Source organism: Aedes aegypti, chromosome 1 (genome assembly GCF_002204515.2).
Source record: "Aedes aegypti strain LVP_AGWG chromosome 1, AaegL5.0 Primary Assembly, whole genome shotgun sequence".
NCBI lineage: Eukaryota > Metazoa > Arthropoda > Insecta > Diptera > Culicidae > Aedes > Aedes aegypti.
Window position 1 is genome coordinate 80509920 of NC_035107.1, and position 72089 is coordinate 80582008.

Consider the following 72089-nt stretch of genomic DNA (forward strand, 5'->3'; position numbering starts at 1 on the left):
GGGCTGATGTTCTACACTCAGAAATAAAAATAGTTTCCGAATCACTAAGGTTTTGCGTTGATGACTATTTTCTATCCGTCTTTCTTTAATTCTGTTTACGATTTTTATACTAACTGGCATTTGGGCTTGGTTCAAGCCTGGGAGGGAGGCACCGATACTACACACGAAATATAAGACAACGTTATTTTGAACTGCAAGATAACTCCAGCTTGCCAACAACAATCAAGGCAGGCTTCGAGAAAATCAGTAGTTTCCTTTTGTTGTGCACCTTCGATCTTTCCTGACAAACATGAAAAAAGGGCCACAGTTTTCTATGCACTAAATATTCATTTTCATTGGAAAAAGTAGAACGATGCGTTTTTCAATGCTTTATGTTCAATCATGTTAAATGGTTCTCATGTGACATTACTTGCGTTATGTGCATGAATTGATTTTCATTCGATTTTTATCACTTTTGAAGAAATACGAAAATGTGTTTTAATCAGTTACGCGCTTTTTTCATGTTAGTCCAATGTTTGAGATCTGGGCTCACAGTGACAGTTCGTGACAGCGGAATCTCGGCTCACTATGACGTACAGAAATTTTGTATTGGTTTCTCCCTCCCAGGTTCAAGCATAGCGATGCTCATTGACGCAGTTTGGATTCCCGCCAGGGATGGTGGATGGTTTAACGAGCGACCTTAAAAGTACTTTCACGATTTTTACACAAAAACGATTATTATACGCAACCTCTGCAGAGCAGTGCACCCTATTCGCATGAAACATTAAACTATGAAGGACATCTATCCTATTTTTATCCACAGTTAGCAAAGTGGAGTCCAAAACCGTCTTGATTCAAAGCGTTTTCTGAGTAATATGTCCATTAATAGTTTGAAAAATTCCATACTGGAATAGCTTCGGAAATGCGATTGGTAAAGATCTTAATGACTAGAACTTTTACCCTATCCAATTATCGACACGGGGTACAACAAGCTCATGCAGCTCCTTCAAGAATTCGTAAGATGTATTCCTCCAAAATATCTCCAAAACTAACTCCAGAATTTATGCAGGCATCCTTAATAGTAGTTTACGCAACAAGTTGCAGAATGATGATTTTTTTTTTTTCAGCACGAGTTCTGCAACGAATTGTGTACAACATTTTTTGCAATTTCGTAGAAGACCACTGACTGTGATTTGTTGCGCTTGCCTACTGTAGTGTGAATTTCAGAACCTTTCCCAACCCTGCCACTGATACCCTTAGAAATCATATCGGGATGCATTCACCATTATTTCTCCAAATTGATGTGTAATGATTCACTACGCAACCTGAAAACAGTAGCGTAATGAAAAAAACGTTGCGTAATAGTATTCACACAACTGGATTTAGTTGCGTTATGACATTACAACACCGCATAATTCAGTGCAGGAAAGCAGGCCTTTTCATAACCAAGTGGTGCTTGAAGCTTTGACTGCTCGTCCGGAAATACCGTTTTAGGTACGAAACACCCTAGTTTTCGTATGCGACATTCATATTTTACTTATCATTCTGGTCTTAGGTGCGTATTACTTTGTCCTGTTTTTTGTACAATTTGAAGATAGTATAGTCACATTTTATTAGGCACAATTATAAATGATAATCATTTTTTTCTCTTACGACATTTGTCGCTACCGCGCGGGGTTCGATGAGGGCAAAGCCTATTTTTTTGCTCGCGACTAGCGCCACGCAGATGGTAGCTGGCTCCAAGAACTAGCGCTTTCTTCAGGGGTTTCAAAAAATATGCAACTATAGGGTTGTCATGTCCAGTGCTGGGAATGGTAATGGTAGGCTTGAATTAGAATCTATAGTGCCATTGAAGACTCCAAATGCGGGAAATGCCCCAAGAAACATTTGCCTATTTTATAATCATTTATTAAGCAATTTTTCACAACTACATACTGAATAGTTGCTTTATTATATTACTTTGCAACTGCTACGCACACATTGTTCAAGCAAATCTGGCGAAATTATTAAGCTTCTTATCATTTAGTGACTGTAATCATATATTGTAATGATGTTAATTTCGGTTTCACTTAGCTTAATAAGGATTGATGATTTAACAACGCTAGTTTAACAAACTACATTATTGCAGTTCAATTCAGCATCATGTTTAACAACATTTTAATTATTTGCAAGTGAAGCCTTTGTTCAGGCGTTGTTCACACAAATTTGGAGAAGTTATAAAGCGTGTCGTTGTATATTGACTTTATTCTACAACTTCAAAATCGCTTTATAAGCATTCATCTCAGCTTTTATTCAACTGCCACAAAATTGATTGAAAACAAATAAATGATTAAAAATAGCTAACACTGTATACATCAAATGCAGTGTATACTTTTCCCATGAATTAATAACCACTTTTAATAATTACCTGGATATTGGATTCAAACTCGAGACCTTCCCATCGTCAGCGGTATACCTTGCCATCTGCGCCATCCTTGAATTCATATATCAGCCTTCCAGTGCCCAATATAAACCTCTTGTAGCTGATTATTGATCATGCTTGAGCTTCTATTCAACAATAACTAATCAACACGTGCTATGCTGATCAACAACTGAATAAGCGCATTACTTCTGCTGCTGTTCAGTACTGATGCGAGCTGAACTCAGTCGGCTATTTATAGCGCACAGTGAGAAAATTTATTTCAATGCTGGTCAAAAATAAAGTTTATTCACAAAGTAAAAACAGTCTGAAATGATTAATCGAATTTCATAATAAGTTTTAACTTATTAAAACTTTAATTGAATTGTACATCTACCTATACTAAAATTCATTTATTAAATGTATAATATTTCTACTAGGTTAATATTTTGATTATTTGTCTTACTTTTTTCATCTATTAAACAGTATACAAATATAAAATATATTTCAATCAATAATCCTATGTCTGAAGACTGATTCAAAATATTTTCTAAACATAATTGAATATTGTATTGAGAAAGCATCAGTTATTATTGTATCCAACATGTTTTTATATATTAGTAAGTTAGTGGCGAATTAGCCAAGGGCGAAAAGCCACTCAAATAAAGATAAATAATAATAATATTAGTAAGTTGAACATTGCAATGCATTAGGAATACAACGCAATTTTTAGATATTTTGTCCATTTTTCAAAAATTTGGCTATGGTGTGACCTCTTTTGTAAGGCTTCTTTGTTGCTGAACAATGTGTTTAGTAATCGTTATTTTGGACTTCTTTGGATGACCTGCTCGGATGATATATCTATGTTGTATTAGGATTTTATAAAATACCTATTCAGCTTATAATCATGTTCATGTTAAACATGGAAACAGCTGAAGTGCGAAGCAACCAAAACGTTAGTTCGTCTCCTGTACATCTGTTTACACAATTATATTTGTTTGGTGGAATATTGGCACTTTAATAGAAGGAAAAATGACTTGTTCAACTCATTAGTAAAACAATCTTGGCAAGTCGGCAGAGATTCTTTGGTGAAGTTTAATAAGTGTTGATTCTACTATTATTCATTCCAATGAAAAATGTTGAACATTGACTTAAATTTGGATCTAAATACCATCTTCTCAGCTCTTTGTAGGGCATTTTTTCAGCTGTCACCATTATCCAACAATAATTAACTATGTATGTTTATTTGTGACATTTGACTGTAAGTTGGGTAACCACTTTCATGTAACTATTGTTAAATTATTATTTATACTTCGATTATCATTAAAAATGTTATGATTAGTAACTGTTTTCGGTATCAATTACGTCGCAGATGATGAATGATCACTACATTAAAAAAAATAAATTTTGATATTTTTAATCCAATGTGATTCGAACTTCACCCTCGTTGATCCATTACGTCGCCATTACGTCCATTACGTTAATCCATCCATCGCATACACGTCTTGGATTTGATTTGAAAAAACATTTGAAACATTTGAAAATAACATAAAAAGACATGATATGTTTTGCTTGAATAAGAGCATACTCATATACTGTTATTCACATTGTTTATAAGTTTTACTAATCATGCTGGTCAACATTTTAAGTATTAGACACTGAAACTTTTGTACGATTTGTTGTTAATCAAATGTTCAATATTCTACTAAAATGATGGCTACAACCTATAGAAGCTTTTAATCAGTCAATTGTTAAACTTCTTATGTGTTGTAGAACAAAAGCTACTATATTTGCATTTTCGGAGGTTTATTCAGCTCTTATTCAAAACACAAACTGCAAGTGGAATAACAGCTTTTTTAGAAGCGGAAATTAATTTTATTCAATTAATGATTCAACTAAAAATTTGTTCAGCAATGGTTGCTGCTATGCAGCTTGTATTAAACACGTAAGTATCTTAAAAGCTACCAATTGTTCCTTGGGGCAGCGGGAAATAGAACATTTTTCTACAGTAATTTTGGGTTGCCCTTAGCAACGGGTGTTTTGCAATTTTCAAGGCTCTTTGCTTTGGCTTCGTTTGGCTACTGTAGAATGAATTTCAGATTTTTTCCCAACTCTGGTCATGTCTACTTCTTCTTCTTCTTGGCACTACGTCCTCACTGGGACAGGGCCTGCTTCTCAGCTTAGTTTTCTTCTGAACACTGAGCGCACAGTTATTAACTGAGAGCTTTATTTGCCAAAGTGGCACGATGATACTCTATGATCAGAGAAGTCAAGGAAATTCACATTACGAAAAGATCCTGGACCGACCAGGAATCGAACCCCCTTCAGCATGGCTTTGTTTTGTAGCCACGGACTCTAACCACTCGACTAAAGAAGGCCCCAGATTAGGAAGGTTTGTCAAATGCCTCAGGGCTGAATTCTCGACATTAGGTAGCTGTTGAGCACATATATCGTAACTATCGAGTCCTATGCCAACCAATGCGAGCTGCCTCCTTTTCGACCGCTCTCCTATCAGAGTTTTCAAGCTTAACTTGGACTTGGACAGTCATTTCCTTAAACTTAAACTTAACTTGGACTTGGACAGATAATTTCCCTGGCCACGTTCTAACGACAACTGGAGATTGTGACTAGTTAGATTAAGAACTTATTTGAGACTTGAACAGGCCGAACATAAAATGGCTGGCAGATACTGGTTAGAAGGATTTCTTAGAAAGAATACCAATGTATCATTCCGGAAACCGCCGCCGCGCGAGCCAGAGGATTCAACAAATCATCCGTAAACACGTTTTTCGACCTTCTTCAAGCAACCTTGAACGCTAGCCAGTTTCCACCGTCTCGCATATACCGTAAGGACGCCATTCACCGCTCATTTAACAGCATTTCAACACATTAAATTCTGTCAAAAATCGGTTTTTCGATATTTTTCACAACTTTTTGCGCTAGACGCAAGATAAAACATTTGTTTTTGTAGGAAAGAAGTTTAAATCTGAACAACGTATAATGGTACCGAAAAACATGTATGCTAATGACACATGTGTAGGGCGCCATTCACCGCCCATCCTAAGTACCGTAAATTCGGGTTAAATTGATCAGTAGGGTGAAATTGATCACTGCCTCACACGATTTTATTTCTTCCTAATGGAGCACAAATATCAATGTTACCTGCAGTTAATGAGCGTTGTTGGTCGTAACTATTGTCGAATTGTGTGTTGTGAAGTTTTTTGCGTTAAAGATTGTTTTTTACTATGAAAATAATGTTAAATTTCAAAATCATGTATGGTGCAGTATTGGCAAACATCCATAAACTTCTAGTTCGAAACAAGGATTTGAACATGGTATGGACCTGAAAGTTTGTGAAGATGCTTAAAATATATCTCCCAACCAGATTTCATCTCCCAAATTTATACCAATTTGCTCATCTGGTTGATATAATTGAATTTCTGTTAGACATCAGAGAATTCCTTGGGAAATTGCATACATTTAGGCGTTTTCCGCGTTATTCTCGAAATTTAACTATTCAATATTTACATAAATATTTTATTGTTAAGAATTTAACTAGCATATTCGGATTCAGGAAGCTCAAATTTATTACGTAGAGTTGTTTTGAAAACTAACAATAATCACATTGACAAGTGATCAATTTCACCCCGAAATGAGATCCCATGATTATTTATTTTAGAGATATTTTTTAGCACTGATTTGACATTTTTAGAAAATTTCGGTGCAAGATCCAATAAGGCTCATCTTTGTACTTGTTTTTCTGCATTTAGTTGTTTGGCATTGTCAACATTATAGAAAACAGATAAGAAAAACCGTGAAAAATGATCAATTTCACCCGAAATTACGGTATGAAGCTCTATATACACAACTAGTTGGAATTAATTTACTTTCATTAGCTGGTTGTTATCTTTGTGCTATAGTACAACAACATATTAAAGCGTGGCAGCTAAGAAGCATTTTTCGATCTGCCATAATAAAATCATTGTTCAACTCATGTTTACAGCTTTCTCCTCCTCCTCCTTTCTGGCATTACGTCCCTACTGGGACAGAGCCTGCTTCTCAGATTAGTGTTCTTATGAGCACTTCCACAGTTATTAACTGAGAGCTTACTGTGCCAATGACCATTTTTGCATGCGTATATCGTGTGGCAGGTACGAAGATACTCTATGCCCTGGGAAGTCGAGAAAATTTCCAACCCGAAAAGATCCTCGACCGGTGGGATTCGAACCCACGACCCTCAGCTTGGTCTTGCTGAATAGCTGCGCGTTTACCGCTACGGCTATCTGGGCCCCCTATGTTTACAGCCTTAAACAGCCTAAAATTATTTTTTATAAATAGTGTATAAAATTAAATCATATGAATTTCATTCTAATACAATCCATTCTGGTATACTCATACATGTTGATGGCTTTTATTGCGAAAATTTGTTCAGATTTTTCAAAATAATTCAATGAGCCGTGAATGGAGCATGAGCGGTGAATGGCGTCCCTACGGTATAATGCTGATGAGACCGGGATCAGTACGGTAAAAGATATAATAACTTTATGAAAAGTCAATATTCCAATAACTTCCACTTCTTTGGTTCCCCCGAAAAAGCTAAAAATCACTACCAAGTAGGGCAAAAAGCAAGTTGGATCGATTACTTTGGGAGAGAGAGGAGTATTGACCACGGTCGTAATGTGCATGTCGGCAATAGGACAACATGTTCCACCATACGTGATTTTTCGCCGCGTTTGCATGAACGATTCATCGGAAAAAGGTGCTCCAAACGGAACGAAATTCAATTGTAAAACTTCCCGATACATGAATAGCGAAGTTTTCTTGGACTAGTTTTGCATATTCGTATCGCGGTAAAAATATATTGAAAGTAATTAAGAAAAAAACGAAAAGTTGATTTAGTTATTTATATTTAGTAATGACGAAAACAGAATGGTTTGTGTATTTAAAAAATATATGAAACAGAATTAAGGGTATTTTCGACACATGTTATAACGAACCATTCAAAGTGTGTTTGAATATAAAAAACGTTACGTTGCAACGAAAAAATGTCTTACGTCGACATTCATTATGTCGAATCATTCAAAGGAATGGAATTTTTAGCAATGACGAAAACAGAAAGGTCTATTAAAATTAAATGAAACAGGAATACGTCGACACTTGGAGTGACGAACCATTCAAACTTTGTTTGGAAATAACATAAAAGTAGGGACGTTCCGATATTGCAAAGTATCGATATTTCATTCGATATGATTATCGAATCAAAGAATCGATACCACCGATATATTGATTCAAAATATCGATATATCGGAATATCATATGATATATTTCAATAAAGCAAAATTCCTATATTGCTTAGTGAATTGCCATTTAGTTTCTTAAATTCGACAAAAAAAAACTTTGAATACTCAAGATTATTGCTGTTTTAACCGACATTCTCATAAACATCTTCTGTTAAGGTGCATTATAGTGCAATTCGAACGGAAGCTGCTTGTTTTAAAATATAATAAATAAATTATATTTTGAGAAAATCCTACAGTTGTTTTTCACTTAGAGCATGTAGAGGTCTCTGCAACTCTCGTGCACCCAATCAGGTCATTAAACAATTATTATTTTTTTAGTAGAAATCTAACGAATGTTATGCTGGGTGTAAATAGTTATCCAGTTTCCTATCCCTCAGCCCCTCAACTTTTGCAAGAACATGGCCAAGGCAATTCCTGACTGCTGAAGGATGCGTCAATTTCGTCCAATCTCAATCGCAAACATCTCAAATCTATATCTATGATCAATGACGAGGCAACCTTGATACAGCGGTCTAGGGCTGTACCACTTACGGATGCTTATTGCCAATGCTAGTGTTTGTACTAAAACTCTACAATTGTTTTCCATATATTAGTTTACGATGTATCGGAAGGAAATATCGATATCACCGATATATTGAATAGGAAATATCGATACCAAAATATCGAATATCGAAAGCAAAATATCGATATTCCGATATATCGGAAGTATCGGAACGTCCCTACATAAAAGTAACTTTGCAACGATAAAAATGAATTATCATAAGCATGAAACGATCACCAGTTGGCAATTCATCCTCGGTAGAAAACGAAGCTTTTCGCACTAGAACAACACGAACCGAACACTCATCCCACCGGAACATGCAATCAAATAAAAAGACCACGCACTACTCTGTTCAACTAAATGAGATCTATTTGACGAAAAACTCATTAGTTCGGAAAACACTTATATGATGGCGCTAGTGGGCAAAGATTTCATTTGCTTGTATCTCAGTCCAGTTACAGTATTGGACGAAACATTTGCATCTTTTTCGATTTTCCATACAAAATGACCAACTTTGGTAAGCTAGATCTCAGTTATTTATGGACTGATTTGAATGAAATTTTCACTGAACATCATATTTAACTTGAATTTTAACATATATTTTTGAATAATTATTCCAATCACGAGTTTACGAGTAATAACAGTTTAACTAAAGTGTAATTTTTGACGAAAAATTCAAAACTATTTATCTCAAAATCTGATGGCCTTACACAAAAACTGTCTTCAGCAAACTTTTTCTTCTCGTTAAAATCTATAACTTTGCTGGAGATACCATGAAGCTATTCCTGCAATATGTTTAGTTATGTCATTTATAAAAAATCGTCAAAAAATCACTTTAGTTAAACTGTTACTGCTTTTAAACTTGTGATTGGAAAAATCATTTAAAAATATATGTTAAAATTCAAGTTATGTCTGATGTTCTGCCAAAATATCATTCAAATCGGTCCATAAATAACTGAGATATAGTTTACCAGCTTGGTCATTTTGTATGGAAAATCGAGAAAGTTGCAAATGTTTTGTCAAATACTCTACTGCCCATAACTGCATAACAGTCACATTCGACATTTTTGACAAAATGGAGTTAATACCATGGAGAGTCATCAAATGATAAATACTTTCGATCAGCTTACTAAAATCTGTTAGTTTGTTCTAAAAAATTCGAAAAAAAATACCAAGTTGTTTTGTCACATTGGCAATTGTAACCGCATAACAGTCACATTGAGATTATACATGAGCCTCATAATGTAGTAGCAACGAAATTTCTATCAGAATTATTTTCTGACTATTCACTCAATATGCGATATGAGTTGTACAAAATTTTAGCCTCAAATAAGCTCTTTTGAATTCTTAATTATTTTTTGAAAGTTAAGTTTCCTCCCATACTGCAGTAAAATGCAAACTTGGTAAATGGGATACTCAATGCCTACTTTTGTCGAATGTTACAAATATGCAGTTATGGGCAGTGTATGTGATACAAAATTAATGTCTGCGAGAGAGTCTGTGAGACTAATTCACATAAAACCATATTATTTGTGGAAAGACTCATAAGATGACGTTAGTGGACAGCAATTTTGTTCGCTTATATCTCAGTAAAGTGATTAGACATAAAGTTGGTCAACAACTACCGAAAAGCTAAACATTACATATAATTTTGCAATTGGATTAGATGGACAAATTGATGTGAAGATTTGCGAAAAAGTTACACGTCTTCTCAGTGAGAATCGAACTCACGACTCCCCGATCTTTAGTTGGAGCGCGTTACCACTACGCCATGAGAGGACTCATGAACTCAGAAGTTAACCTGAATTCGATTTCAGCTCAATAATCACGTGGTCCTTTTTCGCAAAGTGCACCTTTTTCGGAAGAATTAGATGCCCATCCAAACACAACGCTTTCTTTATATATCCAATGCCTAGCCCGAGAGCGCATTAATTTTTAGGTATAGGAATCTAATCCAATTGCAAAATTATAAGTAATGTTTAGCTTCTCGGTAGTTCTTAAACTTCCACTCGGCTGGTTGGCCGTAAACCACGATTCATAATTAAAAACAAGTATTTATCGAGCAACGGACTCATGTTCCGTAACCGGTCTTTTGAGAACGTCGCGACCCATTGGAAGCCCACACAATAGAAACCTCAGCCAGCGCAGTTGCTGGCTAGTGTAGTGTGCTATTCCTATACCTAAAAAACAATGCGCTCTCGGGCTAGGTTTGGATGGGCATCTAATTCTTCCGAAAGAGGTGCACTTTGCGAAAAAGGACCACGTGATTATTGAGCTGAAATCGAATTCAGGTTAACTTCTGCGTTCATGAGTCCTCTCATGGCGTAGTGGTAACGCGCCCCAACTAGAGATCGGGGAGTCGTGAGTTCGATTCTCACTGAGAAGACGTGTAACTTTTTCGCAAATCTTCACATCAATTTGTCCATCTAATCCAATTGCAAAATTATATGTAATGTTTAGCTTTTCGGTAGTTGTTAAACTTCCACTCGGCTGGTTGGCCGTAAACCACGATTCATGATTAACAAGTATAAAGTTGGTGTTTTCGACAAAGTTGATCAACTAGATGAGACCTTTTCGCCTAAAAATTTATTGATTTGCAAAACATTCAAAAGATGGCGCTAGTGGTTAAACATTTTATGTTTTTATATCTCAATCCAGTGATGAGATACATAAAGGGTGTCTTCGAAAAAACTGTTCAACTAAATGAGATCTGTTTGTCTAAAAACATAGTAGTTAGGAAAACACTCCAAGGTGGCGCTAGTAGGCAAACATATTATTTGCTTATATCTCAAATTGTATGATTGATGCAAAGTTGGTGTCCTCAACAAAGTTGATCAACTAAATGAAACCTATTCGCCTAGAAACTTCTTATGCCAGGAATTACTCCCAACATAGCGATATTGAGCAAACATTTCATTCGTTCAAATATCAATCCAACGATTAGATACAAAGTTGATGATTTTGACAAAGTCAACTAAATAAAACATTTTCAACAAGAAAAACATATTAGCTGGGAATTGAATTTATGTGCAAAACATCGAGGAAACAATCAATCGGAAATTTATCTGCCTTGACGAAAACAAAACCTACTTATAAGCGAGTGAGCAACAATAGGCTTTTTTGGATGTAAAGCTTACATTTTTATCTTGAAAGCTAAAAAAATAAAACACATGTTTCCTGGCCGCCGAATGAATTTTTGATCATATGAAGGGAGCGAAGAAGGGGAAAAACGACAAATATGTGTCAGTGAGGAATCTATGACAAAAGGTCGAAAGAACAAAAGGTCGAAGAACAAAAAAGAAGGGACAAAAGGTCGAAAATGTATTTTCAAAGAAGGAAAAACTTTCTACCAGGCAAATCAATTTCGACCTTTTGTCCCTTCGACCTTTTGTTTTTCGACCTTTTTCCATAAACCGTCAGTGATACAGTAACGGGATAGACGAATAATTTTGACTTTGAATATCCACGCAGAATGAAAAATCCATGTAAATTTCAGTGTAAAATCATTCACATGAAGGGAATGCCAGATTTGTCGTAAATTTACACGTTAAATCAGGTGTTAAGCAGTACTTATCAACATTTTTCATACTACTTTCGATGTTCAAAAGTTATTTTTTAGAGATTTAGAAAAGTACTGTGTTTTGTCATAAGAGAGAAACGAATAATTTTGTATGGAGACTGCAAGTATGTTCAAAAGGTCGATTTAATCTAAATTTAATCGTACAATTGGGTTATTTAGTGAACATAAAATTGCAATTTTATGTGGCTTGATCGAAAGAACACATTTTTTCTAAGTATAACATGATTTTATTGCACTTTAATATCTTAATGTTTATTTCTAAATGATAAAAGAAGATTTCAATCCGTCGACTGAATGACATTTCAATTTACATGATGACAGCTCGCCCCGAAGTAAAATTTGCCGAGGGGTGATTCAAAAGTGATTTCCATACTAATTTCAAACGTGTTGTAAAAATAGTTCCTTGAGACACGCAAAAATGTTGTTTTTGTTACGCTGTTCGAAATTAGCAAGCAAGGCGAATTAAAGCCTATTTGATTCCTTGGGTTATCTGAAATATAAGAAAGATTTCCCACAAAATATTAAGCAGGGTTGGCCAGGACACTCACAAAATCTTTAGCGGTATGCTCAACAAAATAAACACTGAATCAGTAATTCAATTTGTTGCAAAAGAATGGGCAGAATTCACATAATCCTAGCTGGGATTCTTATAGAATTCTGAGCAAGAATCCTATAAAATATTAGAAAGCAATTTCACAGAATCCTACAGATGATTACGAAATAATCTTTAGCATGATTCTGAAATAATCCTAGTTCTCGCAGAATCCTCAATATGGGTTGCTCAGCAACAAGTATCGGAAAATGCTTTTTTATTGACTGCTTATTGTTTGATTTAATTAAAAAGTAATTGTTGAACTATAAAAAAATTGGTCCGCCGCAAGCCTTTTAGCTGAGTTTTGGCCCGTAGTTCAAAAAGGTTGGCCAGATCTTCCCTAGTCCTATAAAAATAGAAGAGCTAGTCTGTATGGCGAACATTCTTTCATAACGTTCTTTCACAAAGAAATCTCGAAAAATTATTCATACAGACTCAAGTCAAAAGAGTATACAAACTTACTTTATCGATCCTACGTGTTAAGCAGGCGGAATTCTACACGTTCCACCCTGTACCAACTCAACTTTTCACTTTTAGAACGTTTAATTTCCGGATTTACAAAACGACGAAAGTAAGATTTTCAACTTTCGCAACCTAACCACTACTTTCGCCGCCCCGCTGTATGGAGAAACAAAGTGACTTAACCACGAATCAAAACAAAACACAACTTGAGCCGATTTTACACTGGTAGAAAAACGTCGAAAGTAACTTGATGAAACGGCTTATCATTTTTTGTAATTATTTTTTTTGGGAAATAATAGAAACTACGTAGTTTTTGAACGCGAGCTGATTGCATGCAAAATTTAAGTGGTGTACACTGCGAAAAAATGTTAAAAAGGTGATTCATTTTAAAACAGTTTCAGAAGACAGGTTGTGATTCTTCTGAATTAATTTTCTCAAAACCGTATGAAAGTTACTTACGTCGATTTGAAAAAGTAATCGAGAAATGTTTCAGGATGTGCCAATTAGTTGTGTTAGATCGTTGTGGCTATCGATGAGGGTCTTTATGCAATCATCGAAATATTTAGACTGAATGGCAAGAATGCTCGAATTTCGGACGTTGAATATTATCATCATTTATTACGACCAATTCACATCAGCTTTAGTCTCTGCATATTCAATGCAATTCTTCTTTCTTCTGTTAATTGAGTCGGCTTCGACCTCTACCCGAACAAGCCCCCATCGCACACCATCCTACATTGAGCATGCTTCCATCATTTAGTCCTACGCGTAGCGCGCATACACTCTCAGCCCTCGCTCTCGGCCAGCATGTCGCGCATTGGTATAATATATGGACGGGCCTGTTTTGCTCGTTTGCCAAAGTACTTCGCTCAGCTCACGCCTCCATCCCACCAGTCCGGTTCAAAATAGAATGCGCGATAATGAATACCGGGCGATTATGTGTGCGCGTCACCACACGGAGAAGACGGCACACCAGGAGGCACTCTCAGTTTCGTTTGAACTCTCGTCCCGTTTCGAAGCAAGTTAAGTCGCAGCAGAGGCAGGTAGCCTGACTTGACTTGGTTCCTCGGTGGTACTGAATCGCAAAAACAACAACCACCACCGCCTAGTATTTTATCTCCTGCGACTGTACGTAGTACACCCTTGACGACTGGAGGCTCTCCCGTGCTTCTTCGGTAAGTGGACGATGAAGATTTTGCTACGTGGACGAGTAGTTTAAGTTAATTGATGGAGAAGTATCCTTGTTTCAGATCTTATAGAGTTCTACTAAGCAGCGTAGAATGTATCGAGTTATCAGCAGGCAGTATCACAGCACCAAGGGTGTGTTCGGATTTATTCCGAAACCATCGAAGGAATTCCAGCGTAAGTAGATTTGCTATTGTGAAGCATTTGGACGATCTGCAGAGCTCTGGAATCAGGTGTTTGCCAAAATCTTATTTGTTCTGTATCTACGTTAATGTGTTATCTCACGCCACGATGTTTAAAATATGCTCCTACTCAAGTACCTTGCTATAATGGAATCGCGATTTTTGCAGATTACTCCTTATCGCTACTACAGCTCACTTATTGTTATTGGAATCAAATTGCCTCAGCGCAGATAGCGGTTATCTGAGAGATTTTTCTCTTTTTAGTGGACAAACGCATCATCGATGCTCGAGCGCAAAACAGCAAAGCCTATCGCTGGGTGGAATCTTACAGAAATCATGCCCATCGGGTAGCCTCGATCAACCCCGTTCCCTTCCAGGAGCCGGCGAAGACCGAAAGCCATCTACTCGAATACTCACGCTATGGACTATCCCGATACGATAGCGTTGACCTGCTCGGTGTCGTTAACTCCGATACAACCTCCGCCTTGACCGTTGAACAGCTGGAACAACTCCTTCAACAAATCTACTGCGGAACTAGCAGTATTGAGCTGGCATACATCGAGAACGAACACGAGAGGGAATGGCTGACGGAGAACTACGAACAACTGTTTCACTCTACCTTAGCTACTTCAGACAAGAAGGAAATCGCCGAACTACTTCTAAAATCTCAAGCCTTCGACAACTTCCTCGCAACCAAGTTCCCCACCGTCAAGCGATACGGAGGCGAAGGAGCGGAAAGTATTATGGCCTTCTACCGGCAATTGTTCCTGTGCGCCGCGGAAGCTGACCTGAGTAACATCGTCGTTGGAATGCCACACCGTGGAAAGCTCAACGTGCTGACGACGCTGTTTCAGACCAGGCCAGTGAAGATATTCCGGAAGTTCAAAGGACTGCCAGAATTTCCAGCGGACGCGAAGGCCATGTGCGATATCGCCAATCATTTCAGTAAGTAGCTTTGTCATGTATCCTTTTAATAGATCTGGTACAGTACGCCACTGAAATCTCATTTTGCGTCACGTGAACGCCGTATGATAGTACCAAGCCGCAGATGTTGTATGTTTGGGCATTCTTTTAGGAATTTCTACAGCGAGTTTTACAGAAATTCATCAAGGGATTTCTTAAAGACTTTCTTCATGCACTCCTCGAGGATTTGTACGGATTCCGTCCAGAATTACTTAAGAGATTCTTCCATGAATACCTCTTAGACTTCCTTTAAGCATTTAACTGTTAGTTTCATCCTGGAATATCTACAAAGATTCCACTATCAATGTTTCAGCAAATGTTTCAGCAAATTACAGTTTTGGCCTACAGGTCTTCAAAATAGTACAAAATACTGTTTCAATTGATGGTAATTTGAATATTAAACTATGATTTATTATTTTTTTTGTAATTTGCATGCAAATGGGATTTTGAATGAGACATTGTTCGATGAAAATAATACACTTTCATAATTTTTTTTCTAACATGTTATCGGCTTCCATACAAAATACGTCATTTATTTCATATGTCAGATGCGTCATTTATTTCATATGGCCCAGATAGCCGTAGCGGTAAACGCGCAGCTATTCAGCAAGACCAAGCTGAGGGTCGTGGGTTCGAATCCCACCGGTCGAGGATCTTTTCGGGTTGGAAATTTTCTCGACTTCCCAGGGCATAGAGTATCTTCGTACCTGCCACACGATATACGCATGCAAAAATGGTCATTGGCACAGTAAGCTCTCAGTTAATAACTGTGGAAGTGCTCATAAGAACACTAAGCTGAGAAGCAGGCTCTGTCCCAGTGGGGACGTTATGCCAGAAAGAAGAAGAATGCAATACTTTTCTACATCAAACAGCAAACACTAGATAACATTTTTGAGAACGGCAATGGATCAAGAGACCCAAAGAGTAAATGGCGGCATTTTGGGAGTTGGGACAAAAACTTGCTCTGTAGTGTTATTTGTCCAGAAATTTCTCAGGAGTTCCACTTGAGATTGCACCATGAATTCACCCAGTTTACCGTAAGAACGCCATACACCGCTCATGCTTCATTTACCGATCATGACACTATGCTTAAAAAACTAACAAATGTTCGCAACAAAGATTACCAAATTGTAATACCATATCAAAAAGGATTATGTTGTAGTGGAATTTATTATATTTTATATTCTATGCTTTTGGAAAAAAAAATGTTATGCTGTGTAAAGTAGTAAACACAAGTGAATCAATGATTTTGTTATGGCAGCTCAAATAAATGATCTTATGAAAGTAAATTAATTTCTACGAAAAAAATATATAAGGCCTCGCACTTGTTCTATTGTCATACATATTATTCGGTTCCAATATACATGTTTAACAAATCAATGTATGGGTAAAAACAAACATATCTCGTATAACCTGTGATCTCGCCCTAAAAGCCATTGGTAATCGAGTGTGTAGCTTGATGTTACCGAGCAAACGAATAGATTTACGCATTATTCAACAATGGTACTATGAAGAGAAGATCCTCCTCTATCTTCAAGTGGTGATAGTTTACATCCTGGGCCATTCATTTGCTTAGAAACAAGGAGCTACACATTCGGTTACCAATGGCTTTTAGGGCGAGATCACATGTTATGCGAGATATGTGTTATCTGGGACTTCCTCGTCTGGCATAATGCCGGGATATTATAGCGCATTTTTAACAAAAATGTATCCAACGCCTGAGTTATTCCATGTCATTTGGAAAAAAGGAACATGCTATTTTATGACGCATCTTATGGTTCCGCATATTACTGTACCATTGCAGTATCTTCCTTTTTAAAATTATGTCAAACGACTATTATGCCAAACAACTGTTATGCCAAACGACTATTAAGCCAAACGATTTTATGCCAAACGACTGTATACCAAACGGGGTAGACCCGTGTTACCTTGCGTTCTTAATGATTTCTTGGATCCCTTGAATTTCTTCAGAGAATATATATGAAAAGAAAATCCTGCGAGTATTCCTTGAGAAGTTTCGTCAGAAGAGTTTCAATAGATTTTCCAGGAAGAACTCCAAGAATTTCTCCATGAAAATATCAAACACTTCCACAGTTATTAACTCAGAGCATTCGAGGAGGTTTTTGAAAATCTTAGTTTTCGTTGATATTTTCACTTCAATTGACCTCCGCATCGACCCGAACACACCGATTTATGCTCTAGATCAGTGATTCCCAAAGTGGGCAAATTCGCCCCCCTGGGGGCGATTTTCAGGCTCAAGGGGCGAAAATTTGTAAAACAGAATTTGGGGGGCGAAATCCACAAAGGGGGTGAAAAAGCATTTGCAAATAATTACTCATAACCTTTGGAGGAGATACATCTCCTTAATCAATTCCAAACTTAACTAATTCCAGGAATATTTTACTTTAGATCGTTATATCTCTAATCATGGTTGATGATTGTCAAACACAAAATGTGTGTGTTATGCATACAGGGTTTTTAACACCATGTGAGTTTTAAGAATGGTAGGTATTTAAAAATTTTTGTATGGGAATTTTGGAGCCTTTTGTACGGGAATTTTGAGGTTAGTAAACTAATATTTTTTCATTGGCATCCAGCTTTTTACGAAAAAAAAATCTACCGTACCCATTTTGAAAATTCGGTTGCACTCATTTAGAAAAAATAGCAAACAAAAATCGGTTACAACGATAAATCGCTTGATGCCACAGACTAAGAAGACTTTAAAAATAGATTTGAAGAAATATCATAGATGCGTCGGATTTGAACCTTCAGAACTCCCGAAATAAATTAAGTTTTTGTTGGTGTCAACAAATATTCTTTTAATATATGGCAGTGAAAAATAAGTTGAAAAGCATTCTGGATTTTCATGTATTTTTTTAGTGTTTTTGGATTGAATAAAAAAAACGGTCCCAGAAACTTTCGCAATTTCTGAAAATTATTGCAGTAATTTCAGAAATAGCACATAAGTAAGTATGAAATTACAATTAAGGAATCATATTATATATACGCGCCAACTGGTGACGTGTTTGGGGAGACGAGACCATCTAAAAACGCAACAAAATCAATGCAGTTCACCCAAATATGACATATTTAAGTGAAAAGAAGTGCGTTTGTACGGAAACCATTGCATTTGGTTCAATTTTGGAGAGTTTAGCCTCCAACTACGTCACAAGTTGGCGCCTGATACTGATACGAAAAGTTATTCAGTAGCTTGTAATGCACCCAAAATATTGTTAAAATTGCTATTATTAATTACTGTGTAGTAAATCATTCCATGTAATTGTTAGTTATCGATATTTAAAAAAATATTTTTGAATGTACATAATAGTTATTGTATTATGACTCTATGAATATGCGATTCGAAGTCAATTTTTGTCGGCGCTAATTAAAATAATTAAAACATTTGAATCACCATCAGGGGGGAGATTCCAGATGAATATTGGCCTCAAGGGGGCGAAAGTTGAAAAAGTTTGGGAAGCACTGCTCTAGATCATCCGTGCGTGATAAAAATTAATTGATTTTTTTTTTTTAAATGCACGGTGTTCATTTTACCACCCCTGTTCATTTTACCACCACTTTCCCTACGATGATAGTCTATGCCCAGAGAAGTCAAGGAAATTTCCAGGCATTGCAGAATTCGCTCTCATTTGATTTTGAAGCACGATCAAAGCAAGCGAAGAAAAACATCCCATCTGTTGCGGTCCACGATCGGCAATGTATCGCAAGTTGTAACAAGACAAACAGAAGCAGCGAACGAAAGACCCAAAAAGAGAGCGAAGATAAAATTAAATTTTCTCGCTTGTTTACCGTTGGGGGTAGGTATTCTACTTCACTGGCAAGATAAACATTCCCCGAAATTCCGATAGCAATAGTGTCCCCCAGGTTTGAAGCTTGTTTAGAGGGGTTTTATCATGCACTGCTATCCTCCTGATCTGATCAAAGTTGTAGCAGTCTACGATAAACAGTCTCTCATAATATGCTGCATATTATGATAGTTACAGAGAGCGATACATGAGCCATTCTCTCAATTTTCTCAGGATTCAATCCCTGGAAATTTCCATTACCAAGAGATCCTGGATTTATCGAACACAGACACCAGGGCTTTACTTTTCAGTCGCGGACTCTAGTACTAGCCTACAGAGGGCATCAAATTATTTAAAAAAAAACGTTTGAAAATTTCTTCTGTAATGTCATCAAAGGTTCTTCTTCGACTAACACCAATTATTATGCATACAAAGCAGCAATTTATGCAAGGAAACTCCTTCAACATTTTTTTAATAAATAAATAAATATTCTAGTGATTACTCCGTGAGTTTCTCCGATAATGCTCAAGGATATTTTGAAGAATTTTATTATGACCTCTTGCACTAATTCTTCATAGGACCCCTCTAACATTTCTTTTTTGACCTTTCAAATGCATTTGAAAAATATCACTGCTTGTAAAATTGACCAAAACTGATAGCAGTGCACTTGAAAGGTTTATGGAACACTTCACATTTTTTCTGCTCAAGATGCCTGAAAGAACACCTCTAGGTCTGAAAGTTTCTCCATATACTACATCGAAGATTCCTTTAAGAAAATATCTCCAGAAATTCTGCCAGTATTCCATTCTGGAAGTTCCCACAGAATAGTTCAGGAAATTTTCTTTAGATTGCTGTAAAAGTTCCTTTAGAGATAATTAAAAACTGCTGGAATTCCGCCATGAACTTCTAGGTTCTAAGGTTATTTCCTCCTGTTATTTTAAATATCGTCAAAAGTTACTTCCATAAAACTTTCCTACACGGTTTTCACCACCAACCTTTTTTTTAAGTTTGCTAAAGATATTTCAATAGAGATTTTTCAAGGATTCCAAAAACAATGTTTTAAGTTATTCTTACATTCGGAATCTTTTAGGGATTGTTCTGTTAAATTCATTTAGTTTTTGTTTAAAGAGACTTTATCCAGAAGGGACATTTGTCTCTTAACGAAAAAGATTTTTTTTTATTGAAAATTAAGTTATTTTACAATTTAATTGATACACTATTGAACAATCCTTTTTCACAAATCTTATTACTTTGTCGTCTGCATTAGGACTGCATTAAATTGTTATTTATTCCTAATTCTTACCTTTCAGCTTCGTATCGTTGACACGCAGCAAGTACATGATGAATAGTTACTTTTTTATTGCATAAGGTACACCGCTTTGAACTATTATCTCGTATCTGGTCCTACAACTCCGTACCCCACTTTTCCTTCGGCGAGGAATCCGTCCGTATACAAATGATCATATCCTTGTTATTTTTCTTCTATCACCTCTCTGAAAGTAATAAGTCCTAGTACACTTTTTCTGACCAATCAATCCAATGAATCTAAGCCGAATGGATAATTCTTCTCCACTGGACTCGGTCCTGAGCCAATCGCTTCCAGTCGCCCTGAACTTTAAGTGCCCTTAAGTCCTCTTCAACTGCAAAAAGCCAACGTGTGCGTGGCCTACCACGAAGCCGACGGCCTCGTCCGGGTTCTCTACTGAATGTTATTTTTGCTTGTCGTTTTTCCGGCATTCGTAACACGTGACCAGCCCAACGCAGCCTGCCGTGTTTTATGAGCCACTTAATATCCACTTCTTTATATACTCGGTACAACTCATGATTCATGCGACGCCGCCAGATGCCATTTTCTTGTTTACCGCCGAGTATTGTTCGCAGCACTTTACGCTCAAAAACTACAAACGCTTTCCGGTCGACCTCTTTTAACGTCCAGGATTCATGGCCGTATAGAGCAACCGGAAGGATTAGTGTCCTATATAGCGCGAATTTTGTTTTTTGTCTGCAGGCTACGGGACTTAAGCTGGTTACGGAGCCCTTAAAAAGCCCTATTCACAGCTGCAAGACGCCTTTTCACCTCGGGGGTAACATCATTATCGCACGTCACTAGTGTACCAAGGTAAATAAATTCTTCCACTACTTCAAATCGTTCACAACCCAGCAACACTTCACTACCAACATCACGATTGGAACCACGCTGTCTACCGGCGATCATGTACTATGTTTTGCTGGTGTTGACGGTAAGTCCAATCCTTGCTGTCTCCCTCTTGAAAGGCACGGATGCCTCTTCTACGGCTCGACGATCAATTCCGATTATATCGATATCGTTCGCAAAACCCAGGAGCATATGCGACCGGGTGACGATGGTACCGCTTCTTTTCACGCCCGCTCTTCTAATAGCTCTTTCGAGAGCAATGTTGCATGAAAGGTTCGAAAGCGCATCTCCTTGCTTCAATCCATCAAAGGCAGGCCTGCCCAACCTTTTTGAACCGCGGGCCAAATCGCAGAAAAAAATTTGTATGAAGGGCCAAATTTTTGGATGCTCAAATATATGCATGACGTCTGACAAAACCAAACCTCTAATTTTCAAAAGCACAAATCTAGAGAACTAGATAATCGTTCGCGCTGAAAATTTGATCGACTGGTCATCACCAGCGGATGACCATTCGACCAAATTTTCAGCTCAAATGGTTGTTTAGTTCCCTTTATTTGTGCTGTTGAAAATTCGAAGTTTGGCTTCGATGTATTTTTATCTTTAGTTCAGAAATTATTTATCACTCGTCATGTTCCCATAAAGTAGACGCAGTTTTAGCAAAAAAAAGTCTAGAGTGAGGATCTCAAAAATAAATCTTAAAAGTGTGGCAAAAGCCAATTCACGAAGTTCAAGAAATATGACAAAAATCAGGGAATGAAGCAATTTGCATTTGGAGAAATCGCAAAAACAGATGAAGCGTCCTACTAGATAGCTAAATATTTTGAAAGTCTCTTTCAAAATTATGAAAATATATATTCCAGCACATTTTGAAGAATCTTCTCCAGAAATTTAAAACTCTGTGAGAATAATGCCCAAGATTTTATAAAATCATACTCCGAATTCTGCCAGAACTCGACTACGTATTGACAGAATGGCCCAGAATGTTTTAAAACCCTAAACAAGCTTTTACGAAAATATTGGTTGGAATTTTCAGGATTTTACAAGAATCGTGTCTAGGATTTCTTTGCGAACTTTGTAAATGCTTTCCAGGATTAAAAAAAAACAGCTAAAAAGTCTATTTTTTTGTTCGCTTAGGATTCTCTCAAAATCTTACATAATGTTATATGGTAACCTTTCCCAGGATTTTAGAAAATTGCGTATTGAATCATGCCCAGGTGTTGGTAAAATTTACTTCCAAAGTTCTGTGAAAATTTGAGCCTTTGATTAAGTGAAATTTTGTTTGAAAAATTGGACTTTTGACAATGAGTTATGTTCAGGTTTCATTCATTGAATGTTGAAAGAAGGCACGGTAGAAACATTTTTGTTGTAATCCCAATAATAATAATCTGATGTTTGCGTTTTTTCTCATAATGAACCTCAAATCATTATCTCAAGTCATATTCATACGTAGAACAATTTTGACATCTATAAAAACTGCAATCGACAGTGCTTGAATCTTGTAGTTGCTAAATGACCAGACTCTAAAATTTAAAAGTCAAATCATTCATAGAACCTGGTATTTAAAACTTTTTAAAAAATAAACAATATAAACAATTACCTAGCTAAAATATTAGCTTGAAAATAAATTGTAAATTGAAACGGTTAGTCTTGGTATGTTCTAACTACGAGTTAGTAGAATAACTAAAGTGCCAAATATGAGAAGAGTCTTCGAACTCTCCGCGGGCCGCACAAAACGAGGTAGCGGGCCGGATGTGGCCCGCGGGCCGTACGTTGGGCAGGCCTGATCTAAGGTTACGAAGGAGGTTGAAGTCTCATCCGCAACCCGCGCACTTGATTTCGATCCATCCAACGTTGCACGAATCAGTCTAATCAGTTTCGCCGGAAAACTGTGTTCTACCATTATCTGCCATAACTCATTTCTCTTTACTGAATCGTACGCCGCCTTGAAATCAATTAACAGATGGTGAGCCTGCAAGTTGTATTCCCGGAACTTATCAAGGATTTGTCGCAAGGTAAACATTAGATCCGTCGTTGATCGGCCCTCACAAAGTTGATCGCCGACGAAGGACTCCTCCAGCGGTCTCAATCTGTTGAACAGAGTACGCGACATTATTTTGTACGCCGAATTGAGGAGCGTTATTCCTCGGTAATTGGCGCACTCCAATCTGTGTCCCTTCTTATACAGAGGGCAGATGAGACTCTCCAGCCAGCTAGCAGGCAATTCTTCTTCCTCCCATATCCTTAACAGAGTATGGTGCATTATTTCATACAGCTGCTCACTACCGTGCTTGAAAAGTTCGGCCGGGAGCTCGTCTTTTCCAGCAGTCTTACCAAGCTCATCTAGAGTCGGGGGCTCCACAGCTTGTCCATCGTTGCTGATGATTAATCTGTTCTCAGACGTGTTCCCTCCATTTAACAATTGCTCGGAGTGTTCTTTCCACCTGGTAGCCACCAAGATTTTGTCTGTCAGCAAGTTACCTTCACGATCATTGCACATGACGGGAGACGGCGCAGTTTTTCTCCGTACGCCATTGACAGTTTCGTAAAATCTCCGCATATCATTCTATTCCATGCTGTTTTGAGCCTTAGTAAAGATGTCTCCTGCATACTGCCTTTTCTTTCTGCGGTGAATTCGTTTCTTGGCTGCTCTAGCTTCCTTGTACCGCTCTCTATTCTGCCGGGTACCAGACACTAACATCCGGCTTCTGGTAACATTCTGGCACTCCTCATCAAACTAACCGTTTCTGGGTCGTCTCTGAGCAGTACCTATCACCTCTCGTGCTGCTGTGCTCATCGCACCATGGATAGACTCCCACGCTCTTATATATTGTTTGGGTATTTCTTCATTTTTTAGGTTTTGGAACGCAACTTGGGTTCTCCTTCAAATGTGATTAGAATCATCATCAGATTTTTCTATTAATACGCATGCTATTTTGCTACTGATCATTATACTTAGCCATGAGCTCAAACGGTAGACATCCAGACTCTACCACTAGTGAAAAAATTGGGGTAGTTCGATGTGCACCAGAAGCTATTCTAATCAATTGAACTATCTTTACAAGCCCAAAATATCATCCACTCTGCTCTGTCTGAACACCGACCGAATAAGCATGAAAATATTCACAGTTTTTGGAAATATAACCACCGTGTTTGAGGAATACAGTTCTGAAAAAAAAACCCTGGTACTAAGCCTATATGCAAATTATAGGAATTTTAAATGTTACATAAACTTAAGCATTAACTATTTAACGCCTTTGTGAAACCATACATCTTTAGAATCTTTGTTCCTTGATAATAATTAATATATTAATTCTCGAAAAACAAGCTTATCTCAAATAAAACTGCCTACACATGATGCGGATTTTCACTTTTGCAATTAAATTATCTCAAATGAAAGGTTTTAATAGTTGGAATAATCTCAATACGCTTTCCAAAGATTCCTGGGATAATTTATTCTAATACAGTCGCCTCTCCACATCTCGATATCGAAGGGACCATCGAGATAGGGAGAGATCGAGACGAAGAACAAATTTTGGATGAATACTAGATTGAAAAACACTCCGTTGCCAAGAAAGTAATACACAAACAGACGTCATTTTGCGCTCCTAATTTGTTTTGAATCCCAAAACTTTGGTCTAGTAACCTTCGATATTGGTCATATCGACATACGGAGAGAAGATTGAGAACGGAAAATCAACAGAAACACATCGAGATATGGAGATATCGAGATAAGGAGGATATCGAGATATGGAGAGTGAAAATGTATGCAGACTGAAGGGACTTATGAAATCATCGACATAGGGAGAGATATCGAGATGTAGAACATCGAGATGTGGAGAGTCGACTGTATTCCTGCGAAGAATTCAGTTGGTTCTTCAAATATTTTTTAACAAATCCTTCACGAATCATATCTAGGCGTTGTCTGGAGATTATGGAAACATTTTTTTCCAAAAAGGACTCCATGAATTCATCCAAGTATTTTTACAACTATCCTAAAAAATCTGCATGTAGGGGGAGTCCTCTATGGCCGGATAGTTTGAATTATCCAAAATCGAATAATGAAGTTAAGATGTTGGTATTCTAGGATTATACTAAAACATATTTTTGCAGTGTATACAAACTATGACGTTACCATGTCCAAACGTAAACAAACATCTTACGTCCCTACTGGGACAGAGCCTGCTTCTCAGCTTAGTGTTCTTATGAGCACTTCCGCAGTTATTAACTGATAGCTTTCTTTGCCAATGTTGCCATTTTCGCATTCGTATATCGTGTGGCAGATACGATCATACTCTATGCCCAGGGAAGTCAAGGAAATTTCCATTACGGAAAGATCCTGGACCGACCGGGAATCGAACCCAAACACCTTTAGCAAGACTTCGCTTTGTAGCCACGGACTCTACCCACTCGGCTAAGGAAGGCCCCATAAACAAACAGTAGCTGTCAATAGTTTCACCCTGATTCGATTTGTTGAAAAAATGTGAAACGAGAAAATTTCATACAGGTATTATTTTGGGTTTTGTGCAACGTAAGAACTATATCACAATCACACGACGCGACGCGAGACAGGACACAACACTTATGGTTCTTACAAACGTTAAAAGGACATATAAATTACCTTTCTTTAACGACCGGTTTCGGGCTTGATGCTGCCCATCATCAGGACGATGTCCAACTGATGGTAGAAGGAAAACGCACATATACAATGAAACTAAAACTTCACCTCGTCGCATTTCCAAACTATTCAGCTTTTCGGCGAATTCGACGGAGTTTTTAACGCTTTTTCCATGGGTAACGGGGTACTTCTTTATTTCATTTACCAACCATGCTGCCAAAAAGCTGAATAGTTTGGAAATGCGACGAGGTGAAGTTTTAGTTTCATTCGATGTTGTTTCGTTATTTCCAAACGTACCTGTTGATGAGGCGCTGGAAAGCTTACGTAGGCATTTGGAACGTCACCGAGTACCGCTGAATCACATCGAAGCTTACCTCACGATAGCACAAGTATGCATGAAGCAAAACTACTTCACTTTTAGGGGTAAGTTCTACAAACAGACCTACGGGCTCAGCATGGGCAGTAAACTTTCCCCCCTGTTAGCTGAAGTTTTTATGAGCGATCTTGAATTAGAACTAGAAAAAGAAAAGCTCTTTCCTCGGGTTTGGCGTCGTTATGTTGATGACATTTTTGCTGTAGTAAAAGAACGGTACTTATCCCAAACACTCGATCTACTCAATTCTCGTCACGATTCGATAAAATTCACTGTTGAAAAGGAGGTGGATGGTAAGCTCCCGTTCCTCGACTTGTTGATATCCAGAAAAGAGGACAATAAGGTGAAGTTTGGCATTTATCGCAAACCGGTATCAACAGACCGCTACATCACGTCGGATTCCAATCACCATGGATCCCAAAAACAAGCAGCCTTCCATTCGATGGTTCACCGACTGTACAACATCCCAATGGAAAAGAAAGAGTTTGAAGAAGAGAAGAATAGAATTCATGAATCTGCTGAGTTGAATGGTTATGACAAGGTGTTTGTGAATAAAATCCTACGCAAGCATGAGAGGAAGAAACACAGGCGAGCCGCGACTACTTTTGAAGCAGAGAGAGAGGATATCCGAAGGATTAGTTTACCATTCTACCCGAAGGCGACCAATGGGATTAAGAACACCCTTAAGCAACATGGCTTCCAGACAGTGTACAAGAGTACCAACACTCTTAAAGACCGTCTTTGTTGCTTGAAGGAAGATTTGTCGGGGATCTACCAAATTGCGTGCAAAAGCTGTCCTACGGTATACATCGGCCAAACTCGCCGAAAATTCAAAACGCGTTTGAGAGAACACAAGAATGCGGCTGAAAACGGCAGAACAAATGAGTCAAGCGTTGCAGTACATACGGTGGAACTCAATCATTCCGTAGACTGGGATAATGCGAAGCTCTTGAAACCTGTGAGGAAGACTTCGCATTTAAACGCTTGGGAATCAATGTACATCGCTACTGCTGAGCAATCATTGATGAACGAAGATGAAGCCCCAATAACATCACCCTTATTTTACCTGACCAGACGAAAAATCAAATGATTTTACCCCCCTACATTCGACGTGTACTTAGTCAAGTATGAAGCTATATATGTGCGTTTTCCTTCTACAATCAGTTGGACATCGTCCTGATGATGGGCAGCATCAAGCCCGAAACCGGTCGTTAAAGCAAGGTAATTTATATGTCCTTTTAACGTTTGTAAGAACCATAAGTGTTGTGTCCTGTCTCGCGTCGCGTCGTGTGATTGTTTCATACAGGTGTAGCCATAATTGTTTCTTATAATTGGGTCCTAAAATGTTTAATGAAATCTTGTTTTTATTTAATAACACGAAAGAGCATGTTACTTCAACTACTTTAGCGATTTTTCCCGCTCAAATAATGGCTATATCATGTTTAAACTATAATTTAAAAATTGGGTCCATAAATGAACCTTGACACTTTTGATCATGTTTGACGTTCGCTTAGTCGACAAAAACACCACAGGGCTTTTAGTTTTAACACTGGGGTTGTTCCTATCTGACATTTCGGAAGGGACACGGAAAACAAAATATACCTAAAACTTGAGTTTAAGCCAAGGGATGTGACAAAATCTTAAGAAACATGAAAACATGTTTTTTGGACTTAAACCAACGGAAAACATTAAAAAATTGAGTAGACATGTGTTTTTAGCCTAAACTTATGCGTTTGGCACTAAAATTGGGACAGTGCTTGAGGACCATATTTAAGCTAAATTGTCTCAGTACGTTGCCTTCAGTAATTGCATCAATCACTATGCAAAATATATTATAAAATGTAGGATTTCAAAGAAAAGCAACCTTTGTGTGAAACCATTGCAAGTCCTCTATGGCCGGACAGTGAAAATTTTAATCCTAATAACTAGGATCTAACCCATAAATCGCTTTTTTCATAAATGGCGATGTATGGCGCTGACGAAGAAGTTTTTAGAACTGACGTATGATCTCGCTAATATGCTTCATACGCTGTCGCTCATCGTGCCAAGATTGAATCCACAAGGCATATGCTGTCATACGAAGCACCCCTTGGCCGTTGTGGATTTGGTATAAACTTTGATGGTGCAGATCATAGTGTCCGAGCATAGAGGACACATTTCAGTGCGTACGATTTTTGATACATAATGTAATTGGGTCCTAAAATGTTTAATGAATTCTCGTTTTTATTCAATAATACGAAAGAGCATGTTCTTGCAACTACTTTAGCAAGTTTTCCCGCTCAAATAACGGCTATATCATTTTTTAACTTCAATTTTAAAAATGGTTCCAAATATCAACCTTGACACTTGTGATCTTGTTTGACATTCACTTTTTCGACAAAAATGCCACAGGGCATATAGTTTTAACTCTGGGGTTGGTCCTATCTGACATTTCGGAAGGGACACGGAAAACAAAATACACCCAAAATTCGAGTTTAAACCAAGGGGTGTGACAAAATCTCAAAAATCATAAAAAAAATTTTTTTTGTACTTAAACCAATGAAAATCATTTAAAAATTGAGTAAACATGTGTTTCTGCCCTAAACTTAAGCGTTTGGTAATAAAATTGAGGCAGGGCTTTAGGACCCTATTCACTATAAAAATGAATTGAGTTATTATTTACTTAAAATATTGTTAATTTATTAGGCTGTACAAAAATAAACTGTAAAACTAATTTAGATTTTGAAATATTACCAAAAATCAAAAAGTATCCGGGCACAGAGGACTCCTCCCCCCCCTATTTCTCCAGGGATACCTTATAAATTTACCTAAGAATTTTTATATTATTACTCCTGTTTTTTAATATCATATCTTCATAAATCCCTTCAAAGGTAACTTCTACAAAATTTCCTAATTACTAATTACTCAGTTTTTTTTTTTTTTCTTTTTTCAAAGTTTGTTTCAATTTTTTTCAGAGAATGTTTTGAAATATAATATATTATTTTAATAATGTATGGAGTAATTTTTACAAACATTTATAATCGGAATCCTGTAGGGATTGTTGCACACAATCAAATACAAAAACATTCCTATTTTAATCAAAAAATAATACTGCCCCACACAAAATGTGATAATCAACAATCTTTTTATTCGTCAGACACCTCAACGGACATAAACATCAACGGTAAAACCATTCATCTCAACATGCTGAACAACCCATCCCACCTAGAAGCAGTGAACCCCGTTTCCATGGGTAAGACTCGTGCTAAGCAGCTATCCCTGCAGGACGGACCTTATCAGCTGAACCCATCGAATTCCTCAAAGGTCGTCAACATCCAGCTACATGGTGACGCCGCTTTCGTCGGTCAGGGCATCAACCAGGAATGCCTGATGATGGCCGACGTGCCTCATTTCGACGTTGGAGGCTCCATCCACATGATCGTCAACAATCAGGTTGGATTCACAACCCCCGGTGAGCGAGGTCGAGGCACTCGTTATGCCTCTGACCTGGCCAAGAGCATCATGGCTCCGGTGTTCCACGTCAACGGCGATGACCCCGAAGCGCTGACAAAGATCACCAAACTGGCCTTTGCCTATCAGCAGAAATTCGGCAAAGACGTCTTCATCGATCTGAACTGTTTCCGACGCTGGGGTCACAACGAGCTGGACGATCCCACCTTCACCAGCCCACTGCTCTACAACGTGATCCACAACCGAAGCTCGGTCCCTGATCTGTACGCTAAGAAGCTCCTGGAATCCGGGGACCTCACTCAAAGCGACATCGATACCGTTGTCAAAAGCCACCACGAATTCCTCAATTCTGAGCTCCAAAGCGTTAACAGCTATCAACCTGAGAAGAGTTATTTTGAACGCCAGTGGAGCGGCATCCAACAGGCAGGAAACGAGATCACCACTTGGGACACTGGAGTAGACTACAGCCTATTGAACCTGATCGCGCAGACCAGTGTCAGGTGTCCGGAGGATTTCGCACTTCATCCTCATCTGCGAAAGCACCACGTGGAAGCCAGATTACGAAAGATCGCCGAAGGCAATCGTATTGATTGGGCCACCGCGGAAGCCATGGCCATCGGTAGTCTCATGTATCAAGGCTACCAGGTGCGAATCAGCGGAGAAGATATTGGCCGAGGCACCTTCTCGCAGCGACATGCGATGTTCATTGATCAGAACACCAACGAAATCTATATTCCGTTAAATGATCTAGAAGGTGGAGCCGGTGGCAAACTGGAGCTAGCGAATAGTATCCTGTCGGAAGAGGCGGTCCTTGGATTTGAATATGGCATGGCTATCGACAATCCAAACAACCTGGTCATCTGGGAGGCTCAATTCGGAGACTTTTTCAACGGGGCGCAGATCATAATCGACACGTTCCTGACCACCGGTGAAAGTAAGTATCTTTCCTTGTTCCAATACATACTCTTCTAATCTCTAACATCCCCCGCAGCTAAATGGATGGTATGCAACGGTTTGGTAATGTTGCTCCCACACGGTTTCGATGGAGCCGCTTCCGAGCATAGCTCGTGCAGAATCGAACGATTCCTCCAGATGACCGACTCGAAGGAGTCCACCCCGGACGGCGACGACGTTAACTTCGAGGTGATCAACCCGTCCACACCGGCTCAGTATTTCCACGCCTTGCGTCGGCAACAGATTCGCAACTACCGGAAACCGTTGGTCGTGGTGGCACCGAAAACCCTGCTCCGTCTGTCGGAATGCGTTTCAACGCATGCAGAACTCGCTCCCGGAACGTTCTTCCAAACGGTAATCGGGGACGCCACGGTTAGCGATCCGAAGAAGATCAAACGGGTTATTCTGTGCAGTGGTAAGCACTACTACAATCTGAACAATGAGCGATTGGCGAGCAAGAACGGCGAAGTTGCCATCGTGCGTCTAGAGTCGCTGTGTCCCTTCCCAACGCAGCGCATTCAGGAGGAACTGGCCAAGTATAGCAACTTGAGGGAAGTCGTGTGGAGTCAAGAGGAACATCGCAATATGGGTGCATGGAGTTTCGTGCAACCTCGGTTTGAGAACATGTGCGGAAAGAGGGTAAGTAGAGATGCATTAGCTTTTGCGAGATTGGGGTTTTAAATTTGTTACTTTCGTCTAGATTGCGTACCGAGGACGTTACGAAGGATCAACCATTGCTGTAGGAGTCAGCTCATGGCATGCCAAGGAAGCGGAAGAGGTGATCAAATCTGCATTTCAGTGAACAACTATAAACGGAGATTTGTAAATAAATGTAAACTGAGTGCTAAAATTTTGTATCGATTTGTTTTCTTTTGCGAGATTGTGCCATCGTGAACCCCTGCACCTGTTCTAATGTCCTATTTTTATGTATCTAGTTAACATCCAAACAGATAACATTGAATCAACAAATTCACGTCACAACACTCGGTTTGTGGCCGCATCTTTCCATCCTCGGTTCTGCCCCATGCTCTCCAAATTGCACTTGATCCGCCCACCTAGCTCGCTGTGCTCCACGCTTTCTTGTACCAACCGGATCCGACACGAACACCATCTTTGCAGGGTTGCTGTTCGGCATTCTTGCAACAAGCCCTGCCCATCGTATCCTACCAGCTTTGGCTACCTTCTGGATACTGGGTTTTCCGTAGAGTTGGGCGAGCCCGTGGTTCATCCTTCGCCGCCACACACCGTTTTCCTGCACACTGCAAATATCGTCCTAAGTGCTTGCAAGTCCTCCTCGAGCATCGCCCCTAGAGGACTACGGGCCTTATGAGCGTACATGGTACATTTGGTGCAGGTGTGAATCTTTTTTGACCACAGCTTAGTAATCCCGATTTTCACTGATGATGCGCCTCCGTATTTCTCGGCTAACGTTATTGTCAGCCGTCAGCAAGGATCCAAAGTAGACGAACTCGTCGACAATCTCGAACGTATCCCCGTCTATCGTAACACTACTACTTAGGCGAGCCCAGTCGCGCTCGGAGCCACCAGTTAGCATGTACCATGTCTTGGCCGCATTCACAACCAGTCCAACTTTTGCTGTCTCGCGTTTCAGGCGGGTGTACAGGTTTGCCACCTTTACAATTGTTTGGTCGAAAATGTCCGTATCATCCGCGAAGCAAACAAATTGACTGGATCTCGTGAAAATCGTACCAAGGCTGGTAAGTCCGGCTTTCCGCATAACGCATAACTAGCGCAATATTGAACAGGAACGAAAGTCCATCACCTTGTAGTCCACGGTGGAATTCAAACGAACTGGAGTGTTCGCCTGAATCCTTCACACAATTTTGCACACCTTCCATCGTTGCTATTATCAGTCTCGTGAGCTTCCCGGGAAAGCTGTTCTCGTCCATGATTTTTTATAGCTCTACGCGGTCGATACTATCGTATGCCGCCTTGTAATCGATGAAAACGTGATGCGTTGGGACATGGTATTCACGACATTTTTGGAGGATTTGCCGTATAGTAAAGATCTGGTCCGTTGTCGATCGGCCGTCAATGAAGCCGGCTTGATAAGTTCATACGAACTCGTTTACTACAGGTGACAGACGGCAGAAGATGATCTGGGATAATACTTTGTAGGCCGCATTTAGAATGGTGATCGCTCGAAAGTTCTTACAATCTAACTTGTCGCCTTTCTTGTAGATGGGGCATATTAGCCCTTCCTTCCACTCCTCCGGTAGCTGTTCTGTTTCCCAGATTGTGCCTATCAGCCGGTGCAGACAAATGGCCAGCCTCTCCGGGCCCATCTTTATGAGTTCAGCTCCGATACTATTCTTACCAGCAGCATTATTGTTCTTGAGCTGGTGAATGGCATCCTTAACCTCCCTCAAAGTGGGAGCTGGTTAGTTTCCATCGCCCGCAGTACCATTGCCTGTGCTCTAAGCGCCATTCAGGTGTTCGTCGAAGTGCTGCTTCCACCTTTCGATCACCTCACGCTCGTCCGTCAAAATGCTTCCATCCATATCCATTCACATCTCGGCTCACGGCACGAAGCCGTTGTTTCTTGAGACCGGCACAGCTGTTCCATTTCATCGCACTCCGTCTCCTCCAGGCGACGTTTTTTCTCCCGAAAGAGGAAGGTCTGCTGTTGCCGTTTCCATCTATAACGTTCCACGTTCTGTCGGGTCCCTTGCTGCAGCATGACCGTCCGCGCTGCATTCTTCTCCTCCAGAATCTTCCTACATTCCTCGTCGAACCAATCGTTTCGGCGGACCCATAACGCGGGTAGATCACCTTTTCGTGGTGCGTTATGGGGTAAAGATCTATAAGTGAACCCTAGTCCTGACTGCTTCAGACGAAGAGAACAGGATATTATAGTAATCAAAGGAACATTTTATTAGTCCTTGTTACATTTTTAAACCTTGTAGAAAGTGACAAGTCTCGGTTTTCCCGGTTGCCGAGAATGATCTTGAGACAAGGAAAAAAAAATGAGTCTAATACAGCAATTTGTTTTCTAATACTTTATTTATTCAGTTCTCTAGTTTGAAAAAGTAAGGACTAGGATTCTGATGCATGGACAATATCGGTGTAATTTATTGGCTTTATCAAGGGATCCGGTTTTGACTGATAAAGATGCGCGCCTGTGGAGAGTGTACCCACCACATTCTTCAAATGGTATAAATAGCGGAACCTTTCAATTAGAATCCTTTCCTGCGATCAACTTAGGAATTACAACTGTAAGGAAACCGAATACTTTATCACTTCTCAATAGTGATAATCTGAGTGATAATGTAGCACGACATGCACTAAACAAAGGACACGGGATATACAACAATAGATCAAATATTGGTCGCAGTGGTTTATGTTCCGAACAGAAAAAAAAATCTCCGTCCCACGTACCTGTCGCGACGTTGCTCTCAGTTGCATTGTTGATTGCTGCTTTCACTGTACTCCAGTAGCTCTCAAGCGGGGCTTCATCAGCTCACCTTCTTCCGGTAAAGCAGCCTCGAGGTTATGTGCGTACGCAGTTATGCATCCGGTTGCTTAAGCCGCTCTAGGTCATACTGGAGCGGCCATTGGTACCGTACGTTGTTACGGAGAGTTTGGGGCGCAGTTTAACCATGACCAGATAGTGGTCAGAGTCGATTAGCGCCACGATAGGTCCTGACGTCGATAATGTCGGAGAAGTATCGTCCATCAATCAGAACGTGGTCGATTTGTAATTCTATCTGCTGTGGTGATCTCCAGGTGTATCGGTATGAAAGGCTGCGCTGGAAGTAGGTATCAGGTATCAGGTATCAGAAGGCCGGCTCCAAAGGCACGTTCCCCACCAGTTGGGAGATTTGTGCCATCGCCATATTTGAGCCTATTTCATCATCTACCCGATGGGAGAGGAAAGGGAAGGGAAAGATGGGAGGAAATAGGAGTAGGGTCCCTTGAAGAGGGAAGATCGCATAAGCGAAATGAGAGCATGTAGCTCCATACCACAATGGGTTCGAACAGCGCCCTAAAAAGGGCACTGCAAAACGCATGAGCGTAAAGAGAGCCTATAGCTCATTACCACAGCGGGTTAAGAATAACAGGATGTCCTGAAGATTCAGGCTTCTGAATTCAGTTTCACTTAATAAGTGTTTACCAAGTAATTGGAATCGCATTTGCGCAAAAACTGGACAGTTACATATCAGGTGATACGAAGTTCCATAATCGGAGTCACAACTATCACACACAAATGAGTCAGCACGCTGAATATTTGCCATGTGATAGTTGCGTCGGCAGTGGCCTGTCAACGCTCTGACCAAGAAACTGCAATTCTGCTTTGACAGATTTGTTAAATACTTCGCCACCCTTGGAGATGGCTCAGTAATGTACAATTTTGTTTGACGACACGACTCCAAACTATTCCAATATTGCTTGTGCTGAGTTGCCGCCCAAGAGTTTATCTTAAGCTTCACCCAGCACTTCGAAATTGGAATAGCCGGCTCAGGGCCAATGAAGTCATGCGATGCTCCATCGCGAGCTAGCTCATCAGCCAATTCATTTCCAGCGATGGAAGAATGGCCAGGTACCCATACAAGGTTTACAGAGTTGACTGAATTCAGTTCCTCAATTTGAGTTCGACATGCGATAACAAGCTTCGACCTTGAGTTGGCCGAAGCGAGAGCTTTTATAGCAGCCTGACTATCTGAACAGAAGTATATGACTTTACCCATTACGCGCTGTTGAAGTGCTGATTGCACTCCACACATAAGAGCAAATATTTCCGCCTGAAAAACGGTGCAGTTTCTACCAAGTGAGTAAAACTGATTCAGCCTTAGCTCACGAGAATATACTCCTGCACCAGCTCTACCTTCAAGAAGGGAGCCATCAGTGTAACATACTATATTGTTTGATATACTTCTTTCCAAATAGCCAGACGTCCACTCTTCCCGTGAAGGGAATTGTGTGATAAATGTCCTGTAAGGAAAGTGACAAGCAATTGTGAGATCACTTGGAGCAAGGACAATTTTGTCCCAATTTACCAAAAGTGGAAACAACGAAGTGTGTGTAGATCTACGATTCACTGGATTTTTCTCCAGTAGATCCAGTACCCATAAACGGTAAGAGCAAGAAAGTGCTTCTTGTTTAAGATATATGTGTAGTGGCGCAACGTCGAAAAGGGCCTCGAGCGCTGCTGTGGGAGTTGTAGAGAACGCACCAGACATCGCCATCAAGCACATCCTTTGGAGATGGCCCAATTTTGATTGGATTGTTCTCACTTCGCCCTTTTGCCACCACACAAGACATCCATATGCCAATATTGGTCGAACAACTGTTGTGTAAATCCATTTGATATATTTGGGTTTGAGGCCCCAAGTTTTACCAAAAGTTCGCCGGCATTGACCGAAGGCCATGCAAGCTTTTTACCCTTCTTACAACCATAAGAAGGGTATAAAGATCGCTTGAAAAACCGACTTTTGATCCGAGGCCCGGAGGGCCAAGTCTCATATACCAATCGATAGAGCTCGACGAACTGAGCACATGTCCGTGTGTGTGTATGTGTGTGTGTATGTGTGTGCGTATGTGTGTGTGTGTGTATGTGTGTGTGTATGTGTGTGTGTGTGTTACAAAAAATGTCACTCAATTATCTCAGCCGTTTGTCAACCGATTTAAACACTTTTAGCTCTTAAAGAAAGCTACAACATTCCCATAGAACGCTATTGAATTTCATTGCGATCGGACATTTCGTTACAGAGTTATGATTCAAACAGTATCGTGAAGTACTAGAAAAAGCATATTCTAATATTTTCAACTATCTGCATTTTGATCGATATCTCAGCCATTTTTGAACCGATTTAAGTTCTTTTATCGGCTAATGAAAGCTCTGACATTCAATCATAAGCCTTCAAATTTTCATTGAAATCGGATTACTAGTTTCAGAGATATCATTGGAAGAATTTTCTAAAGTACTGGAAAAAAAATGTCTCTGAAATATTCATTTTTTTACATTTTGATCAATTTCTCAGCTATTTTTAATCCAATTTCAGCTCTTTTTTCGTCGATTGAAAGCTCGGATATCATTCACAACCATATTGCAATCTAATTATAAATTAGAGAGTTTAAAATCATTATTTTCAAAAATCTCTAAAATTCCCCTTTTTTTAATTTAAACCTGCACATAAATCTTAAAAAAATCGCTGGCAAAATCATTTTAGGACATCAATTTTTCATTTTTCGATATTATTTTACAGGATGGCAACATGGGTTTATAGACCCTCTTAAACTATGATAATAAGCGTATGAAAACTAATAAAGTTTGATATCCGCCTTTTGACGTGCAGTTTCCTGGACTTTTTTGCAAACCATTAAACTATTAGGGCAGATAGGGTAGAAGTACCAATTATGGCGATAGTACCAATTATGGCAATAGTGGGAACAAAAAGAGATTTTTCTTATTGTTTCACTAGACTATAATGGCTTATATTCACAGGAATGATTAAACTATTTGTTTTTGATGGTAACTAAACCTTGAAAAGAACATTCGTGCAATAAGCTTCGAAAAATGAACATTTGAAAATGTTGCCTCACATATATGTCACCTTCTTAGCAGTTGGCTAAAGAACCTCCGTTACGACATGTATGTTTTCATCCGGAAAAATTGTTTCAACCGATGAATGTATGTTGCCTAGTGAGAACAAATGAATAAATTTAGCTGGTATGCAATCAATTCTACTGTTTTAAGTTGGAAATCGTGTTATTTCCACTATGTCGATAACTGGTACAAAGAGTGTATGAGAGCCCAATTATGGCAAAACTCTGGAGGCGGTTTGTTTACATTTTTTGATGAGTGAAATAAAAGAAGTGAAGCTATTTTACGGGTGACTTCCACGACGGGACGGTTCGGTAAGGCATTATTTTCATGTTTTGTACTCAATTACTTAGATTTTTCAATCATACGTTCGAAAACGTTCGCGAGCGGAAGATGATAATTTCATGGTAGAGAGGGGTTTTCAGCGACACTCGATTTTTGAATTTTCCCTCTTTTTTCGTTAAAAATTGGCACTGGAAAGGTAATGTGAGATTATTAATGCTGTTTTGTATCATAATTTGCATTTACACTACATTTTGACTTCTTTTTCGAAAATTAATTTTCTACCATGAACCCATTGCAAAAAATTGATTTAACATATATTTAACCCAAAATTTTTGCAAAATTTTATGAGCGATATCTTTATTACATATTAGCGTTGCATTATCATTCGCTCTTCATGGCGTTTGAGTTCATTTCGTGCAAATATTCGATAGTCCATAATTGGTACACTTTTATGTCGAATGCAAGGAACGCTATTGCCATAATTGGTACAAAGACAACGCTTTTTAAAATCCATTTTTAGAAGCTTAAAGTCAATTTAGTACTAAAACTGTTTAAATCAACAGATTCGCAAGGCTTTAAACTAATAATTGACACCAACAAGTCATGCTTACGTTTTAGAAACGCGGTTACAACTTGATTTTTATCAATACTGTTGACATATTGCATCCATAATTGGTACACCTACCCTAGAACATAGTCACAACATCCTAAAGTTTAGTTATACACCGGGGATTCGCTGGTTGGAACACGACTGCCTTCCATCTAGCGAATCCGACCCGTTAGTAGGAAAGACTGACAGCTGGTGAAAATGCTCCACACGAACGCATCTGGACAGCAAATCGCCCCAAAACGCACATATACATACGCATTTGTTCTATATATGGAGACTTCAAAGCGACGATACTCAGACGTCAAAGTCAGTTTGACATTTTCTGTTGACATTTGAGTGCTTTTAATTGGAATATTTACCAACCAGCGAACATCTAACCATCGAGTCATTCCATGTAGCGGAACCCCAACGAGCGAATCCCCACTGTACTGGTACAAGGTTCCAAATGAATGATGAATAATAATTATCTCATACCTGTATGGAAATGTAAGAAGGGTTCAGTCTCACCATCGGTGGATTAAGTCAGGTTTTTGACTCTGAAATCAATGTGAGGTGTCCATGAAAGTTTGCAATCTAGAATGACTCCGACATACTTTACTTGATCAGTCACATTAATCTCAGTGCCAAAAAGAAGTAAAGGTCGAATTCCATCGCGGTTTCGTCTTTCCGTAAAAAGAACAATAGATGTTTAATTCGGGTTAACCGAAAGGCCATATTGGCGACACCAACTCTCGACTACCTGAAGAGCACTTTGCATCAGGTCGAATAGGGTGCTTATGCACATACCAACTATCAGAGCTAGATAGTCGTCGGCAAATCCATAAGTTGGAAAACCGCAATTATTGAGTTGCCTCAATAGCGTATCTGCTACGAGATTCCACAAAAGTGGTGACAAGACTCCCCCTTGGGGGCATCCGCAAACACTCAATTTTCGAATCGCTGCTTGACGCAATGTCGAGAAGAGATGTCGGTTTTTGAGCATTTGATGAATCCAATTGGTAATCATTGTAGGTAGCCCATGGTTTCGTGCGGCTTCCAATATGGCATCGAAAGACACGTTATCAAAGGCACCCTCAATATCCAAGAAAACACCCAAGCACGATTGCTTCTGAGCGAATGCTTTCTCGATATCGTATACAACTTTGTGTAAAAGAGTCACAGTGGACTTTCCAGATTGGTAAGCATGTTGATTCACATGAAGAGGCATGTTTGCCAAATAAACATCACGGATGTGATGATCGATAATGCGTTCCAGACATTTCAGAAGAAAAGAGGTCAGACTGATTGGTCTAAAACTCTTCGCTTCCTCATACGACGCACGTCCTCCTTTTGGGATAAACTTTACAGTAATATCACGCCAGGATTTGGGAATGTACCCGGTAGCAAAACTGCTTACAAGTAGCTTTTTCAAAACATGTTTGATAGACTCAAATCCCTTTTGGAGCAGAACAGGATAAATCCCATCCGCTCCTGGAGATTTGAAAGGAGCAAAACTATTAAGTGCCCATTGAATCGATTCAGTAGTTACGATACTGCGAGCCGAGGCCAGAGACTCGTAACTACATGAAAAGACATTTGGTTCATCCGTAGATGCTATGTCCACACATCCGGGGAAGTGTGTATTGAATAAACATTCTAAAACTTCTTCATCGGAAGAAGTAAAGTCACCATTAGGTAAGCGAATTTCGTTCACTTGGAAATCCTTAGATTTTGCAAGAATTTTGTTCAACCGACTGACTTCACTCAAACTGGAAACATTTGTACAAAGGTTTTTCCAGCCGGATCGTTCAGCAGAACGAAGAGCCTTCTTGTAAGCCTTGCGAGCTGACTTGAACGACTCTGATCCAGCTGAACGGCGTCTGTTCCAACTCCTTCTACATTGTTTCCTGAGTCTAGTCAGATCGGAATTCCACCATGGGGTCCCTCTTGTAGTCTTTACAGACCGCAGAGGACATGCTTCTTCAAAAGCTTCCATAATGTAGGATGTTGTAGTATCAACGGCATCATCCAGATCACTTGAATTTTCAATGGACGGAGAATATCCATGAAATTTGGTCGCAACCAATTCAATGTAGAGTTCCCAGTTTGTTGACCGGGGATTCCTAAAACGCAAAGTCTGCGCAGTTACATTTGAATGTTCAAAGAAGATGTAGCGATGATCAGATAATGATTCCTCATCTGATACATGCCAATTCGTCAACTCGTGACTGATTCTATTCGAGCAGAGCGTTATGTCTAACACTTCTTCTCTATTAGAAACCATGAAGGTTGGGCGATTGCCTATGTTAAGTAATCCAAGGTCTGTACTACTTAAGTATTCCATCAGACTGGAGCCTCTCAAATTGATATCCGAGCTGCCCCAGATGATGTGATGAGCATTGGCATCACTGCCCACAATCAGCGGAAGGCCTTTTGTTACGCAGTGTACGACAACTCGTTTGAAGTCATCCGTTGGGGATGGTTCATCATGTGGTAAATATACCGAACAATAGACGTATTTCCTGTTGAGGTCACCAACAGAAACATCAATTGTGACAGCACATACATCTCTGGTCGTCAACTCAGAAATGAGTGTAGCAACGATTGCTTTATTTACGAGCACGCATGCGCGGGGCATGGAGCGCGAGTTTGCCATTTCAAGCTTGCTAAAAGTAGCAAAAACTGGGTCCACAAGGTTACCTAGATAGAAGTTCCCTCTACGAAAGTAGGGTTCTTGAACTAGCGCCACTTGGGCTGCGCCATTTTGCATGAGTCTGCAAAGATTGATCGTTGCTGTTCTTTTATGCTGAAGATTGATCTGAGCTAACCTAACCGTAGCCACTACCCAAACTAGGCAGGATTAAGCTTTTTGCAATCTCAGCACGAAAAAGACCAGCAACGAAAAAACCAGATCGGTATCTATTTAAAGTCGCCAAAGGCGAAAGAGCACATAATACACTGTGTAAAACGCATAATGCGAATCCATATAGGTGATAATTTAAATTAAATGTCAACATATTCATAATCCCACCCTTATTAAGCCTCAAGATAGAGACTGAAGAAGGGCAGCCGATTATCTCGGAGAAACACAAGGTCACCTGCACCATTGCTCCGGGTAGCACAGGAAGGACTCAATACTGTGGAGGGCGCCCTGGTACCCCACAGGCTCCGTTTGCGGTTAGGTTTTATTTAGACCCCCCTAACCATTCATTCTTAGGCACGGTACGCATCACACCATAAATTAGGGGTCACCTGTGAGGTGGACTTTTACCACCGGAACAGGCAGTCCGTAGTGTTAATTCTTAGCCAGTTGAAACAACCGCTACCGACACTACGCGGCTATCTAGGCTGCTCGGGAAAAGGAGGTTAATATTGATGATTAACTCCTGACGTGCCCAAGCAGCCAAGCTTAAGCCGCTCTAGGTCATACTGGAGCGGCCATTGGTACCGTACGTTGTTACGGAGAGTTTGGGGCGCAGTTTAACCATGACCAGATAGTGGTCAGAGTCGATTAGCGCCACGATAGGTCCTGACGTCGATAATGTCGGAGAAGTATCGTCCATCAATCAGAACGTGGTCGATTTGTAATTCTATCTGCTGTGGTGATCTCCAGGTGTATCGGTATGAAAGGCTGCGCTGGAAGTAGGTGCTACGAATGGCCATATTCTTGGAGGCGGCGAAATCAATTAATCGTAAGCCGTTTTTGTTCATCAGCCGTTGGGCGCTTAACTTTCCAATAGTCGGTCTGAATTCCTCCTGGCTAACCTGAGCGTTTAGATCTCCTATGATGATTTTGAGGTCGTGGCTTGGGCAGCTGTCGTCCTCGTGTTCGAGCTGCGCGTAAAAAGCGTCTTTACCATCATCAGTGCTTCCGGAATGAGGGCTGTGCACGTTTATTATGCTGAAGTTGAAGAACCGGCCTTTGAGCCTCAACTTGCACATTCTCTCATTGATCGGCCACCACCCGATCACGCGCCTCTGCATATCACCCATCACTGTAAAACCTGTTCCCAGCTCGTGTGTGTTGCCGCAGCTCTGGTAGATGGTATGGTTACCTCTAAACGTTCGCACCATTGATCCCTTCCAACACACTTCCTGCAACGCTACGATGCCGAATCCGCGGTCCTTCAGCACGTCGGCGAGAATGCGTGTGCTCCCAATGAAGTTGAGAGATTTACAGTTCCACGTTCCGAGCTTCCAAACGCTAGTCCCTTTACGTCGCTGGGTTTTCGCCGATTGTTCCGGTTGATATTTGTGCGTGTGAGGTGACACGAGTCGAATAAGGTGACAATTGTCGACTCGCTCCCATTTGATTAACATTAGTCGTCTCACGTCATTTGAGGTGAGAGCGACTCGTCTCGACTCACACGCCGCGCAGTATAAGCACAATTCTCTCGTTAATTATTTGTTGCTTGATGTTTTACGGCTGGCTTGCAGAGCCTGACACCCGTAGACTTCCGGAGGACCATAGTGCGCAGTTTAGCTTAGAGCAGAGGCGTCGCGTGGCCTAATTATCAACCTGTGCATTTCTGAAGAAGTGTCATTTTATTTTTGCCATTATTAGGTATACCATGAATTCAAACTATTTTTTAAGTCAGTAAAAATGTATTTGAACAAGAAGGTTAGTAATCACTGTAACCTTCGTGTTCAAATATAATTTTCTTCTAGTCTTTCAGTTGATTCAAAACATTTAAGATGACATCTGCAGATGCATGGCGGATGTTTGAAGCTATCAAAAATGATTGAGAATTTGTTTTATCTTATTTTTTATGAGAAATGTAGCAACATTTTGAAATTGAAAATATTCACTTTACTCTTTTGCTATTAAACTAATCAGTCAAACATATATCAGTGTTTTTTTTTAAGATTGTCATTACGTAATAGTAGCATTTCTAACTGTAAGTCGTTTTGTTTCTATTCGCCCCACTTCTTTTGTTCACCCCGGTTTATGATATCTTTGCTTATAATTAGTAAAAGATCGGTTTCATCGTGTACTCAATGCACGCATCAAGAAAAATCGCTTTTAAAACACAGCACAGCACAAGCATGAAGATGCAGGCGATGACGGAAGCGCGACCGCACTTTTGAGTTAATTTTCTGGTCGGCATCTGATTGACCATCGTAAGTACCACCGCGCTACTGTATGTAAAAAGCGAGGTTTTTACCAGTAAACAAAAACGACATCGTGAATACTGAGTGTCAACTTGAATTCCGTCAGCCGCCTGAAGAATCACGCCTACACTTCAAACTTCAAGCATGGTGATGCTGTAAGCGCGAAGGCCAAAAGAGAGCAAGCAAAATGGATCAGATTCTCTCTCGTGGATTGATTTCTCTCCTGTCTCTTCATCCGCACGCTCGCACTGATCGATGCAGCAAAACTGTGCACCGGCCAAAGTTGACGCTTTGGCTACTTACACACTGGCATTTATAGTTCAAAAAGCTTTCTACCACATATATAGGATTGCGTGTACGATACAAGGCAACGCGTTTACCGATGAGAGTGCACGCGTTGGTTTTAACGTCACAGCGGCAAAGTGTAGCGTGGAACAAACTGTTGCACAGCATACATCGCGCTGAGCGTGTAAAGAATATTAGGTCTGAGATCGCGCGTCGCACGAAACAGCTTATGCATTTAATTTGCTTGGCAAAACTTCAATAATTGATAAGAGCAAAATTGCGTTGCAAGCTATCAGCAATAGAGATTATTGAAATGGACTTAATTTTGTTAAAAGATTTTTTAAATTAAACTTCAAAAGCAGTACATATTGTAGGTGGTTAGGATGAACCAGTTGCCACCTGTACAGTACACATGTTGCACATGTGGACGCGACGCCTCTGGCTTAGAGTCCATCTCTGGCACTCGGACGATGATCAGCCACCCCTGACATGGGGAACAGACGCTGTTGTGAGCCGCTCCTAACATGGAGTACAGACGCTACAGGTTTGCAGAAGCAAAAGCAAAAGCAAACCCCCCCTTCCCTGTCAGCATACGACCAGAGTTCCCACCGGGATTGTCTACCCGATCTTCCCTAAGGTTACTCGTACCCCGGTCAGTGCCGCGAGGAGGTAGGGATAGGAGTTGCTGGGCAAAAAGCTAAGGACCGCACAGAGGGATCTATTTTATTCCTTCAGGTACGCGAGGTACCAATGGTACGCCATGCCCAGCCATTTATTAAAAAGGACCAATCACATATGGCCGAAAACACAGAAGGCAAACATACAAAAGGTCGATTTACTAATGACCGAATTACAAAAAGCCGAACCAAAGAACCGAAACCACATAAAGTCGAAATTCTGAATTTAATTTTATTGAAAACCACAAACATTCTGCACATGGTTCTACAGTATTTTGGACGTTTTTAGAGTAGGGTAAGGTGGGACAAGATAAATCATAGTTTATCCAGCTGAAATATGCTTAGTGTTGATGACTTTGTCACCTAAGAATGGACCCCTGTAATTTTCTATAAATGGAACATTTTTCTATCTAACCTAATATTTCAATACTCGCGCTATTGTATTCTGAACGACACAGATAGAAGCTATGCACAACCTTCGAATATCGAAAACTTCGCCGGCCTTCTGCCGCCTCAGTTCTTTTTACCTCAATGCGACTTCGCCACATGAAATTGCGCACTGTATACTGACTTTTTTTTTCCTTCTAAGCAATGGGGGGGATAATCTGCTCAACAGACTCCGGACCGAGGTCCGGGAGTGTGGGGTTGGGGACCATTTACTACGTACAAGCAGTAAACAGGACTACACCCCCGACCCACTAAACCATTTCCATTGCCGCCAAACCCTTCGTCTCTCCGGGACCACCAAGAAGGCATTGCTTCGGAGAGGGGCTATTGCACATCGCATCCTCCAGGTTAGCTGCGTAGCCATGTAGCAACGAACATCGATGACACGCTTATGGGGGTCCACCAAGGTAGCATGCTGGCGTATTGCCAGCTTCCCGGGTGGTCCTCACCTCCCGTTGTCCGCTGAAGGCGGGCAGGGTCGACCACTAAGCCCGCGCCCAGCTGCACCGCAGGTATCAAGAACTGATACTGCGGGCTTCGCAATTTGACCTACTGAAGGCTCAGGCCCTATCAGCTAGCACCAGCTGGGATTGCTGACGAAGGGGCCTCCACCTGCCCGGAACAACCAGAGGCTCGTATCCACCCAGTAGGCCGGCGCCACGACAGCAGCGCTACCAGGATGTTCTCCCCGCGGCCACTTAATCGCTGTAAGGGTCGATTTCGACCGTAGGGCACCGGTATGACCTACGTAGCCGACTGCGAACCCTTGGACCACCTGTTGATTAGCGTCTGCACTAGTCACTCCTCGAGTCCACACGCCACCTCCTTTGGAGTTCCAAGACGATGTGGGTGATAGCCGATGAAACGGCATTCCAGCCAAACTCGTCTGCACACATCCTCTGGACCAAATTGTCCGGAGTCGTGTCCCGACCGCATGTGGCAAACATGCGGTCACGCATTGTGCGGAAACGCGGGCACACGAACAAAACGTGTTCCGCCGTTTCCTCTAAACCTGCACAAACTGGACATTCGGGAGAACCCGCATGACCGAAACGGTGCAGATACTGTCTAAAGCATCCATGACCCGAAAGGACCTGTGTTAGGTGGAATGTTAGTTCCCCATGGCGCCTATTGACCCAGATATCTAACCTCGGAATCAACCTGTGAGTCCACACTCCCTTGGTGGAACTGTCCCACGCACGCTGCCATTTGACCATGGAGGTCGTTCTGGCAGTCCTGCGTATGCCTCTTGTGCCGCGCCTTTCGAAGCACTCTATGTCTTCCATGATAAGGATACCAATAGGCATCATACCGGTGACGACACAAAGTGCATCGTGTGACACGGTACGGTACGCGCTCGCAACCCTCAGGCACATTAGCCTATAAGTACTCTTTAGCTTGCTACGGTAGCTATCGGTACTCAAAGCCGTGCCCCAAGCCGGGCCACCATTCCTCAGTATGGACGAGGCGACACTGGCCAGAAGCTTACGCTTACTGGCGTACACCGCAGAGCTATTGGACATCATCCGGGACAGTGCCACAATAGCTGTGGAGGCTCTCTTGCAGGCATAATCGACATGGCTACCGAAGGTAAGCTTGTCGTCGATCATCACCCCCAAGTGTTTGACGGAGCGCTTCGAAGTGATTGTGCAGTCGCCTACACTGATCACAGCTTGCTGCACCGACTTTCGGTTGTTGACAACAACAGCCTCAGTTTTGTGGTGAGCCAGTTCCAGTTTCCTGGAGCTCATCCACTCCTCCACAATTGCGATCGAGTGGGCTGCAGTCAATTCCACTTCTTCGATCGATTCACCGTAGACCTCCAGCGTAATATCGTCGGCAAAGCCAACGATGACCACACCCGCCGGGAATTTTAATCTCAACACCTCGTCGTACATGACATTCCATAACACCGGACCCAGGATGGAACCTTGCGGGACTCCTGAGGTTATGTGAAAGCACTTCCGACCCACCTCTGTGTCATAGACTAATACCCGATTCTGGAAGTAACTTCCGAGAATCTTGTACAGGTACTCGGGTATCCCCAGACGCAGGAGCGCATCAGCAATAGCCGCCCAACTGGCACTATTAAATGCATTCCTTACATCCAGAGTCACTACTGCCCAGTAGCGAATACCCCTCCTCTTACGCTGGAGTGCTATCTCAGCGGTTTTCTTAACCGTCAGAATAGCGTCTACAGTGGACCTCCCTTTCCGGAAGCCGAACTGGTTGCTTGAGAGACCATTTACACCCTCGGTGTACCTCGACAGTCTGTTGAGGATGATCTTCTCGAGCACTTTCCCCACCGTGTCAATCAAGCATATTGGTCTATACGCCGACGGGTCACCGGGTGGTTTCCCCGCCTTTGGCAATAGTACCAGGCTCTGCCTCTTCCACGCATCTGGAAATACTCCCTCGTCCAGCCATATCTGCATAGCAGATCTGAACATACCGGGAGCCTCCAAGATTGCGACTTTGAGGGCCAGGTTTGGAACTCCGTCCGAACCTGGTGCCTTCCCCATGCTTAGGGATTTTGCAATCCCTACAAGTTCCTCATCGGTTACTCTATCCTCATCGCCAGCCCCAATCCCCGGCGGTCCTACGAAAGGAGGCCATGGGCTAGGGTTGTGGCGCGGAAAGAGCCCCTCGATGATCCCCTCCAGCATCTGTGGAGATTGCTCCGTAGGAGCAATTGCACCTCTTGTCTTCGCCATAACGATCCTGTAGGCATCACCCCACGGGTCCGCGTTGGCACTCTGACAGAGTCCCTCGAAGCAGGCCTTTTTGCTTGCCCTTATCTCGGACTTCAGCGCGACTTTGGCAGCGGTGAACACCGCCCGTCGTTCTTCACGCTCCTGCTCGGTACGTGCTCGCTGCATCCGTCTCCTGGCCCGTAGGCAGGCACGGCGCAGGTTCGCAATAGCTTGAGTCCACCAGTATGTCGGTGGTCTCCCATTCCTAGGGTGGACTTTTCTAGGCATGGTCGCATCGCATGCACGCGTAAGCACCGCTACCAGTTCGTCCCCGCTTAGGCCGAGTAGGTTACGCTCACGGCGGAGCGCCTCCCTAAGTACTTCATCATTGAAGTACGATGTCTTCCACCTGCGAGGGCTTGGCCTTGACCTAGCCGCTTCCTCAACCCGCTGCCTGCTGTTGTTGTAGTCGATACTGTAGCGAACCGCCAGGTGGTCGCTATGAGTGTAGGCATCGTCTACCCTCCAGTTCGAACTACTCGTTAGGCCAGGACTACAAAAGGTAACGTCGATAATCGACTCCACTCCGTTACGGCTGAAGGTACTTTTGTTACCAACATTAGCCAGATCGACATCTAGCATGGCCAGTGCCTCTAGCAGGATTTGACCTCGCTGGTTCGTGTTACGGCTTCCCCATTCCACGGCCCAGGCATTGAAGTCACCCGCTATTACAACTGGCCTTCGCCCTGTCAGCGCGGTCGTCATACAGTCCAGCATCTGCGTGAACCGCTCGGTCGACCAACTCGGAGGCGCATAGCAGCTACAGAAGAGGACCCCATTTACCTTGGCGATCACGAAGCCCTCGTAGGTAGTAGACACCAACTGCTGGACAGGGTATTTACCCGTTGTCCATATCGCCGCCATTTTTCCGGATCCATCCACGACCCAGTTGCCGTTGCCGGCGGGTACTCGGTATGGGTCCGATATGATGGCGATGTCCGTCCCCCACTCAGCAACTGACTGGTACAGCAGTTGCTGAGCTGCGTCACAGTGGTTCAGGTTCAGCTGCGTTACCTGCACTGTGACCAGAGACAAATAGAGACCTCCATGTCCCTTGCAATTGCCCAAAATTTCATGGCTCATAAGGTAATCTAGAATGCCGTGAAAAGTGTACTGCGATCTGTCAATCTTGGGTACCTTTTGTATTACCGAGGGACCAAATGCAGTACTAGAAGTGGGACCCAATCTGAGCCCGAGTGGGACGGACCTGCTGTGACTTTTCGTTTATGGCTCTTTTGAAGGTCGGGCACCTTGAGCCTCCCGTTGGATGCTTGTTGTTCACGGACTTCCCGGAACAAATCAAGCACTTGGGAGGGTTCTTGCAGCCTAGTGCCTTATGACCTTCCTCACCACAACGCCTGCACAACTTGGTCCTATCAGGGCCTTTACAGCCCCAGGACTTGTGTCCAGGTTCCCTGCACCTAAAGCAAATCACTGGTTGCTCATGTATGTTCAGTGAACATACTGACCAACCAACCTTGATCTTACCTACCTTAGCGGACTTATTTGCGTCTGCCACAGGTAGGTGTACTAAGGCCACCTGAGTACCTGCCGGACCTTTCCGTAGCTGAACGGCGGTGGTGGGCACCTGCACTTCGCACTGTTGCCGCAGTGCCGTGACGAGCTCTTCTGCGTTGGTGATCTCGTCAAGGTTCATCACCTTCAGAGTCACTGACTGCGTCAGAGCCCTCACTTCAACACCAGCGCCAAGGACCTCTTCCGCCAAACTTTTGTAGGCGGCGCCCTTGCGCTCCTTGTCGCGCTTAAGCTCGAGGATCATTTCACCTGTACGAGTGCGTCTGACACTGCGTACGTCGGCTCCTAGATCCGCAAGCTTCGCGTCACTGCGCATCGCCTTCAGGACTTCCGAGTACTTGGACTCTTCCGTCTTGATGATGATCGCATCACCCTTTTCGCGCTTGGCACCTACCCTCCTACCTTTCTTAGGTCTGGTATCCCTGCGCTCCTGATTCTCCTGTTTCTTCTTCTTCTTCTTCCTCACTACGGTTGTCCACTGTATACTGAAATGATCGCATTTAAAGGCATGGACACCTTTTTCATAATCAAGCATTAGGACGATATGTGTGAAGTTGCTGGATAGTTTGTTCACCTTGGAACAGCTGTGACATTTGACAATGATGTTTCTCATAAAGTTCTAATAGCAATACCCGTCAACAATATGAAATCCTTCACCGAGCATTGTAAAACTCGTTTTGAATATTGCAACAGCTCAAAAAGTTTAGGATGAACGCGCAGCCATTCATCAAGACCAAGCTGAGGGTCGTGGATCTTTTCGTAGTTTAAATTTGGTGATGAACTAGCCGTTTGCGCTTAATACAGAATAAAAAATCGTAGTTAAGGTGATTATAGAACGAAGCCACACCTCAAATTTTCAAAAACACAAGACTTGAGAACCAAACAGCGCTCCGCAGTTGAAAATCTATCCCATTGGTCACCACCAGCAAGCAAGCATTTTGATTAATTTTCAAAGCGAACTGTTGTCAGATTTTCTCGTCTTGTGCACTTGAAAATTCGAAGTTTGGCTTCGTTTTATAATCACCTTAAATTTGATTGACTTCCTAGAATTTTTTAGGGCTTGCCACACAATGTACACATACAAAGAAAGCTTTCAATTTATATTTGTAAAAGTTCCAATACTTTTGGCGGATAGTGTATATTAAATGGGCAACTGGAAATAAAGTAGATCATTAGTATTTTACTTAGTGCCAGTGACGAGTAACACATTTTAAGAAAAGTAGGAATCAGATACAGTTCAACGAGCTTTTCAAAGACCACAAATACTTTGCATGCAGTGGAAGACCAATCTGAACTGTTTTTCCTATAAGAAATTTCTCTAAAATAACATAACGCCAATAATTTTTATAAAATATTCACACTCTTACATTTAAAATATCTACGAAATATTCACATGCTCCAATTATTACTAATCTTGGTATACTCCAGGCACCAATAAGCATTTTTCACTTCCCCACCTTCAGCCTTCAGCTGAGGAAACAAATTGGTGGGCAAAATTGGTTCCGAGCTCTGGTAGAAAATGCTCTCCACCGTCCGGAACTTACTCCGGCTGGTCATTCCCACTTTCCGGATGTAGGGACTGGAATTCTCCACCAACTCAATAATCGAATTGTTCAGAATCGGAATCTCCAGCTTGTCCGTCTTTTTCGATCGCATCTCTTCAAAACTTACCGTTGGTCGCGAGAAATACTCCTCGGCCACCTGCGGATAGATGCTGGTCAGCTTCAGGTGCGTCTCGATGGACAGGAGATGCTCCAGCAGCAGATGGACCTGGGCCAGCTTTCCGATCTTCATGTTGGCTTCGTCAGCGTTGAAGTAACTATTTCGAATAACGCCATCGTCTTCGTGATCCTCACTGGTTCCCGCGCGGGAAAGCATGGCCGTTTTTCGACTCTGGGTGGTATTGGACGGAACGGCATCGTACATCGACTTGCGAATGCTGGATGCACGGGAGGCGTCTCTCGAACCGGACCCAGCCGAGTTACGACCGACCCTATCGAGGTCCAGGTTGCAAATTTTGCTCTCGTGGAAGATGATCTGGTAGTCCTTGAAGATCTTTTCCAGACCGATTTCCAGCAGTAGCTCGAACGGTTCCGATCCTGTCAGAATTGGAATGGCCAGTCGACCTTGGGCGATGGATTTGATGAGCTGAGCTAGTCGGTTGTTGTTACTTGGGATGTTCTGTGAAAAAATATGGTTTTAGTAACTATTGCCTTCATTCTAAAAAGAAGCATAACACTTACTGCCAGATTACTCCTAGATGCGATTTTGAAAATGAACGTCAGAACATCCTTCAAATCATCGTAACATGCGCAATCTAAGAAAAGAAGAGAATAATAAAGTTAGTCAGGCATTTTCTGTTAATTACAATCCAAAAAAAACTTACATTTTAGCACACTCCACAATCGATCCGTAACGTCCACCGCAGTTCGATTCTTCACCCGTTCCACAATCGAGTCAATCTGTCCCAGTTTGTAATCCGTCGACTCCACAACGCAAAACTCGGTCAGAATCTTGTGCGTCTTCTCCTTAATCACGCTGACATCGTCCGGATTGGGCCTCCCTTCGCTTCTAATCTGCAGAATCCGGTCCTTGATCGTTTCCAGGAAGTGCAGCTGGCTCCAGAAGTACTCCGCCACGGATTGGGTTTCGTCCACCAGAATCGACTGCCGGAGGACAATGTCCGCCTTCTGGTTGATGCAAAACGAAGGATTTTGCGAGTGGCTTATCCAGCGAAGTTTGATGCTAATGTGGGACTGAATTTTGTACCATAACTCTATGCTGGTTTCCAGTTCCTTCGAGAAGCCGGCAGCCTTCGCTTCGTGCAGCCTCTGCAGCCGGACCATGGTCAGTTGGCTCTCGGGGAAATACCCCAGCAGCTTTACCGCACCCCGGACAAACTTCCGCTCGCCATTCAACTCGATCTGCATCAACAGCGTCCGGTCCATGTCCTTTCCATCGCAGAGCGCCCACAGTTGGCCACAACCTATCGAAGAAAAAGTAATGTTTCATAAAGTCAACCTGCTCAACCCTAGTATGAAAGATATACTTATTTATAGCATTTTTGTAGAACTTGTCAACATTCAAAAATCACAGTTCATTCAAGCCAAAGGTAACAAAGGTATGAAATGTAATAAAACACTTATTAATAGAAAATCAAAACTTTGTCTTAAGAACAAGCTTTTGATCTTCAAACAAATTTTCATTTTTAGTTATCCTAATTAGTCTGCTGGATGAGCTTCTCAGTTTTAGTGATTCAAGGTGGTGATTCTTCCTCAAAAAATAAATAAATAAATAAATAAATAGGGATCAAAGTCTCTAAAAAGAGAACTGATGCCAGACCTGCAGGCGGATCCTCTAAACGATTTTTTTTTAGAATGGTTATATATTCTACAAAAAGGCTATTAAAAAGCATACCTTTTATTCTAGGGTTGAGGACCATGACTTTTCAAGCATTGATTTTCATATCTTTGGGACATCTTACCTTCCATCCGCTTCCCCAGCACTTCCTGCAGAATTCCCCTTCCCTTCTCGACCGAAACCGGCCCGAAACATTCCTCCTTCTCGAGCCAGGGATTCTCCAAACTCAGAACCACGACCTGATCGACGGACATGTCCAAGCTCTCCAACTTCACCTCGTCCTTCAGCGGCGATCCGGTAAGGTCCAGCCTGTTTCCCGTATCCCCGCTATCGCTCAACTTGGGGCTCAGATAGTTCCCGTCCGAAAGCATTGCTCCGCTCCGGATTTCATCCTGCTTGTAGATGAACACAATCTTTCCTTCGACATCGGCCAACGATTGGATGTAGGTTGGAGCCGGAGCCAGCTGGAAATCCACCGAATCGTATGTGTCACGTAGAAAGGCGTACACGTTGGCCAAACTCGCCGATTCGGCTGGCATTTTTAAATAGAGGAGAACGAGAAAACTTGGAAATTCACAAACTAAACCGGGAATCGCGAAATCGGCGTCCGACCGTTGGTGTTTTGGGTTTGTTTGAAAACGCTAAAACTGACGGCGCGCCCGAGGATCAAAGTGAATCAAATTGACCAGAGGTAAAGTGAAATCTGCAAAATTTGCGACAGGGCACGCCATTAGGTCAACTGCAAACGAAGAAATCCTAGACCAACAATTGAAAAGGCCGCACAACTATTATGAATTCGGCAGAAATAAAGACAAACATTTATTTAAGGTGCCGTGTTATTTACGTGACTATGCACGCAAAAAAATGTGCGGTAAAAACTACCATTTTTGGGGGTTAAAGAAAAAAGATGAAAAAGATGAGTAAAAAGATGGAAAAAGATGAGTAAAGGTTCAAGTGGAAAATTCATAAAAAAGAGACCTACGTGCTCAATAAAAGTTGCAAATATTGCATAAAAGAGAGCAACGACAGGATTGATCTGAATGATTATCCAGCTTTTTACGAGCGCTAATGGCCGCCACAAAGAAGCTCGCTTTCTGGTAGGGACTAGGCGATCTGACATTTGGCTTGGGTCGTTTGATAGCAAATCGATAAGATCGATCAAAAACTTATCGATTAGCTGTCAAACAACCCAACCCAACTGTCAGATCGTTTGATCCCTACGAGAGAGCGAACCTGATTGTGGCGGCCATTAGCGCTCGTAAAAAGCTGGATACGCAGGAACGACGTTGAAAATCGCTGAAAAAATAATTAATGTCATACAAGACCATCTCTCGTTATAGAAAATGAGATGTGGTAGTTATGTATGTTGGATAACTTTACCAACGTACTTTTGGAAGTCTTTCGGATCGCACTTTAAAACACCGCGTATAACTTTTCACTGCTTTATTCACACCGTTAGCTTATTCACTAGCATAAGGACCGTTCCTTTGCCTTCTCCAATATAAGAACTAAATTGCCTATTGGCTTGAGTGGCTTTTTATAGCCGCGAGGTAGAAATTGGAGAAGGCAAATGAGCTGGTTTGTAATTGGTTCTCAAAATATATCTTATAATCCTAACAATCGGCCATCCTGACCGTCATTTGACCCGAATGACGTAATTACTTTTGCACTTCTTCATCATTTTCGCTATCTTCTTCTAGAAGAATAAATCTTTTCATAAATTCAGCACATGTAGATGTTCGATTTGGCCCTTCGTGATTACCTACTTTTTCCACATCATAACGATCATTTCTCTTCTTGTTAATTACACGGTAAGGTCCTAAGAACTTCTTTGCGATTTTCAAATGTGTTCCAAATTGAGTTCGATTGATTGCTACTAAATCTCCTACATCGTATTCGTTTGCATTTTTTCTGTGTTTATCAAATTGTTTTTTTTTTTCATTTTCTCTTGTGCTTGTTGTATACTTTGTCTTGCATCTTCTCTAATTTTGTCTCTTGATTCTTCGAAAAGTTTTATCCATTCTTGTTCTATAGTTTCTGCTAATTTAACATCCTCACGTATTCTCATTTTTGCGCCAAATAATATTTCAAAAGGAGTCCTTCCAATACTTCTTTGCAGTGTATTATTCAAAAATCTTTGTAAATCTGTAACGTATTTGTACCACGATTCCGGATTATCAATGGCCAATTTTGCCAACGCTGGAACTATCACACCATGGATTCTTTCTACTTGGCCGTTGCCACGCGGTACTCCAGTTGTTATAAGTAAATGTTCAATCCCTTCGGATTCACAATACAAATCAAAAGCTGTCGATGTAAAAGCTGAACCTCTATCTGATATAATTCTTTTTGGACTACCAAACACACTCTTTTGTAAATCAAGTTTCTTTATGACTTCATCTGCTGTAGTTGATTTTACTGGGTAAATCCACACAAATTTGCTAAAAGAATCCATTACCGTAAAAATATAGCGATATTGCTTGCTTGATGCTGTTAAAGGTCCTAAGTGATCAATATAATATGTTGTAAGTGGAATTTCGTCTTTGGGAATGGGATACAATAATCCTTCCTTTTTTCCTGCTTTACGACTAGCTAAGATACAGGACACACAACTTTGAGTAAACCTATTCAGTTTAGCTGATAAATAATCAATCCAGTATTCTCGCATAATGAGCTCGCTCATCTTTTTTGATGCAAAATGCCCTTGCTCATGAATTTGACGGATAACAGAATTATGCATTGATTTCGGTATGACTAAAAGCTTGCCCCCTGCGTAATTTTTATACAGAACTCCATGATCCAAAAAATAATCATCGTAATTTCCAACTCCTAAAGCTTGAATTATTGCAGCGAGCTTTTCATCTTTCCTTTGGCATACTTTTATTTGTTCTATAACATTACTCTGTAGTAGAAGTACAACTGGGTTCCGACTTAGTGCATCAACATGTTTCATACGTTCTCCTGGCCGATGTTCCAATCTGTATTCGTATTCTTCTAACAAAAGAGCCCACCCTGCAATTCTAGGCGAAATATCTCTTTTTTCCATCGTCATTTTGAATGCAGCACAATCCGTGGCAATTGTGAATGGAATTCCTAATAAATAAACGCGAAATTTTTTCAATGCAGACACTATTGCAAGAACTTCCAATTCATAACTGGGGTAATTTGATTCAGCTGAGGAGGTTTTCTTACTGTAGTAATAAATTGGATGAAAACTATTATCCTTAGCAGATTTCTGCAGCAAGATCGCTCCGTATCCGATTTTAGATGCATCTGTGTGCAATTCTGTTTGAGCACTTGGACTATACAGTTTCAATGCAGGCTTATCACATAACGCTTCTTTTAGCTTTACCACGGCTTCTCTTTCACTGGGGCCAAATACAAATACAGTTTCTTTTCGTAATAAGTCTGTGAGAGGCTTAGCAATAATAGAGTACCCTTCTACAAATTTTCTAAAATAGCCGGTTAGCCCCAAAAACTGTTGCACCTCCTTGAAACTACTGGGTTCTGGAAAATTAGTAACCGCTACTATTTTATCCGGCGTTGGACGAATGACACCGTTATCAATTTCATGCCCTAAATGCTCAATTTTTCTCTTTAGTAGTTGACATTTCTTCCATTTGATTTTTAAACCGTGCTTCTCTGCTATTTCTAGAACCATTTTCAGTCTCTCTAACGCCTCTTTTTCATCATTTGCAGGGATTAGTAAATCATCAATGTAAACGATAACAATTTTTTTCTCTATGAGTTCTTGGAAAATATCATTAATAAAACGCTGAAACACAGTTGGTGAAATACTTAACCCGAACGGAGTTCTGAGGAACTCATATTGCCCCGACGAAGTTACAAAAGCAGTAAATTTTATACTCGATTCATCTACTGGCACGTGAAAAAAACCATTTTCAAGATCTAATGTTGAAAAAATTCTCGCAGAATGAAGTTCATCAATAATATCCTCTATCAATGGTATCGGAAAATGATCACGCACAATCAATTTATTGAGTTTCCTATAATCAACACACAATCGCCTAGTCCCATCTTTTTTTATGCGCTAAAACAATAGGGCTGCTGTATTCCGAAGTGCTCGGCCTAATAATTCCCTCTTCTAGCCATCCAGCTACCTGTTTATCTACAATTTGCTTCTCTAAGGGTGCTAGTCTACGCGGCAATTGCTCTATAGGAGAATCATTTTTCAAAATAATTTTCAACTTAACTCTTGTGTCTGCATTTCGTCGTGGTGTGTAATTTTCAATCAAATTTCTAACGTCTTCTCGTATCTCAATGTTTTTAATGTGATCCAACGGATTATCTTTTACCTCATCTGTTGTGATCCTCATCGCGAAATTCTCTTCCTTAGGCATAAATTTAGCTCCATCAGCAGTTACGCTAACATCTCCGTAAATCAATAAATTTCTTCCAATTATCACGCTCTGAGGCATATCTTTTAAAGAGAGGACATCAAAAACCATACGGAGAGAAGTATGCTCAATTTGTACATCTACCCGTGTGGAGCCAAGAGTCCAAATAGTGCCATTAAGCGTTATTAACCTTTTTTTCTCGCGTTCATCAACTATCAAATTCAATTTATCAGCCCAATCTTCTCGCAACAAAGACACATCGACACCAGAATCAAAAAATGCTTCAACAGGTAAATTTTCTAATAAAACTGACATATAAGTTCCTTTTGAAACCATTGAAGATTTGCACACATTGACATTTTTATCACCAAATCTTTTGGGACATTCTCTGGCTAAGTGACCGACCTTTCCACAGCTATAACATGCTGCAGTCTTTGGTATATTATTATACCCGTTAGGCGATTTCGATTGATAACCACTGTCGAAACGGGAATAACCGTATCTCCTCTCCGTATTTGCAGTTGGCATTCGACTCTCCCTAGTAAACTTATTATCTTTTATTACCTGATACACACGTAATTTCTCTCTGAACTCGCTAACAGATTTTGCTCCATAAAGCAACATCTTATCAGGGCCATTATCATTGATGCCATTAATAGTGTGAGTGATAATCGATTCTGAGTCTACATTTGCTTTTGCTCCGATTTCTGGCATAACCAAAAAGTATTCGAGAACGTTTTCTCCAAAATTCCTCTTGCGTGCCCTTAGCCGCTCATGAACCAGAGCACTATTCTCTCTGTGTTCAAACTCAGCAATTAAAAAATCTCTGAGTGCCCTCCAATTAGTAATGTGGTGAGCGCTATTAAGCGACATTTTCGCCAAGCCAATCAGCTTACGCTTCGCCACTACAAATTTACGCAAGTCGGATAAACCAATCGTCTCTGACATCTCTTCAAAGTCAGTAATCCATTTGTGCACAGGGTACAGATCTGTACCAGAAAATTCGGAAAAAGCTGATTCAATTTCACTTACCGTCAGCCGCTGATTGAAGCCATCGTAACAATCATCACGCATGGTACCACATCGCACGGCCCAAGTATTGGCGTTGTTTTGCGCACCACCGTCGGACCTATCCGGCACATTAGAATTTCTCGTAGTAGGAATATCATTCATCATTCCACATGACACACTAACCCCAGCGTAGTTGCTGTTGTTATCACATCTCATTGCCCTTGCAGCATTTTCTTCACCTCGACCATTGCCGATAGTGTTATTATTAACACAATTCAAATTTCTTCGCTGCTCATCATCTTCTTCAACTCGACCATTGCCGACAGGGACATTACTAGCACTATTCACATTTCTTTGCAGCTCAATTTCTTCATGATATCCACTTCTATTTATTTCAAATTCTGGGTACAAAATACCGCCATTAGGCGTACTACAACTTCGCAGAGGCGTATTGTTGATGCGTCTTTCTTCTAACGCACTGGTGAGCCTCGAGTTTTCCATTCTTAAACTGTCGATCACACTTTGCATAGCAGTCATTTGTTCTGTTAAATTCACTACGCTCATATTCGAAAAGTTCAGTTGATTGATCATTTGAGCGAAACGGTTATTGTTCGGATCACGTGGTGGTAGACCATAGTTCACCACAGGTGGAGGGGGAGGTGGAGGCAATGTTTGATTAGGTGGAATAAAGGGAGGAGGTTGAAGAAATTGGCGAGGGGATGGAGGAGCTCCGTACCCGTACGGTGGTAGGTTCGTCATTAGAAAGATTCGCAAATTTGCGAGCACAATAGTTCACAGTCTGTTTTTACCTCGTTCGGTGGCCTTTGACCGGTCACACTTTCAATGGGTGATATGAATAAAAAACGTTGAACTTTACTACATGTAGCATCTACTCAAAAACAAAATCCACAAAGTTTACACTTTTGGTATGAATAAAAAACTTTTCGAACATGTAGTACTTACTACTTTCGAACATCCCGCATAGAAAAACACAGTTTGTCATTTGTTCCAAACAGTAAATATACTTCAACCGTAATGGTTAGTGTATCACAAACAGTTGTTTTTATGTTCGACAATATATAAGCAAAACAATTTGACCATAAAAAACAGTTTGAGTAATCCATACTAAAATGTGACGTTATTGTGAATTGTTCTCATATTGTGAAACAATTTGAATGTGCCAACTCGTGAGAAATGGTGAAAACATAACGTCACCTTCTCGCAAATGGGTTGGTTTCATATTTGCACAACATACTTACACATATTCATTTTTACTATATATTACTAATTTGTAACAGTTTGCAAAACAGTAGATCTCAGTGGTATTAGTGAGCACAGTTGAACTCACATTATTCACATATTTCCAACGTCGATCTGCACACGCAAAAATATCTTTACAGCTGTTTGTTTCAGAAAGCATTCGCATATATTTTTATCTTGAAATTACATTTTTCTGCATAACTCAATCGAAAAAAAAAATCAAATAACAGCATTTTTTGTGTTCCGTTGGAGATATGAGTATACTCTTTTGGTCGAAATAAGTGGATTGAAAAAAAAAAATTATTTGAAAGTTACACTGCCACTGCTATGTGTGGTATAATTTATACGTGTTGTTTATTTTGTTCAATCAAGAAAGAAAAAAATGAAAATTTTGGTTAAAGAAAAACAGTCAATCCGCACCGAAGGAAGATTCCCGTTACTTCTCGAAGCCACCTGCTGCACCAGCGATCTGGAATTGTTCCCGAAATTGGCCTAAATAATGGATCACCAATGGAATAGCAGATTTCCGGAAAGTCGAAAATGTAGCCTTCAATCTTGTTCGTTGCCGGTAGCAAAACCCGCTAAACCAGAGAGGCTGATTTCAAGAGTCAGATAGATGACGACCGCTTTAGGAGATGGACAAATCAATCCGAATGTCAAACTCAGATTGGAGCGAATGGAAATTTCACTCTGGATGATGTTCAAATAGGTTGGTGTTTCAAATTCTAATTAAATTTTTAAATTTACAAAAATATTTCGTTTTCTTTAGTAGGACACGCCCTGCTTCCCGTTTGGCGACGTGGAGATATAAAAATCTAAGCAGCCACCCACTGGAATCTTAGAACTAGATTGAAATGATTCGCAGTGCAAATTCTGAGTACCTATGTGTATTTATTGTTCATTGACAACTGAAACTGAAATTTTATGAATAAAACATATTAAACAAGTAAGTACATGTAGGAAAATCTCACTTCAGTTGAAACTTTTGTAGCTAACGTAAGATGTACTATACACTTCCGGAACATTTCAGTAATTCATGAAAAAGTAACGTATTCTGTAAAAGTTTTAACTGAAGTGAGATTGTTCTAACTGTATTTACTTGTTTTATTGTATCCAACTCATTTAATTCATTTTTTTCGTTTATTGTATAAATATAATAGAATAATTCAGTATGTGGTTGAAATACCGTAAGGCACAGTAAACCAAAAATTCCACAAACAATATTCGATTTATTCGAATTTTACAGTTCAACTGTTCTCAAACTGTTTGATTTATAGTGGATTGGAGAGAGAAAAGACCAAAAATGGATAATTTATCAACTATTTGGCTAACTGTAAAAGGAAAATATTGTTCGAGAAAATCGCAGTTTTTTTATGGTTACATAACTTAACCGCCTATTCCCCATATTGTGATTTTTCCGATTACAATTTGTCGAACTGTAAAAACGGTTCATGATAGGGTTGCCTTATTGTTATTTTTAACGTTATTCGGAGCTATTCTGATATTGTTTTAAATTGTTGTGGATAATTTACGAAACTGTAGAAATATGGTTCATAATTATGCGGGATGAGCAGTGACTGAAGCTGCACGTTAAGAAATTTCCATTCAGGGTGCAGAGTGATTCTGCACGTAAAGAACAATCTATTCAGAGTGACGCTTAAAATTAATACAATCATGCATATGGCGGAAATGTATGGAATCTAATCGATTACGCGACAATTTGCACAAAATCATGAAGGCGCTGTAATTTGACAAGATTTGTAGTGTTGCGATTAGTCTGGTATTCTCTTTATGTCTATGATTTTATGATGATGGTACATCAAAGAATTTTCTGAGTGGTTTTCGGTCTTCGCCAACGCCAGCGATTGATGTTTTTTTAATATTAGCTTAACATCTATGAAGAGATCTTGAGACTACAGGTATCAAATTAGGAATTACATATTTTCTAGCACCAATACTGAGAATAGAATTTAGAGAGGTAGAATTTTGATGCTCCCCGTGTGTTTTCTTAACAGCATGTTGAATTCCGGAAGTTCTAAGTGTTTCTGTGAAATTCTCGTTATTTTGGTGGGGTTTCTGATAGTATCCTTGGAATTTCTAGAACTTAGAACGTAGAGATTTTAATGGGAATTGTAGTGATTCCATTTGTAGTCGTAAGAATTCAATAAGGATCTCTCCTAAAAATCCAGGGTTCCCTTTGAAATTATTAAAATTCTTATCGATTTCACAAAAAATCCCATTGAAATCTATAAAATATTTACCGACATTCAAAAGGTTTATATTAAAGCTTTGCTTTGAAATTCCAACGGAACTGGAGATCAACGGAATATTAAAGGTTTTTACAATAATTACAAAGATTGTATTCAGAATTACAAATATTCACACAATAATTGGCAGGAATCCCACCGCAATCTCATAGATTCTTACAGAAATACCGTCTCAAAGATACCCACAGAATTCTAAGAGATTAATATCCGGAATCCCATTCCCACCCCAATTCTAGCGTTTTTACCAGATTTCTAATATTTCCGCAATATTCCTAGAATGGTATTTAAACTTCCAGAATTATCATAATCAAAATCCGACATCCCTATCGGAATCCCAATGTTCCTACAGGAATTCCGGAATTTCAAAGGAAATCTGAGAATCTGAGATGTCAGAATTTACACGTAAAATTCAGAATTACATTATAAATATCTGAATTCCTACCAACATCCTAAAATTCCTAGAAAATAACATGATTATCGTAATGCCAGAGTTCACACGGATATTACAAATTGCTACTGCCAGTAATCTTACCGGAATCTCAGAATTAGCGGGGCGAATGTTTTCGTCACATCAGAACTCCTAAGCAAAACTCAAAATACCTTCCGAAATATCAAAACTCATATCGTTTTCCCATGATTTTTACTCAAAAGTAAATTATTCCATTCAATTTCGCAATCTCAAAGCATGAGTAGCAACCTCTTAAGCTAACTACCAGTAGCTTTGTAGTAAATGCTACCTTTATTCATAGCAACGCGTTGTTTGTAGTATGTTCGAAAGGTGTAGAAAGGAAAATGACACAAACATATTCCACTCGTGTTCCACATATAGCGTTTACTACCGAGATTGTAGTAAACTCAACTTTACTACATTTTATTCATACGGCCCAATGGGTGATATGAATAAAAAACTTTGAACTTTACTACATGTAGCATCTACTCAAAAACAAAATCCACAAAGTTTACTACACTTTTGGTATGAATAAAAAACTTTTCGAACATGTAGTACTTACTACTTTCGAACATGAGCAGTGACTGAAGCTGCACGTTAAGAAATTTACATTCAGAGTGCAGAGTGATTCTGCACGTAAAGAACAATCTATTCAGAGTGACGCTTAAAATTATTACAATCATGCATATGAAGAAAATGCATGGAATCTAATCGATTACACGACAACTTGCACAAATCATGAAGGTGCTGTTATTTGACAAGATTTGTAGTGTAATTTTGCGATTAGTATGGTATTCTCTTTATGTCTATGATTTTATGATGATGGTACATCAAATAATTTTCTGGGTAGTTGTCGGCCTTCGCCAACGCCAGTGATTGATGATTTTTTAAATACTAGCTTAACATCTATGAAGAGATCTTGAGATTACAGCTATCAAATTTAGAACCACATATTTTCTAGCACCAGTACTGAGATTCTGGTGAAATTGCGGTAGAATTTTGATGCTCCCCGTGTGTTTTCTTAACAGCATGTGTTTCTGTGATATTCTCGTTATTTTGGTGGGGTTTCTGATAGTATCCTTGGAATTTCTAGAACTTAGAATCACAGACAAACAGACGTAACACTTAGAACAAATCCCGACCAAAATCATAGTCACGATGACATGCACGCCCAATGCTAACATCGGTGTGTTTGGCCGATGGACCAACAGATGGCGGTAGTGTGTAAACGTCAAACGCGAACAAAAACGATGCGAGCGCTGCGGGTGGTGGATTGGCCACCTACCATATATTTGAATCGGCCGTTAAAAAGGTGGTCGATGGACATCGGGGAGAGTGTGACGTCTGTTTGTCTGTGTTAGAATGTCGAAATTTTTATGGGAATTGTAGTGATTCCATTGGTAGTCGTTAGAATTCAATGAGGATCTCCCCTAAAACACCATGGTTCCCTTTGAAATTATTAAAATTCTTATCGATTTCACAAAAAATCCCATTGAAATCTATAAAATATTTACCGACATTCAAAACGTTTATATTGAAGCTATGCTTTGAAATTCCAACGGAACTGGAGATCAATGGAGTCTTTTTACAATAATTACAAAGATTGATTTTCAGAATTACAAATATTCACACAATAATTCGCAGGAATCCCACCGCAATATCATAGATTCTTACAGAAATACCGTCTCAAAGATACCCAAAGAATTCCAAGAGATTAATATTATGAATCCTATTCCCACCCCAATTCTAGAGTTTTTACCAGATTCCTAATATTTCAGCAATATTCCTAGAATGGTATTTATACTTCCAGAATTATCATAAAAAATCCGACATCCCTACCGGTATCTCAAAGTTCCTACAGGAATTCCGGTATTCAAAAGGAAATCTGAGATGTTAGAATTTACACGTAAAATTCAGAATTACATTATAAATATCTGAATTCCTACCGACATTCTAAAATTCCTAGAAAATAACATGATTATCGTAATGCCAGAATTCACACGGATATTAGAAATTGATACTGCCGCTAAGCTTACCGGAATCTCAGCATTGGCGGGGCGAATGTTTTCGTAACCTCAGAATTCCTAAGCAAAACTCAAAATACCTTCCGAAACATCAAAACTCATATCGTTTTCCCATGATTTTTACTTAAAAGTAAATTATTCCCACAGACAAACAGACGTCACACTCTCCCCGATGTCCATCGACCACCTTTTTAACGGCCGATTCAAATATATGGTAGGTGGCCAATCCACCACCCGCAGCGCTCGCATCGTTTTTGTTCGCGTTTGACGTTTACACACTACCGCCATCTGTTGGTCCATCGGCCAAACACACCGATGTTAGCATTGGGCGTGCATGTCATCGTGACTATGATTTTGGTCGGGATTTGTTCTAAGTGTTACGTCTGTTTGTCTGTGTTATTCCATTCAATTCCGCAATCTCAAAGCATGTGTAGCAACCTCTGATGCTAACTACCAGTAGCTTTGTAGTAAATGCTACCTTTATTCATAGCAATGCGTTGTTTGTAGTATGTTCGAAAGGTGTAGAAAGGAAAATGACACAAACATGTTCCACTCGTGTTCCACATATAGCGTTTACTACCGAGAATGTAGTAAACTCAACTTTACTACATTTTATTCATACGGCCCAATGTCTTAACTCAAACTAATCACTAATGGTTTATATCTAACTATGTACACTATTTCTTCAAAAACTTCAGCACTTTACGTGTCCCTTGACACAATCGCGATTCCGACACTTCCCGGACGAGCCCCCAAATTTGTTGGATAACTTTACCAACGTACTTTTGGAAGTCTTTCGGATCGCACTTTAAAACACCGCGTATAACTTTTCACTGGTTTATTCACACCTTTAGCTTATTCACTAGCATAAGGACCGTTCCTTTGCCTTCTCCAATATAAGAACTAAATTGCCTATTGGCTTGAGTGGCTTTTTATAGCCGCGAGGTAGAAATTGGAGAAGGCAAATGAGCTGGTTTGTAATTGGTTCTCAAAATATATCTTATAATCCTAACATGTATATAGCTGAGTAGGCTATGCTATACACAAATGAGGATTATCATTCAATCTGTCAAGTGCACAAGTACCACAGTGCTGCAAAAGGTACCCAAGTTTGACAGATCGCAGTACTCTTTTCACGGCTTTCTAGATTTTGCTCTATTAGCTTATGTGCCATAAAACTTTGGACAACTGCGTCTTTATTTTGTTTTTGGTTTGGTTCTCGAAATAGAATAGATGCCAGCAAAAGTGAAATCACCGTCCGAAAGTAGAATCAGAACTTGTCAGAATTTACATCATTCGCAGCCGTCTTCTCAGACAATGTGACATACGAAACTTTGTCAGTTTTTTTCAGAATGCTTTGTTGTTTGAATAAAAGCTTCCTGCTTAGTTTTTATTCGACGCTATCCGACTTCGAATAGGTATACCACCGGAACCGAGAAAGAGCTGAGAATGAAGCTCATAGCATTCGGTTTCTCAAAACTCTTTATGTTTATTTGAGTCTTGCTCGGAATCGTTTGTTATTTTTTTTATATGTTATACCAATCTGTCAAAGTCAAAATGATTAAAGGGTGGGAATTCTGAACCACAAAGTCGCTCAGAGTTGCTCAGAGTTACTCTGAATTGCTCACTGTCTTGCCCCTTACCTTCAACACACCTTCTGAGATTCCTCTAAGAATTTACAGATATTTAGTAAGTGATTCTATCAAAATTATTTTCAAGTTAAGGTGATTATAGAACGAAGCCACAACCTAAATTTTCAAGAGCACAAGACTTGAGAATCAAACAGCATTCCGCGTTGGAAATCTATCCCATTGGTCACCACCAGAAAGTAAGCAATTTGATAGCTTTTCAACGCGAACTGTCGTCAAATTCTCTCGTCTTGTGCACTTGAAAATTCAAAGTTTGGCTTCGTTTTATAATTATCTTAATTTCTTCAAGAATTTGGAAACTCCTTAAATTTTCCAGAACATGCTTCTAAAAATCCACTGTTAACTTCAACAGAGATTTTACCCGTCATTTATTCGCGAAATTCTCTCACCGCTTCCTTTAGAGTTCTTTTCGAAGTTCTTATCAAGATTTCTCACGTGTTATGCAGCTCTCCAATAAATCTTCAAGTAATTTCTAAACAATAGACCATTTCCGTCAGATCTAACACCCAGTTTTAGTATTTTTCTTCGAAAGACAATCATTTATAATGAATATATACGCTTTCAGATCTAGTTTATATGCACTCCTGATTTTCTTAGAAATTTTTAAAAACGTGGATACTCACCACATTTTAAAAAATAACTCGAGATGCGGCACAGTTTGTTCAACCCTATAGGTATACAGCGTGGTGATTTTGGATCTCACCCCTGCATTGGGATGTTTATTTACATTTGGAAACGTCAAACCAGGTCTGCGATCAGAATGACTGAGATCTCGATCAGGGCGCCCCGGACCAAAACTAACCTCAAATAACTTTCTTTGCTAACCTTAACTTTGCGTTTTATCGGTCGGATCTCAATTTTTGCTGAAAGCAGTGGAATAATATGGAAAAAATGCAAATGTAGAGTACTAAGAATCAATTTGTCCACCCTTTCCTCTAAACTATAACACTGAGAATTGTCTTTCAACAGGAAAATATAACATTTCCCTCCACAGATTCAAAATCCCCGAAAAAAAAGAACAAAACTATCATTCACCCAACAGTTATAGTAATCGCTATTTTTCATTATAATCGACTTTCGATATCATTATTTTTTTATATTCATGCCGACAAATGCCTTATCAAACTGTTGGCTGATGATCCGGAAGCTTCCCGCCTTGAGTGAGCAATCTTCCGGATCATTCAAACTTCGGCGGCAGAAAAGATCACGCACGACATCTATTCTATTTGAACTCAGCTGAACCTTGTAACGTTCGACGGTTGCGGGAGAAGACAAAAATTAATGGTCAACAAATGGTCACGATGGTCAACATTCTGCAGCAGAGGAGAAACCCTGGAAGGTACTTCCGACAAAAAAAACTCGATTTCATATCCTTCCTTTATTTATCCTTTGGTAAAGAATTTACGGATTTGCTGTTACACCCGGTACTATATCAGACCGGACATTATAAATCAGCCACTCTCCCGTCTCAATCCCGAACGGAAACCGCTTCCATCAGCGAACTTATCGAAATCTTCTGGCTTCGTGTTCGGATTCCAGCAGCGTCAGGATATCACCTTCGTGAGCCGGCTTCTTGGCGTTGCGGATGATCCAACAGTTCTGCTTGCTGAAAATTTCACCTTCGCCTGGCCCATTGACCCTGGGACCGGTGAGGCCGAGGACATTGATAACTTGAGCCAAAACGACGGCAGAAAAGGATGATTCATTTCACAAGATAATGAAACGCCCATACGATGAAAGAAAACATAAACAAAAATCATCTGTCATACCAGCTGATCAAAAACTCCCCACCACGTGATGGCAAAATCATAAGGGAAAAAGGGGTCTCCGTTTTTTTCGGGGTGAATTAAATTCTAGGGGACCGAGGGGTGAAGTAACGTGCCGCCAGTTTTTCATTGTTTTTCAATAGTTAGAGGTTCCAAAACATATCGGTTCCTTAGGAAAGTTTGTTCAGTAAATTGACAGAAAGCATATAAGCCAATAAAGAAAATCACGGAAATGGTCTATTCATACAGTGGATATTCCAAAAGGATTTGTACAAGAATTTGTAGAGATTACTTCTGATATTATCCAATAATTTTCTATAGAAAATATAATACAGAATTTTGCGGGTTTATTTTGTCAGATAATTTACATTCAAGTTCTTCATTTGATTGAATCTATGACAAAAGGTCGAAAGGACAGAAGGTCGAAAGACAAAAGGTCGAAAGACTAAAGGTCGAAGGACAAAAGGTCGAAGAACAAAATAAGAAGGGACAAAAGGTAAAAAATCCTTGTTCAAGGAAGGAAAAATTTCCCACCAAGCAAATAATTTTCGACCTTCTGTCCTTTCGACGTTTTGTCCTTCGACCTTATGTCCATAAACGCATTTGATTCTACAGATCTTTTGAGAATTTTCTATGATTCCTCCATTGCATCTTTCAAAAACATTTATAATGATATATTGAATATATCTGAATATTCTTCCAAAATTTGCCACGGAAATTTTTCGACAGCTTTCCCTCATCTTTCGACAGATTTCATTATTGTCATGCAATACTTTTTCAAATTTATTTTAAACAATTTCCAGTTCAGTTCAGATTTTTTTTTTTCAAATATCCGGAGACGATTTATTTGTTAGATTGATTAATTTGGAATGAAGAAAAATTATCACAAAGAGGATCGATGAAGAGAAATCGATCATGTTAAATTAGCCCAAATTCGTACACACGCTTCACTGATGTCCATCGACCACCTTTTTAACGGCCGATTCAAATATATGGTAGGTGGCCAATCCACCACCCGCAGCGCTCGCATTGTTTTTGTTCGCGTTTGACGTTTACACACTACCGCCATCTGTTGGTCCATCGGCCAAACACACCGATTTCAGCATTGGGCGTACATGTCATCGTGACTATGATTTTGATCGCGATTTGTTCTAAGTGTTACGTCTGTTTGTCTGTGATTCTATTCTCGGTTTTAAGTACTTTCAACTTATTCTCAGAGTACTACGAGAATGACTTATTTTTGAGTTATTTCAAAGTTATTGTTTTCGATGATTCAATTTGTTTGTCATCTTGTTCTATGAAAGTATCCAAAATTAAGTGTTGAAACCAAACTCAATTTTGGATGAAAAATTTGATCAGCGCCAATTAGTTAGTTTAGTGCGAGGTTAAGTGAGACATTTTATTGAATTATTTCGGTAAGTTTAAATGGTTTTTAATAACATTGCAGTCATTTTTTATGAACTCTCATTTTTCATATAGCTGCTACATGAAAATGGATTGAAAGTCCAGAAAGACGACGCGAAAATGCTTTCCGTAATTAGAACGGATTCCTAATTCCTAAAACGTCAAATCACGGCAAGAAAAGGTGTAATCACAGACAAACAGACGTAACACTTAGAACAAATCTCGATCAAAATCATAGTCACGAGGATATGTGCGCCCAATGCTAAAATTATTGTATTTGGCCGACGGGCCAACAGATGGCGGTAGTGTGCAAACGTCAAACGCGAACAAAAACGATGCGAGCGCTGCGGGTGGCGGATTGGCCACCTACAATATTTTTGAATCGATCGTTAAAAAGGTGGTCGATGGACAATGATGAGAGTGTGACGTCTGTTTGTCTGTGGTGTAATACTCTATTAAAAACACAAGGTTTAAGCATGTATCGTGTTAGCAGGACATCCTCACATTGCAGCTGCGTTACAGGAGCAGGAGGAATCTCGGAGGAATACTCGCACCCCACACATTCATCGCCGGAACACGGAATATGGATATTATGAATTTTCAACAGGAATGTGTGTTAATAATTATGTAATATAAAATGTAATGTTAATAGTGGAAAATATATTGTAAGTTATTTGAGTTAGTTTGTGCAGCATTAATTATTTAAAGGAAACGATCAAAATTTCGACCAATTTTTCCATAGCGAAAGACCCTATTTTGAGTAGTTTTACCAAAGACACATTAAAGACCTCCATGTGCCTTGCAGTTTCCCAAAATTTTATGGCTCATAAGGTAATCTAGAATGCCGTGAAAAATGTACTGCGATCTGTCAAACTTGGGTACCTTTTGCACTACCGAGGGACCAAATGCAGTACTAGAAGTGGTACCCAATCTGAGCCCGAGTGGGACGGACCTGGTTTTACCCCAAAACTCACTTTTCCCGAAATAGTTAGTTTTTACTTAAAACGTCGTCTTCGTGGAATGATTCAAAATTGAATACCTTGTGAAACACTCAATTTTGACTCATTCCACTTAGCTGTCAAGATGAGTACAAAAGAGTTAATTTTAGGTAGTTTCGCCTCTCCGTGAATAACAATTATTAAAAATGAAATGTCAAACTTCAAAGGATTTTCGCGTCGCTTCGCGTGACGCGTCTACCCTGACAATAGAAATATAAGTAGTAGAACGCTAGTGGCGCTGTTATCACAAAATAGAATTATTTTATTGTTACTTACTGTTGAAGTTTTTGATTGCTTGTTTAGTGTCATGTTGTAGAGAATGTTTTATTTTGGTCGAAAAAATTGATTTGACACTTATAGACCCGGTACTCAAGCTTTCAGAGTGTGGCAAACTAGATGTTGGTCACACGAACAGTCGCGACATTAGCGTTCTGCGGCTAATGCTTCTACCACTGACTAAACTGACGTGGTGGCTAGAGCATTTTGCTTCATGAATAATAGCCAAATATTTGAATGAAAATACGTTGGAACACTAACTCCACCTAGTGGTTTTTGTAAAGAAACACTTTGACGGACAAATCTTTAGCACTCCGAGGAAAAACTACACATGTTCGGGTAAAAATACAAGGAATATATTTAATCATATTAAGGAAATAGAGAATACAAAAATCTAAGCTTTCCTTTACGAAATAAAATTTTCTTGACTCAAATATATTGCTTTAGAATCAGACTCACATGATTGTCGATAGTTTTGACAAAACTAAAATGCATCATACGAAATTGATTTAGTTTATTTTAGATTTAGTATTTTACTCATACCTTCCTAGTTTGAAACCAGTGTGTATTGTTTGGTTTGACTGATGAAGATGCTCGTTGCATAAATCAAGACCAACAATTCAAAAGGCCTCAAGTCCAAAATGTAAACAAATCGGTTTTCTGCTGATTTCAGTGTATAAGAGCCTATTCTTACTAAAACCGAGGGGGGCGACACTCCCAGATAATCGTTTAGATGCACTTTTGGATGAAATCCGATTTTTTAGATCAGTGTATTATTCTAGATTTGACGTGCTTCATGCGCTGACATCTTCTGTTGAACGAAGCGCGTAGATTGATGAGATGCAAGAAGATGTGAATGGGTGGAAGGAGAATCAATGATGATGTTGATGATGGGAAGAGTAGTGCTACAGCTTTTTTGTAAACAGTTTCAATTACACTTGTAATTTTCGTTGTTGTTGCCTTCAATTTTAATACAAAACCGGTGAAAAGATTGTGATCCTTTGCGTAAAAAGTAAGTAACTGGTGATTTCAAAAGCTGCATGCTAAATGCTCACTTCTGGAGAATCGTACTGATCACCATTCTAATCTTCAAGGAGCAGCAATGCACAACACAATTTCATCGTTAAAGTAACCCGAAAAATTTGTGATGAAATCCCCAGCTTCGAAAGGCGAAGAAACAATGAGTTTTGTTATTATATTGTTAAATTAAAACTCAATTTGATGATCAATAAAATATGTATTTATGGGTAAGGGCACTTACAGACAATATATCAAATCACAACACGCACCAAGGCACAGACTGAAAATGGGTTAGAAAATACATTACTCGTGTTCTCCGAGCATCTTCCGCTGCCCTTTCCAACTGTATGCTACCAGAAACGCCAACTGTTTCATGCCATCTCCACCCACAAAGGCTCTCGATCGCGAAATCGTTTATTTCTCCAGCCACATGCCAATTCTCGTGGACCTGGCGTTGAATATGATACGCTTCATCTCAAAAGCAATTACCGATCTGATCGTAAAAGAACCGCTTCCGCCGGGAATATTAGTCAGCAAATTCCATTCTCGATTCTTCCAGATCTTGGGCAGTCTCGTGTACCACGCCTCAGTCAAGGTATCCGTCATATCCATCCTTTTTTGTCGAATCATGGAACCGATGATCAGCATCCTACTAAATTTGGGCCAAGTTCCGGACCACTAGCTAAGCCAGGAGAATATCTGCATGGTGCTCCAGAACCTGCTGGAACAATATAATTTGCCATGATGTTCGGGAACATTCCATCGATGATGCAGCTCCATGCTCCCTTTTTCTTGCTGATCGACGACAACTGAGTCAATCCGTTAAAACGCTCATTTAAGATGCGGAAAGATTGACTAGATTTATGAAGATGGATAAAGGTATTATATAAGATGCCACGGATGAAACAAGATAATTTGCTACAAAAAGATGGAAGGTCATCGCAAAGATTGTTCAAAGTTATCCTAGTAATCTAAAATATGGAGATGTGTCGCCCCCCTCGACTAAAACATACAATAGTCATTTAAAAATATGCATAAAAGTTGAAAAAATAACATTTTTCTAAAAGGCCCCATCTCATTTTCAGCTAACCAGTTTAACATGTTTACTCAATTTTTAAATGTTTTTCTTTGGTTTGTGTCCAAAAAAACATTTTTTTAGATTTTGCCACAATCTTTGGGTTAAACTCAAATTTTGGGTGTATTTTGCTTTCCGTGTCCCTTCCGAAATGTCAGATAGGAATAACCCCAGTGTTAAAACTAAAAGCCCTGTGGTGTTTTTGTCGATTAAGCGAACGTCAAACATGATCAAAAGTGTCAAGGTTCGTTTGTGGACCCAATTTTAAAATTAAAGTTTAAATATGATGTAGCCGTTATTTGAGCGGGAAAAAAATGCTAAAATACTTGCAGTAACATGCTCTTTTGTGTCATTAAATAAAAACAAGAATTCATTAAACATTTTAGGACCCA

The 72089-nt window shown here is 40.1% G+C and overlaps 2 protein-coding genes and 1 non-coding gene across 4 annotated transcripts; 1 reads left to right on the plus strand and 2 right to left on the minus strand.

Moving 5' to 3' along the window:
* Positions 1-9924: 9924 nt before the first annotated feature.
* Positions 9925-9997, minus strand: Trnaf-aaa. Its single transcript has one exon. It is a non-coding gene; the product is annotated as a tRNA-Phe (tRNA).
* Positions 9998-13822: 3825 nt separating this feature from the next.
* On the plus strand, positions 13823-31387 carry LOC5566495 (probable 2-oxoglutarate dehydrogenase E1 component DHKTD1 homolog, mitochondrial). Of its 2 annotated transcripts, none has more exons than XM_001650834.2 (6): positions 13823-14027; positions 14103-14214; positions 14484-15164; positions 29265-30512; positions 30570-31171; positions 31233-31387. In XM_001650834.2, the coding sequence occupies exons 2-6, from the start codon at positions 14133-14135 to the stop codon at positions 31332-31334; spliced, it is 2715 nt and encodes a 904-aa protein (XP_001650884.2). In that variant the 5' UTR covers positions 13823-14027; positions 14103-14132; the 3' UTR covers positions 31335-31387. The 2 variants fall into 2 exon arrangements, with proteins under 2 accessions (XP_001650884.2, XP_021696253.1); XM_021840561.1 differs by having other exon boundaries at positions 14089-14214; positions 31233-31345.
* An 18746-nt stretch (positions 31388-50133) lies between these two features.
* LOC110675460 (protein zwilch) lies at positions 50134-52808 on the minus strand. The gene is made up of 4 exons (XM_021840563.1): positions 52266-52808; positions 51168-51767; positions 51025-51098; positions 50134-50962 (listed from the first exon to the last, which is right to left on the minus strand). Exons 1-4 carry the CDS (start codon positions 52678-52680, stop codon positions 50171-50173), a joined length of 1881 nt encoding a protein of 626 aa, XP_021696255.1. The 5' UTR covers positions 52681-52808; the 3' UTR covers positions 50134-50170.
* Between the last annotated feature and the right edge of the window lie 19281 nt (positions 52809-72089).

Coding starts and splice junctions, on each gene's coding strand:
- LOC5566495 (XM_001650834.2), top strand. CDS start 14,133: ATGTATCGAGTTATCAGCAGGCAGTATCACAGCACCAAGGGTGTGTTC. Junction 14,215..14,483: donor ACCATCGAAGGAATTCCAGC/GTAAGTAGATTT, acceptor TTCTCTTTTTAG/TGGACAAACGCATCATCGAT. Junction 15,165..29,264: donor CGATATCGCCAATCATTTCA/GTAAGTAGCTTT, acceptor TTTATTCGTCAG/ACACCTCAACGGACATAAAC.
- LOC110675460 (XM_021840563.1), bottom strand. CDS start 52,680: ATGCCAGCCGAATCGGCGAGTTTGGCCAACGTGTACGCCTTTCTACGT. Junction 51,768..52,265: donor GCTGGGGAAGCGGATGGAAG/GTAAGATGTCCC, acceptor TTTCTTCGATAG/GTTGTGGCCAACTGTGGGCG. Junction 50,963..51,024: donor CATCTAGGAGTAATCTGGCA/GTAAGTGTTATG, acceptor ATTTTTTCACAG/AACATCCCAAGTAACAACAA.